Source organism: Diadema antillarum, unplaced genomic scaffold (genome assembly GCF_040938485.1).
Source record: "Diadema antillarum isolate AM-2024a unplaced genomic scaffold, OU_Dant_1.0 scf00000128, whole genome shotgun sequence".
NCBI lineage: Eukaryota > Metazoa > Echinodermata > Echinoidea > Diadematoida > Diadematidae > Diadema > Diadema antillarum.
Window position 1 is genome coordinate 1,273,217 of NW_027271017.1, and position 72,089 is coordinate 1,345,305.

Here is a 72,089-nt window from a genome sequence, read left to right on the forward strand (position 1 = left end):
ACTGCACATACATTTGAATACCATTTAACATAGTTTCCAAAGATCTGATTCAGTTCAAAATCCTAACGAAATATCATAAGGGACATGTGTACTTGATTGCTGAATATTAAGCTTGTACTCTTAACCTGTTCGTAATGGTAGACAACTGATGATTTAACTAAATTCGTCATTTCTGTGGAAATATTGCTCTTCCGCTAAACACTTTCTTAACTTTACGCGCATTTTACAGAAACTCAATATTTTCACCTCTTATTTCACTATTCCATACTTCAATCCTCACTCCCAAGTAATAATATACCTTTTTAAGATGTATCTCATCTGGGCAGTCTCTATAACCCAACAAACATAGCATAGTTTTCATCACGGAGGTTCACATGTAGCTCACGGACGTTCGGAACAAACAAGATATTGAACAATGCAGCTCTCTTGAATTGGAAACGCATTCTACTCTCAACAAACAGCAATTTCATGTCGAGAACAAACTCCTCTGCAAAATCCTGAATAGATATTACCAATTCTCAATTATATAAGCTTGTTTATCTTCTCATACTGGGGAATCAAAGAAAACAATTTTTCCATCTCTCGTAAATGAACGTACAAACGTACGTGTAACCTCAGTGACGTAGTCCATCCTTGAGAACGAATATATTTATCAAAATTTCGTTTTCATGAAGTAAATATTCAGGTCCTAAAGTTGTTCTAATTATAAAGTCTACAATGCAAAATTTGCTTGTTATATAACGAACATGGTCACATCTAAAATTATGACAAAGAATTAATATAGAAAAACAACAGAAATGTGCTCCGTTATAGAAATACGAAGTTTAGCTGGGGAGGGCAAACGAATACGTTAGGAAGAAATCCCTCTGTGTTTGCTCCTTGTGCTACACACTGTTATCGAGGAGAATTTGTGTTATAGTCCAGTCAAAATAGGGTTTCACCCACCACTAATTGCAACAGTATGAATTCCACTGCAGTGCAACTTGTTATGGGCTCCTAAACACCATACTAAAAGTCCCAAGAAATCCAATGGGGTAAAGTGGCTAAATTTGCATAATATGCAAATTAGCTCCATAATGATAAAAATACAGTGTTTCCATGAAAACTATGCTTCTAGGTTTCAGATTGGAAAACCGAAAGTATTTTAACATATGTTTACAATGTCAGCTAGTGCGATGCAAACATTTCCATGGACATGATCTGGGCCTCATTTGCATAATATGCAAATTAGCTCCCATAATGATAAAAATACAGTGTTTCCATGAAAACTATGCTTCTAGGTTTCAGATTGAAACACCGAAAGTGTTGAAACTTATGTTTTCAATGTCAGTTAGTGCGATGCAAACATGTCTATGTACATATTCTGGGCCTCATTTGCATAATATGCAAATTAGCTCCAATAATGATAAAAATACAGTGTTTCCATGAAAACTATGCTTCTAGGTTTCAGATTGGAACACCCAAAGTGTTGAAACATATGTTTGCAATGTAAGTTAGTGCGATGCAAACATTTCCATGTACATATTCTGGGCCTTATTTGCATAATATGCAAATTAGCTCCAATAATGATTAAAATACAGTGTTTCCATGAAAACTATGCCTCTAGGTTTCAGATTGGAACACCGAAAGTGTTGAAACATATGTTTGCAATGTCACTTAGTGCGATGCAAACAATTCCATGTACATAATCTGGGCCTCATTTGCATAATATGCAAAGGGTACCGAGCCAACGGAATATTCAAATGCACCAAAGTGCCCGATATGAGCATATCAAGAGTGTTCAAATGTGACATTTCAGTTTCTCTTCACCAAAACAAACTTTTCAGCATTAGAAACCTAGCATGAATAATTTTAAGCGAATAATAGTTTGTTATCAGAAAGATAATGATAGCTTATCCATTAATTACGTAGAATCAAATAATATAAAAAACTGTCAACATCTATAACTTGTCCAATTTTGTAATTAATGAACTCTATTTGGAGAGGTGCTTATTCGAATCTGGATGATTCAGCTCTTGCACCCTTGAGGGTTTTGAGATATTGAAGATAGCACAGTCAAAGGAAACTCTGTGGGTAGTGACCAAAGTTACCCCTATCGATCATATCCCCACGGCCATTTGCAAAACATGCATCAACCAACGCGATTTCCGTTGTTCTAAGCGTACAAGATTTTTTTTTTTAAGTCGTTTGGCCGTCTAGCAAAGACTATTTCTATGAAAGTATATCTTTAAAAAGTGGTGCACATGAGTCAAAGCGACTCGGAGGGAGGTACCCGAATTTATCCCTATACCCTCACAGCCCGGTACAAAACACAGTATATACACGTGAATACACCCTCTATAACCCTCTATAACGTCCTTTTCGTTTCATTTCCATTAAATTTCAGTGGAAGTTATAGAAGAATTATTGTTCTACAATATCTATAAGATGAAAAGGTGAAATCCTAAAGGCAATGAAAAACATGCAGTATATACAACAGCGAAAAAAATGTTCCATGGGTACATGCCTCTGAAAAGTTCTTCCGCCTGTCTAGCACATACTCTTTTATTTTCGTAAAATGCAATTCAGGTAATACAGGAGACGTTGCTTTACAATATCTATATTGTCAAAAAGTTGGACATTCAAACGCAAGCCCTTGGGAAGTGCCCAAATCACCCATACCTTGACCTTCGTGGTCCCAAAACAGGTTAACAAAACATGCATTATATGCCAAAGCAAATTCAGTTGTACATGCACGTAGAAAGTCGTTTTGCCGGGTTGTAAATTAAAACACTTTACTTTTCATGATTTTTAAATGGTAGAGACACTGCTTTACAATATTCATATAGTCAAAGGGGTGCACACTCAAAGGCCACCGAGTGGGATGTGTTCAAATCATCCAACCCCCAGGGCAATATAGGAAACATGCACTATCATTTAGCACGAATATGTTCCAATTTTCCAACGGTTGTACAGCAAGTGCCCTATTGTTTTCAAGAAATGCAATATAATTAAAAGAAGAAAAAATTGCTCTACCTTAACTTTATTGTCAAAAGGGTGAACATTTCAAAGCAATCCCTTGGGAAGTGTCCAAAATTACACCTCCTCTCATCCCCGTAATTACAACACACGGATACTATGAACGCAAATACTGACGTTCTTTGGTACATGGTTTTAGAAGTAGTTCCGGCAATACAGCTACACACTTTTATATCGATGAATGTCGTGGAAATGATAGAAGAAGCATTGCTTCACAATATCTATTCAGTGAGAGGATGCACATTAAATTCCAATCCTGTGGGATGTGCCCCAAAGTACCCCACCCTCACGGCAATATAGAAAACATTGAATATCATTAACGCGAATATACTATATGTTCCAAACGTACATGTTTCAAACTTCGATCATGCCATGCAGCATGGGCACTTTTGTTTTCAAAAATACATTGTAGTTAATAGAGGAGACATCCCTTAACGATATCCATATTCTCTAAAGGGTGAACATTAAAGGACAATCCCTTGGGAATGGTCCAAAATTACACCTACGCTCACGCACCCTTAAGACAAAACACAGATATTAGCAACGCAAACACCGTTGTTCTAGCGTGGATGGTTTTAAAAGTAGTCCCGGCAATACAGCGAATACACTATTTATCAATGAAAAGTTATGGAAATGATAGAAGAGGCTTAACCTTACCAGATCTATACAGTGAAGAGGATGCACATTAAATGGTAACCCTGTGGGATGTGCCAAAAATATTCAACCCTCACGGCAACTTAGAAAACATATAATATCATACAACGCGAATATGTATATGTTCCAAACGTACATGTTTTCAAAATTCCATCGTGCTGAATAGCAAAGGCACCTTTGTTTCCAAGAAATGCAACTAATTAATAGAGGAGACATTGCTCTACAATAACTATATTGTCAAAAGGGTGAACATTCAAAAGTAATCCCTTGGGAAGTGTCTAAATTCACATCTACGCTCACGCCCCCTTATTACAAAACACAGATATTAGCAACGCAAATACCGTTGTTCTAGCATGAATGGTTGTAAAAGTAGTTCCGGCAATACATCAAATACAATTTTCATCGATGACAAGTTATGAAAATGATAGAAGAAACTTAACTTTACAAGATCTATACACTTAAGAGGGTGCGCATCAAACGGCAACCCTGTGGGATGTGCCAAAAATACTCCACCCTCACGGCAATAATAGAAAACATATAATATCATATAACGCGAATATATATATGTTCCAAACGTACATGTTTTCGAAATTCCATCGTGCCGTATAGCAAAGGCACTTTTGTTTCCCCAAAAAATGCAACTAATTAGTAGAGGAAACATTGCTCTACAATAACTACATTGTCAAAAAGGTGGACATCCAAAGGTAATCCCTGGGGAGGTGTCTGAATTTACACCTACGCTCACGCCCTTTATGACAAGATACGGATATTAGCAACGCAAATGCAGTTGTTCTAGTGTGAATGGTTTTAAATGTAGGTCCAGCAATACAGCAAATACACTCTTATATCAATGAAAAGTCATGAATATGATAGAAGAAGATTTGCTTTACAAGATCTACACAATAAAAAGGGTGCTTATTGAAGGGCGACCCTGTGGCGTGTGCCCCCGAAATGCCCTTTATCCTCTTGGCAATATAGAAAACATATAATATCATATAACGCGAATATATATGTTCCAAAAGTACATACTGTCAAAATTCGATCGTGCCTTACAGCAAGGGTATTTTTGTTTTCAAGAAATGCAATGTAATCAATACAGGAGACATTGCTTTACAATACTTACATAGTTAAAAGTGATGCACATTTAAAGCGGCCCCTTGGGAGGCGCCCAAAGTTACCCCCTCAACCCCGCGTCCCCATATGCAAAACGTGCATTGTGCCAACGTGAGTACTGTTGTTATGAATGTACTCTTACAGTTACCGCTAATTTGCATTTTATGTAAATTATTTTTGTACGACCAATTCGAAAAGGCATCTATCGTGTTCATTGACCTACAAAATATAAGTTTATACATTTAAATCTTTAAAATTGGATAACGGGAAGCTGAGATCTGTCAATTTCCTCTCATTTCAGGTGCTAATTTGCATATTATGCAAATTTTACTAAATTGCCCCGCTGCATTTTTTGGGACTTTTAGTATGGTGTTCAGGAGGCCTCAACGACTTGCTCTGCAGTAAAATTCCTACTGTTGCAATTAGTGGTGGGTTACCCCCTAAAAATCGCTAGATTGACTGGACTATTATTATATTAGTCAGAACTGATAATTGGTTCGATACTGCGAAGTTTCGTCATAACAAGTCCATAATAAGTCCATATAACTTGGATGGATGTTTGTGACTTCGATATTATACAATATGGTTTGTTATAACAAACCTTTTGTAGCGCGTCATTTCGGAGGCTCGTTATTTATACAGTTTGTCAATACAAAAATTGATAGAGTTCGTATAATTATGAAGCTTTTTTATTCGGTAAATGATAGGAATCTCAGAAGGTTAACCGAAAGGCTTATTAATTGGAACATGGAAAATTATGTTCGCTTATCCAAATGTGGAGAAACAAGTTAACAACTAAAATCCTCCAATTTCAAAACCTCATAATAACCGTTTTCACCTAAACGAATATTAGGCCCATTCCACTTTTAGAAGAACGGACCTAAAAACAATGATCCTTAATATCTATTTTTCGAAGAACATTTCTGATGACAAACCTCCTGAATTAACTACAATTTTTGTTTTTCATTTTGGAATAACAAACCTTTGGACATCGGAGTAACGAATCTTTGGAAGAGCGAACGTATCAAAGTGCAACCATAAACCTATTCGTAATCATTACTTTTTTTAACATGTGTTTTCAAAGTAAGCACAAATGCACAAACAAATTGACGATCTCTCTGTCTCTTAAATGTAAAATGAAAAAAAAAAACAAATCTTGGAAAAAATTACAAATGAATATTGCTTTTCATTGATGAGTATAAAACAACATCATGTGATGATAAGCGGAGGATTTGTGTGTTTTCATCAATCAATAATTGTATACTGCATGATTTTTGTTCGCTTGTGACGGCATTTCGATGAATAAAAAACATAAACAAACAAACAAAAACTTCTCCAGAAGAATTTGGTATAACGGGAGTGCACTGGCAATTCTTTTCTCTGTGTGTTGGAGCTCGATTCCCTTCTCTGTTTCTCAGTCATTTTCATTCAACTGGTTCCACGTCCTTTTGAAACTTTTCCGTTTCTTATTCAACACATGCTCATTACAGACTTCTTTCGTCATTATCCTGAATGTGATTGCGTAGCACTTTTCGGATTTGTTTTGGTTTGTTTTGTTTTGTTTTTTGTTTTCTATTTGGTCGCAGCATGTTCAAGCTATTGAGGGAATGAGAGAAAAATCGTCATGAAGAGAAAAATAAGAATGAATTAAGGCATTTAATATCATGACAATTACAGCGAACGTCCGTTATGGAGACCCAAACTGGATGTGTTCTGTTTGAGACGGCAGCTACCATACTCAAAAGATAAACACTTAGAGCACCTGTCACTAAAAAGTGGCACTGATCCTCTTTCTCCTACTATGTAATCCACTGACTTATTCAACCAACGAACATCCGTGAAAACAACGTTTTCCGTTTGTTATTACAGGTAAATTGAGTGCTGAACGCTTTTCACTTTCGGGTATGAGCGGCTCGGTGATTTGGTAATATTTTCAACTAACATTAATCTTATGTGCAGTGATATATTTGTAATTGTCAGAAATTTCCTTTCTCGGACAGAACGTCCGTGAGCGAAACTTTCAGAACCTGTAACAGTACAAATTGTCGCCAGAACCTCATTGGAAAGAAATTTAAACGCACAGAAATTATAGATTACGCAAAATTCCATTTTCCTATCACTTTGTTTTAAGTGTTTAGCTGTTTTTTGTATAATTAGAGGGAAAACAAGCGTAAAATTGTGAGTAAATTTTCAATTGTTCGTTCGTCATGATCACATAACGCCTTAAAAATTCTGAAACTACTGCTCTAAACTCATTTTCTACTTTGTAAAACTTTATTTGTCGCTATTCGAGCCAAAAGTTTTAGAGAATACAGGACACTTTCGGGACAAGTTATCCCTATCGGAGGGATTGCATACGTCACGGACGTTCTCTGGAATTATCACGGACGTTCGTTCTACTACTAGGGTCATGTTCCAGGACGGATAACTAATCGGCAGAGAGTACCTAGCCTTCCTAACTCTTTCAAAAATTTGAAAAGGTATTGTCAATGCAAATTATAAGAAATTTGACATCCTTACAACATATGTTTTGCTCAGAGGGGGTTCAGGAGGTGAATTTTCAGAGAAAATATTAATTATATGCTTGGTTTTTGGTGAATTGCATGGTCCAAAAACTGCGGACGAACCTCAGTCCGCTCCAAAAATGGCATGCAGCTCCTCGGCTAGAGAGCCAAAGGTAAAATGCACCTTCGCCATCGAAGCAAGATGGTGTCCCACTCGAAAACGTTTTAATCATCACGGACGTTCTTTTTTTCTTGGAGGTTCGTCTAAAAATATAATTTCGTTTCCTATTTGACAAAGGATAGACAGAAACTCAAAACAAACATATTATCGTGTTGCTAGATCTTAGTTGATTACGACTCAGAACAATATCGTCAATAACGTTTCATGGGCTACGATCTTTATTAGAAAATAGCGGAAGCACGTCCGTGACGAAAACTGAGTATAATTTTGCATAAAAGAATATTACGTCCCATGTACAGCCAGCAGACGTACAATTTTTGCAGGATATGTTCATTAGGTGGAACACCAAATTTTCGTATACGTTACAAATGGGACAACAAAGTAGAATTTGCAGCAGCGATAGAAATAAAAGCACCACGGACGTTCGTCTGTTTAGGACTTTGATATTTTAATTGTTCTCTGTAATTTTATACGTGCTCATAAAGTTCTTATAATTTTGTGGTACATACCCATGATATGTCAGATCCAGAACATGGTCAGATATTAGATGCCACGTACCATTAAAAATGCACATCATTAGTTTGAAAAACAAAAATTATTGTGAAAATAGCGTTTTTACCATATTTTTACGCTTTAAGTCCTTGTGAAATGAAAAATATCAGGCAAAAGTCAACCAAACCATATATTTCCTGAAAGGAAATTTACCAATCTTTGAGATGACATGAAAAAATCTGGTTTCTTAGATCATCCTGGCGTGTTCTTAGGGAAAGAATGTCATAAGGTACGAAAATTGGCAATTGTACATCGTTCAAAATTCTCACCCATTTGTGGAATGTATAGTGTAGGTTGTTGACGCGTCTTTCCAACCACACTGCAAACTCCTGTACTCCCTTTTGTATCTGTAGAAGAGCTTACATTTTTTTCTTCTTCTTCTTTCGACAATGAGTTGAGTAGCCCTGAGTGTTTCTTCCTTTTCTTTTTTTTTCTGTGAAAAAAAAATTAGGAGTGTACCGCTACTGTTTATAAAATGTCCATTCATTTTTTTTCTTTTTGTATTTATATAACAATCTGTAGCGTTAAAAATGTATTAGTTGTGTATACAGAATGTTTGAATGTAATGTATTTTTTTATGTATTATGATTATGTTATTATTTCATCTGTTTTGCTGTATAATCTCTGTATATCTGTGTAATTCGACTTTTAGTCGCCGACTCAGATTTTATTTGAATAAAGATCTTTTAATCAACCAATCAATCAATCAATCAATATGCCGCCATCCGGTTTGCATCATATGTGTGAATCAGGGTACGCTGGCAGCGGGTAATATCACCTGCATGATCCGGTTAAGACTCTCTGCCAGCAAGTGGTGATTCAGTGTAACCTGCTGAAATTGGTCTAGATCTATACCCTCGATCTCTTTTAAGACAGGGCAGCATCTGCGTCTTCAGTGAAGCACGCGATCGGCACACAGATCTCCTCCACGACTAAACTGGATAGACATCCTGTAGTCAGACCAGCGTTCTTATAGGTCCACAGCCACTGTATGCGATCATCAGAGTCTTCCAATGGCAATATCTAAACAGTTTGGGTGAAGGCAAGCTTTTGTCTCTATGATGAGTGCATTGCACATAGAGTACAGGATGCACGAGCTGATAAGAAAGGTTCTTTTTGAATCGCGGGATATTCTACACTCCTTTCTCAGGCAGAGGTTCTGAATTATCAGGTCGTGCTCAGTCTGCACACAGTGAGCTGAACACCATATCAAGTATACGTGTGTAATGATTGTGTGTAATGATATGGGAAAAATGCATGGAAAAATCAAAATACATGTTTATGTATTTTACGTGGAATCAGTTCCTGTTCCGAAAATGCGAGGCTGTATTGCAGGTGGCCTATTGAAGGTGGCCTTCAATTTGTTTTTCAGAGTATATTGGCATGTTTAACAGACTGTAACTCACAAATATGCCTCTTGAAATGTTTTGAAAAACTTCTGCTTGCTTTTACATGAGCGGATGATTATCAGTTGTTTTTTCTGCTTTTTCATTTTGTGTGAAACAAAGTATTGTTTCTCTTCAAAAGATAGCGTGCCAATTAATCTGCACTTACTGTTAGTGCTCTATCGGCCCTATAAGACATTCAAACCCACCTTCAGCCTAGACATCCGTAGACGTTGTGGTGTCGAGCGGGATCTGAACATCTCCCATGAAGCGAGACTTCTCTTTTCTTTTCTTTTCCCCACTAACAATGTGAAACAAAGATATCCGTAGGCATTGTAGTACAGTCAGACCATTAAGTTATGTTACTCCCGCACGCACTGCGCACGGGGCTGCTTCGTGCGGCTGCGTGCGGTTTATCAATCGATAACTTGAACAGTGTAGAAATAATTATGGTAATTATGACAATTAACAACAACAACAGAGAAAAGCTATTGTATAATAATTGACATTAAGGAAACCATTTGTTGATGATGATGATGATGTTGATGATGACTCAAAAGGTAGTAATAAATGTACATTGTAGATGTTCCATATTGTTACATTATCAGTATGGTGTATTAGTATTTTTACTATTTTTGCCTCCGGTTCCTTCCGCAATTCTCTGAGTGCCTTTAATGCCCCCAAACGAGATTCTTTTCGCCCGTCGACAGAGAGGCACACAGGTTGGTAATCCAGCTGTGTGAAGGCAGTCAAGCGGTTCATTGTGTCCCCCTTTCTACGGTCAACTACATGTGCCCGTGAACAATGGAAATATCGATCGGGAGCAAGGTATGAATAGAGCGTGCGCTGATGAGCTCTCAGAATCTTTTGTTCTATACAAAACCAGGTACCTGAATGAGGTGCCTGGGGTCAGCGAACCCGCATTTCTAACTGATCTCAGCCTTGATCATTTTATGTACATGTTCGTACGAGTTTACAGCAGAACAAGCAAAAAAATAAATCAGGAAAAGGTACATAATACTGTAAAACCCCCTTTTTTTAAACAGCAGGAGAACAAATCCTGATAGAATAAACTTAGATCTTTTTATCAAACCCACTCTTCTGAGCATTTTAACACAAAGAAAAATGAATTTAGGCCACTGAAGCAGGCACCCTTGTCTTCATTTTGGGAACCTGGTAAACCAGGTTCCCGTAAGGAACGGATTTTAAAAAAAAAAAAAAAAACACACACACACATTCTTTGTCCTTTCTGATATTCCCCCAAAGCCTTGAAATATATGTAGAGCTTACACATTGTCGTAAGCAGGAGATTAAAAAAAAACATCGTCGCTGCAGGATATGTCGGTATATTAACAGTTTCCATCTCGATTGGTTTGTAATCTTGGCAAAATACTGACAACTACTAGATTGCTAGAAGAGAGCGAAGTCATATGTGGATTTAAAACGTTTCTTGTGATGGCTTATGCACCAACATGCCCCTTTGATAATGATCGATTAACCCGCGAGTATCGTAAAAACAAACAAACGAACAAATACCTCGGGAAAATCCGATTTATGACTGGTTCACCATAACATTCGCGCCTATCGCGTACATGTGTATTTGCGTAATTGTTGGATGTTAACTGGATATTGGTAAGCTGGCTTAGTGCATTGTGGGAATGTGGGTAAATAAACATCCATCATGGCGGTTGGAACGATTTGCCGATCGATACATTGAATAGTGTTATGTATGGTGTGGTTTTGTTTTCAGCCTAGTTTGGCACTTTCTGATGATGAAGCACAATCATGTCATATTTATACTTCTTTGTCATACAACTTGTACCTCGCATCCGGTGTATCGGATTATTATTAACCATGCATTGTTCCATTGCGCTGACGGGGGAACTAATCCATGAAGAACAACCCCGGGAGATTGTTACGATAATCAAAACTGTTTTGGGCTATCGGCATCTGAAAAACAATATTCTAGCTCTTGACTTGACTCCGCCACTAATTAATATAACGTAACCCTCACTAAAAGAACGCATTGTGCCACACATAAAAGGCGGATTACACCTCTGAAAGCCATCATCCGCGACCAGGCTTCTAGAAATGTCTTTTGTATCGATACAGTACTGAGGTCATACTCCAGCCAAATGTTTTGATAAAATCATTAGTCTACCTGAAATGAGAATCAAGGAACGAACTGACCCCCCCCCTTTTTTTTTTTTTGTTGAGTGAACGCTCCCTACATCCCCTTACCCACAAGAAGGCTACGACCACATAGGAGCAAGTGCGCTGTTAGCTGTCGTGCTTGAAACAAAACACGGGCATTATACATGTATGTATATATATATATATATACACTCAGCAAAAAAAAAGTAAGTTCCCCCTAACATTTTTGGATATATCTCAAACAGTATTTTACGGATGTTCATAATTCGAACGGGAATGGATAGGGAATTTCATTACTCATAACATGAATGGCATATCATTGCCACCAGATATCATTATTGGTGTAAAAAATCGCATTTTATGTCAAAATGCATGGGAAAAAAAGTTGCACTTTAGGCCATAGAGAGCATATTGTATACATTTCCTATGCAAGTTATCAACTGATCTTTTTAAATTGTGTAATTATCAGGAATTTCTTCAGGTACAATGTGCTTCCCTATCAAACAGATGTTATGCATACTTTTTGAACAATAGGTCTTCTCAATATGAAAATATTGGTAGAAGCCATGTGATTTGTAATTCCAATTCAGGTTGATCACATTAATGTGCCTGTGGGCATTTTGCATCATGCCCTCAAGTTGTAGATCAGTTTGCTGAGGGAAATGGCATCGAATGTATGGAGTGGCCTGCAAGATCCCCTGACTGTAATCCAGTAGAGAATCTTTAGGATATCATTAAGTGGAAAGCAAGCAAGAAGTTGAAAGATGACACTTCACTGCAAAAATTTCAGCGCATCTTGCAGAGAGCATAGACCAACATTGAGCGGCGCCAAGTACAAACTTTAGTTAACAGTTTGAGGAGGAGATGGCGGCTGGTCATTGCGGGTGGTGGACATATCAATTATCAAATACTTCACTATATGCTCATGAAAAGAAAGAGATAGAGAAATATGCAATAACCCATGCTTAAATGTTCAGAATCATGAGTGATTGTTTGGTTATTTGTGTAAAAGTCATTGCAAATCACTAATAAAGTGCAACTTTTGTTTCCATGCATTTTGACATAAAATGCATTTTTTCACACCAATAATGATATCTGGTGGCAATGATTTTCCACTCATGTTATGAGTAATAAAATTCTGTATCCATTTCCGTTTGAATTATGAAAATCGGTTGAATACTTTTTGAGATATATCCACAAATGCTAGGGGGCAACTTACTTTTTTTGCTGAGTGTATATGTATATATATATACATTGATTAATAAATATGAATATACATTTATATATATATATATATATATATATATATATGTATATATATATATATATATACATACATATACATAAATATATATAGATATTGATTGAATCGTTTCTTTACTAAAGAAAATGTTTTACATTACACCACCGGTCTAGTTATCCCAAGGTTTCTTTGAAAATGCTGCAAGCATCAAAATATCAAACATCGTAATTTCTATATACAATTTCCCGTGAATGCTAAGCATATGAGAGAAAGAGATAGAAAAGAACAAAAAACTTCTGCCATATGTCTTGTTTCTCGCTTTATTGCAACGTATGTCATTGTCGAAGTATAAATGCTATGATAAATGTTGGTAACAACCACATGAGAACTTGCACATTCGATTCCCAACAACCATTAAATCATTGGGGTCCGTAAAAAAGGTTACATAATACATGCGAAGCACCTCATTATAATGTATTCGATGGACCGGTGCGACGAATTTGCTATCAGCCAATCAGACCAATGATTTCATTAGCTTTTAACAGTTGTCAGTGTAAATCCTTGCGTCTGATTGGCTGATAGCAAATTTGTCGGTGAAAACTCCGACGAACTCGTTGATGAAACGCCAAGTGAGATTAAATCTTACACAGTGATATGATATATATGATAAAAGTCATCAGCAAACGGGATAGATTATTGTTTTGTCTATGTGTGTGTGTGTGTGTGTGTGTGTGTGTGTGCGTGTGTGTGTGTGTGAGAGAGAGAGAGAGAGAGAGACATGAGAAAGGGAGGAGAATATATATATATATATATATATACACTTACAACTATATAATTTTATAAAACACATGTTCAAGTCAGTTGAATTTATAAGCTCTTCCGGTCTGCGTATGAAACATCGGAGTCTATGAGATAAGAAGAAAGATTGAGAGATAGAGAGAGAAAAATAAAATAGGCTGGTCTTCTAAATTTTGTTCGATGAATGGTAATCTGAACACACTTTTGCAAACGAAATGAAATATCATACACGGCTAGGTTTGCCTATAATCTGTGTTATGGTGATATCTTATTAGATTATACATAATAATACGGGCAAAGTATCTTGGATAAGTGATCGCCACCATCGATGAGGATATTAAATCTAGACGACTAATTGAAGATGATGAGAATGAAGAAGACATAGTGGATAGCTGGAAAGGAAAGTAATGTGATGCAATAAGATAAAAATGAAGGAGCACGAATCGAGGCAAATGTATTACAAAGGAAGAGAAAATGGCATATTCGAGTGTTCAAAATGGTTTAACATTATGCGAAGATTTCATAGTCATTTTTTTTTTCTGTGTGTGTGTGTGTACGTTTGTTTTCTAATTTTACAGTTATGTAATTCAAACTCGTCGACAAAATAAAAGAAAAAAAAGATAGCACCATGAATATGTTCATAATTCAATCTCAGTTTCCTCTCACTATATCCTATCACTTCAAAAAACGTATTCAAATTAGAATGTCCATAGACAATTCAAATTCGTCTCCATGTGAGAGAGCGTCTTTTCAAACAGGGTCGCAGGTGACCATTCCCGAATTTGACGCAAAAGTTAATTCAATTTAGCAACAACAACAACAACAACAAAAAAGGCTGGCCATCGCGTATACTCCAGCAGCTGTAGAAGAAGCCGACATGATCATAGAAGTATGACAAGCACAAGCCACACAGGCTTGAAGGCCTAAAATTATTACATCACTTGAGAAAATAAGGAAAAGACAATATTTTTGTTGAAATAAACAACATTTCTCCTGGCATTCTTCAATCTCTCATAACAGACGGCTAATTTTGCTGAATTGTTCTTCTCTTATGTCATGAGTGTAAATCAATATTTGTTTTATTGTTTATACAGTACCAGTCATCCCCCGATAAAAGACAAGAAAGAATTGAAGAACTAATCTCATTCAATAAGCATAATGCATAAAGGAAATGAGCATTTGCTGCAATCGTTTATGAATATGAAAATGCTGCAATGTGCATGAGTTCGCGAAGTCTAATGGAATGAAAAAATGTAGTCCTACCTAAATGCAGATATATGCTTATATATATATATATATATATATATATATGTTACATATATATATATGTTACACTGGCACGATAAGTGAATAAACCACTTCAATAGCAGCATGAAAACATTTGATTACATCGATACACATGAGATAAGACAAGAACACTTCATGCTTTTATTGCCCGAAATACCTTGCTCCTAAACAAAGTGTTCAATTGAAGCGATGGGTTATCACAGGTCCATCTCCCGCAAAATTGAATCACCCTTCGCAAATTTGGAGCGCTTTCTACGAAGGCAAATGCATTCTATGGACCGGTGCAGAAAAAGAGACCGTCTGTAATCGGCCTTTGAACTTCTCTATTATGCTCATAATCCCCGACTTTTCTACGAGCGCGTCCAGGAATGTCTTTGTATCAACATCCTGTCTATTCAATGAGGTACAATGTAACCTGATACTCTGGCCACCTGGTCTATTCAAAGTATTCTTGCGTAAAACATTCGCATATGTTAGGCTGTGTTTCACCATGATGAATATATAGGACCCCATAGTAGCAATATCGGCTCTTGCGTTGTATGAATGCTCTACAGGGATCCTCCATTTGGTTTGTTGGCCAAGTAGATTATTTGAACGATCTTTAAATGACATAATCAGACTGTCATTCATAAGTATGAGAGAAAGGAAAAAAAAACTTCAAGCAGCATCGAAGTTGAGTTTCGCAGACCAATCTTTCATTTGAGTTTATTTCTCGGTTTTGTTTCAGCAATTATCCCTTTCATAATGTTGACAAGAGCCTGATGGGATTTTCAATATTCAAATAAATCATTGCATCTTTCTTGCTTTCTTTGACAACTTATGATAACTAAATCTGAAAAATCCATGCTATTGCGGTACCTGCCATCCACACAGAAGTTTCTTTTTTTTTATAAGAAGTTTGCTTTCTGGAATTATCCATTATGTCTGCCTACAGATATGACTTAAGGTTTCCATGGGATAAATAAAAGAGATCAACGAGCACATTTGTGATTCAACAGTAGGGGGTTAAATGCTGCCAATTTTATGTACAATGTTATAATTGACTTAAACTCTACTGCCAAGAAGTATTGCTCATTACGAATCACATGAAATAAGATTTCACATAGTGATAAGACAGAAGTTATTTGTTATAATATAATTATGATGAAAACTCATCACTAACCGGAAAGACTATTGTTTTGTGGAATTTGTATATTTGATAGAACATTTATGAGGTCTTGTTCCGGTCTTCAGGCGAAATTCTGGAATCTATGCGATGAGAAGAAAGATTGAAAGGGAGAGAAAGAGAGAGGGAGAAAAATAGGCTGGTCTTCTAAATGTTGTTTGATGAATGTATATACATTATATATATATATATATATATATATATATATATATATATATATAATACAGGCAAAGCATCATCGAGAAGTGATCTTCACTAATGATACTATTCAATCAAAGAATTGGATAATTGGAAAGAGAGGGAGAGAGATCAAAGAGGGTGGGGGGGGGATATGATGGTCTTCTAAATTCTTTTTGATGGATGGTAATCCGATCACACTTTAACAATCGAAATGTAATGTTACATCCGATCAGGTTTGCCTATCTATGTTATGGCAATATCTTTTTAGATTGTATATACGGGCAAAAATGAAATATCTGTATACGTTTGTAGGCGGGAATGAAGTGGATAGCTGGAAAGGAAAGTGATGAAATGTAATGGGAAAGAATAAAGGAGCACTAATCGAAGGAAATGTATCATAAAAGAAAAGTAATGGAAACTTGATTATAAATAATGGCACATTATGCAAAGATTTTTCAGTCGTTTTTCTGGATGTTTTTCTTTCAATTTCATAGTTAAGTAATTCATAATCGCCAACAAAAAATAGTTTCCTGAAGATGGCCATTCAGGTTTGTTTTCCCTTCGCTATATGCTATCTCTTCAAATGTAGCATGAACACACTTCAATTTATAGTCCATGGGCCAAGACCCGAAAAATGGGTTGTTGGTACCACCTGAGGTGGCAAAACCTTTTTGGTGTCATTTTGTTTGTCGGGCAGAGATATGCTTATCAAGCTATGATAGCATTTCCAAAAATGAGTAGCTAAGTCATAAAAATGATTTTTTAAAACCAATTTGGTCTCGTTTTTATATTCCTATACTTCTGAATCGAAACTAACCGCTATACAAAGAAGAGCACTGTCTTCCGTATGTCCACAGGTGTCCTGTTGTAAACGCGATGCGCTTAGTCTTTATTCAAGGCAGCGAAGGGAATATCCAAAGGGTTATGATGTCACGCGGTGCGCTTAGTCTTTATCTGGACCAATGTACCGTTATCATATCTAAAGTTTCTCATAAAAGGGATCATCTATACTATTTTTATACTACCCTCTAAACAAATAAATCAATTTTAAACAAAAATCACTCTGTTTATTTACAACATTATTCATTACAATGTATTGTAGTGTACCGGTACATTGTTTTTGCATTATCCTTTTTTGTTGGATGAAAATAAAGCGACATCGGCGTGGTGTTAGCGTTTTCACACTAGCGTTTTTGCCGGAAAATGATAAATAATTGCAAAATACGGTAAAATTCAAGAGGAATCTTTTTTTTTTGGTTGTTGTTGTTGTTTTCAGATAAAAGGATATAAACTGTATCATAAGCTTTGGATATTCCCTTCGCCGTCTAGAATAAAGACTAATCGCACCGCGTTTACAACAGAATACCTGTGAACATACCATAGAAAATGCAGCTCTACGGAACATACAGAAAACAGCGCTCCTCTTTGTATAGCGGTTAGTTTCGATTCAGAAGTATAGGGATATAACAACGAGACCAAATTGGTTAAAAATTCATTTATTATGACTAAGCTACTCATTTGGAAATGCTATCATAGCTTGACAAGCATATCTATGCCCGACAAACAAAATGACACCAAAAAGGTTTTGCCACTTCAGGTGGTACCAATATCTGGCCTGGCCCATGGACTATTAGAATGCCAATCGAGAACTTACTTTCGTCTCTATATGAGAGAGTGGTTTTTGTGTGTTTTTTTTTTTGTTTCAAACAGAGTCGCAGGTGAGCATTTCCGAGTTCGTCAGAGGAGTTCACTCAATTTAGCAACAAAAGGATTGCCACCTGGAAGATGAAGAAGTTGGCATGACCATGGAAGAATGGTGAACACGTGCCACACAGGCTTAAAGGCTTAACATCGATTCAACACTTCAGAAAATAACGAAAAGACAACATGTTTGTTGAAATTAAAACATTTCTCCCGACATTCTGCGATCTCTCATAGCAAACGGCTACTTCCCATGAAATTATCTTCTCTTCTGTCAAGAGTGTAAATCAATATTTATTTCATTGTGTGTATCAATCATCCCCCGATAAAAGACAGAAAATAAAGTACTTTTCTCATTCACTATGCATAATGTATAAAGCAAACAAGCATTTGCTGCAATCGTTTATGAACATGAAAATGCGGCAACGCGATTTCATGAACTCGATATAATTCCAATGAAAACATGTACCTAAATTCAGAGATAGAGAGAAGACACATGCACAATAAGTGCTTAAACCACTTTAGTAATAGCAATAAAACATTATTTACATCAGTTAAAAAGAAGTTAATTTCGTACTTTTACCGCTCGAAATACCTTACTCCCAAGAAGTCGAGTGTTACACAAGGGCTCCATAATCACATCTCGGTCTTTCGCAGAATTGAATAAGCGCTTTGCAAATTTTGACCGCTTTCTACAAATTTGAATAAAAAATAGATACTTTCTTCTTCTTTTTTGGCATAAGTTGTCATATCCGATTGTCTGAAAATGGATTGAACTACAACCACTCGCGTATGGCTAATATCCTTGCAACTCAATGATTGCGCAATCATTTAGACTTATGAACTTACGAAACAAATGAACTAAAAGACCAAGATTTCTAAACATTTTGAATAATTTATCGAGCGACTGCGGCTGAAAAGAAGCATATCTTTATAAAAAATTCATACAAAAATACAGAAACAGACTACACAGACGAAATCACTATTGTCACTTTCAACGTAATATGGGATATAATTTTATCTAATATACTTTTTTTTAACTGTTGCAGATATCAAATACCGATCGTTATTTGCATAGACAATTTCTCCAAATGCTATAAGCGTATGAGAGAAAATTTTGTGCGATGTGTCTTGTTTATTCGCTTTATTGCAGCGTATTTCGTTGTATTTTAATTTCTATAATAGATAAATGTTTGGAACATGCACATGAGAACTTGCACATTCGATTCCCAACAACCATAAAGTTATGGTTACGTAATACATCCGAAGCACATCGCTAACATCCATTCTATATGGACCGGTATAGAAAAAAAAAGAGACTGCCAGTAATCGACCTATGACCTTCTCTATTATGCTCTTAATCCCCTGCCCTTTTAGATTGCGTCAAAGAGAGGGTCTATCTAGGAATGTTTTTGTATCTGCATCCAGTCTATTCATATAGATACAATGTAACCTGATACTCAAATTGCCAGCAGGTCTATTCAAAATATTTTCGCCCAAAACAAGTGCACATGTGACGCTGTGTTACGCCATGATGAATATACGACTTCGATGAAGTAGCACAATCGACTGCGTTGTTTGTATGCCATACATCCTGTACTAGGTTTGTTCCAGGCCAAGTTGTCTTTTTCTAACGATTTTATAACATAATCAGAATATTATTCATGACGGTAAAACCCTTCAAACAACTATAAGTAACATTGCTGTCATGATAACACACAAAAACAAAAACATCAACACAACATGCAGGGACACGCTAAAGATTTTACTTTTGACTTTATTCAATTTGCCGAGTTTTGGTAAATCCCAGGACTCGGCAGCAGAAGAAGGCCAACATTTCATGCCAGTATGGTAAGCAGGTCGCCGTGCTGAGATGGCTTTCATAGAAAATCCGTAACATTACTGATATATACGACGTAGTATGCCACAATTCTTTATCATGTAAATGTGTGCTAGTAAGGTAGGTGCGTGCACACAATGCTCTTGACCGCCGCACGCACGCTTTTCACTCGAGTGTGGCAATTTGCATAACGATGCAAATGAGATCGCGATAGCGTGCGGATGGTTGCTCGTCATTGGTCAGTTTCCTAACCGTTGCAAAGGTCTGAATGTCGTGAAAATTTCACTCATGTTTGCCGATATTTTGCTTGTTTATAGACATGATGTATGACCAATCATCACAAAATGTACACAGATAGCAACTTTGATGTTTGTGTTCAACCCAATCGCGGATCGAGAGGGGGCGCATACCTCTATGGTGCCTCCTTTAATTTTTTTAAACAATAGAATTAAAAAGAAAAAATAGGGGGTGCGGCAGATTTTAATTTTGTAAAGGCGCTTCCCCTTTACGGAATTCCTGGATCCGCCCCTGTAAGGCAAGCAATCAGTTTTTATATTGTGGTTAACGCAATCGCGGATCGAGAAGGAGGCGCATCCCCCTCTGGTACCACCTCTCTGTTTTTTAAAACAATAACAATAAAATATGGGGAGGGTGCGGCAGCCCTTATAATCATTTCGTAAAGGCGCCTCCCGTTTACTGAATTCCTGGATCCGCCCTTAATGCAAGCAATGTGGTTGACGCAATCATGGAATAGGAGGGGACTGATACATCTGTGGTGCCCCCCCCCCCTTTTTGTTGTTAAAACAACAAAAATAAATAAAAATGGGGTGGGGGTGTGGAAGCCTTTAATTTTGTAAAGACACCTCCCTTTTACGGAATTCCTGGATCCACCCCTGTAATGCAAACGATGGGTTTTGACATTAATTTGTGGTTGACGCAATCTCAGATCGGGGGGGGGGGGGGGGGCGCACCCCCTCTAGTGCCCCCTATCTATTTTTTGTTAGAATAACAGAAATAAAAAAAGGGGGTAGGGTTGCGGCAGCTTTGATTTTGTATGGGCGCCTCCCCTTTACGGAATTCCTGTATCCGCTCCTATAATGCAAGCAATGAGTTTTGACATTTTGTGGTTGACGCAATCGCGGATCGAGAAGGGGGCGCATCCCCCTCTGGTGCTCCCTCTCTTTCTTTTTCTTTAGTTAAAACAATAGAAAAATGAAAATAGGGGTGGGGGTGCGGCAGTTCTAGTTTTGTAAAGACGCCTCCCCTTTACGAAACTCCTGGATCCGTCCCTGTAACCCGTTATGCCGCACCCTTATTTTTTTTTTCATTTCATTTCTGTTGTTTTAACAACAACAATAACAAAAATTAGAGAGGGGGTACCAGAGGGGGATGCGCCCCCTCTCGATTCACGATCGCGTCAACCACAAAAGTCAAAACTCATTGCTTGCACTATGGGGGCGGGTCCAAGAATTCCGTAAAGCGCAAAGGGGAAACGTCTGTTACGGTCTTAAAGTGTAACTCCATGCCTAGGCTTCTGAAAATGTGTATCGCGTACAGAACCCCACCTGTGGTTTTGGATACGTTTATGGACCATTTTTTTCTGTCGTCTGCTTACTCACCACTCACTTATATTTGCCATGGTTTTAGAATAGAACAAGTAACATTCATTCTGCATGCTTATAATGTTATTTCAACGTGTCATACGTGAATATCGTTATTTTCTTCCCTAAACTCTTGTCGTTATGTATGAAGTGTGCTTATGTTTTTTTTTAAGAGGCATTATACAGAGGCAGAGGTGAATGACATATGGGGAGATGAGGGAGTAAATGGCACTGACGTGGGGATGGAATGACAGGTATTTGTGAAAACATTACATCTCCATCATACTGGAAACTTCATTTAAGAAGTGAAAATTGCCAACTTTTCATAATTTGGTTTTGTACCTAATTTATATGTATACCTTGCTGTATGTGAGTGTTAGTGTGTTGTTGATGTGTGGTGGGCGAGTGTCTTGTATGTCTTTAAGCAGCAATATGATACTAGTACATGTACAAACATCTACAATATTTTTTGATACACCAAATTTTCCTTCTCACAGTGAGTTGTAGAATGTTTTTACTCTTAATAATCACAATATAGGCATGATCATTTCTGTATGCAGGATATTTTATGGTGTGCATGTTTTTGAGAACAATCATGCCAAACAAACCACAGATTACATGGAGCAGACAATACCTTCAATAACTATACACGTCACGAACGCGAAGCTGCAGATGCCTTCAGGGTCCTATATATGAGCAATTCTTTTTATTTCATTTATTGCTGTTTCTGTATTAGACAATTAATCAAATCACTTTTGAAAACATACTTATTGATTCATCATCAATTATGGCTAACTTTGCACATGAAAGATAAGAAAATCATCATGAAAAAAAGCAGAGATAACATAGAAGGAAAAGTGGAAGCATGAGGAATGAAGTTTGCATTTACTGATAAACTTGCGAATTTTATCATACAAGCAGTTGACACCTCACCAATCAGAAAAAAAAGAACACAAATAAAAATGAAATGAAAATCACTTTCCTACGTTGCATCAATAGCCATCATGTAGGATTTCAAAGTGAAAACCATAAAGGACCTTTCTCATCTTGGGATGTAAAACAACCAGAAATGTGTTATAGCAGGCAAAAATTGTGAAAACTAAAGCCCATAAGGCCGTTATTAGTTACTTACACACCAGCAAAACCGTTAGAGCGTTTATGTAACAATATGTGAGATGTTGAATTTCTATGGGGATGCTACCTGCCTTGTAAAGTAGAAAATTCAGAGATTTTTCAAGAAGATGTTGAAAATATGAACATTACGCTTCCTCCTCCCCCAACCTCTCCTTAGGCATTCCCTCACACGCTATATCAAATTAAAGAAAAAAAATACATTCATACATTAACTTTCTAATTTAAAGCATTGCATCAGCTCTTTTACTTATGGTTCTAAAGAAGATTTGCATGTATTTTGTTCGAACAGTCCCTTATGTTGAGGCCTTTTTAACTTGGTGCCCCTTCAAACAAATAGTACAGTCTGCTATGTCGAAATATTGGGTCCCGTGAGATTTTCGTGCCAAAATTGATTTTTTAAGCTAACTTGGTCAATTTGGGGGTGCTGAATCCAAAAAACTTTGGTTCCATTTTTTCCGACCACGTCTTCAGCCGCCATTTTGAATTTCAAAATGGCCGCCATAGCAAACTGTAATTTGACCCAATTCTCATAATGTGAGCATCATAGAAGGTTCAAATTTGATGCAAAAAGCATGTTCATGATGTCAGACATTCTGATGCACCATTTTCTGATACCGTAGATAGTTTTGATACAGTTTTTTTGGTAGCCATCTTGTATAAATTCAAAATGGCCTCGATTGCTAAATATATTTTACCTATATCTAAGGTTGTAAGCATTATGGAAATTATAAATTTGGGGCAAAAAAGCATGCCTGTGATGTCAGACAAGCATACATTTTGTTTTAAATGATGGATCATTTTCATTGGCGGCCATCTTGAAATTCAAAATGGCCACAATAACAAATGTAATTGGGCCTGTACCTCACATTGTATACATTGTGTGAGGTTCTAATTAGGGTCAAAGAGCATGTGTATGCTATCAGACATTCTGAAACATCTTTTTCTGAAACGATGGTTCATTTTGATATTGAAGGTGGCCATCTTGAAATTCAAAATGGCCGCCAAACCAGAACGTATATTTTGACCCATATCTCATGTTGTAAGCAATAAAGAAAGTTCACATTTCGGGCATAAACCGGGTTCATGATGTTGACCATTCAGATGCACTTTTTCCCTCCCTTAAATGACAGATCACTATCGAGGCGGCCATCTTAACATTCAAAATGGCTGCTTTTCAGCTAATATCTCTGGCTACAAGCAACTTTTAGACATATGAATGTTTATGGTGGCGTACAGTATACATTCTTTTAAAAAACACACATATAGGGCCTATACATTCTGTAATAATGGATTATTCTTATTGGCCGCCACTCTTGAAATTCAAGATGGATTTCGACCATATTTGGTGCTGTAAGATCTTTAACTGCAAACCCAAGCATGCTGGAACACTAAATGTGTAAGTCAATCACTTCAGTGAATTGCGTAGGCGGGACTGCTTCCTGTCCTGTAGGTACACTGCCATGTTGAAATGCAAAATGGCTGCCATGGGAAACATTCCTTTAAAAGCATTGCGTTTGGGTGAAAATTGTGAATGGGAAATCATGTGATTCTGACGTCAAAACAAATAAATCTTAAAAGAACCTCTTAATAACTGTGTCTGAGTGACTAAATGCCCTATTTACACGATTTCGTTGTAGAGTTTACAACATTAGCCCTACATTCTAAAAATTCATGGGATATTCACTTTAATAGATAATGTCTTTTAGGCTCATTCCCTGCATGTGTTTTTGAAGTCACCGCACTATAAAGGGGATGGCTAGTAACCTATTGGCGGGAATCAGTGGGAATGCTGGAGGATGATTGTTCCAATCCTTGTGGGATTCATTTAAGATTATATCCATTGTTGTGTGAACATGATTTGCTTCAGAATGGTCTCGTATTCAAGTAATGTACAGTTTAATGTTTCCAGGTTAGCGTGCCTGGTCAGTAACGGGGCATTAATCTGCACATTAATTGAATATGAGACCGTTCTAAAGCAAATAATTTTCACATAACAACAGTAGATATATAATGTACTCTTAAATGAATCCCACAAGGATTGGAACAATCATCCCTCAGCATTCCCACTGATTCCCACTGATCAGTTACTAGCCATCCCCTTTAAGGCTGTACACAAGGGAGAATTGGTTCTATAAAATTCTTCCAGAAACAGTGACTTTTGCATTTCTTGCTATGAGCATGATAACGAATTCTGTGGCCACCGTTGGTGTAGGAAGCTCAAAGCATTTAATTGAACATTTTATGCATACCCTCTGGAAATAACTACGATGTAAATATCATATTTCCCTGTAGTAGAGGCACAAATTAGGTTGTGAGAGTTTGCGAGCTTTGCTCTCTGGATTTGTTGTATCAAGACTCTGCGAGGGTAAAGCGGGAGATTGTAATGGTTGAAGCCATCCACGCCAAACTTCTGGAAGGTATGGACTGTGTCATTGCACATTCTGCATGATTCTAGGTTTAGATACTTCTTGGTCCATCTGCTCTTTGAGACATCCTCAAATTTTCAACTTCAGCCAGCACCAGTAAAAGGCATGAAAAAGCAGACCTTTGTTTTTTTCGCAACGAACTGCAGAACATATTCTCTCAATAATGTCAGTTGTACTTGTATCATTTCCTTTTCCAGTGATGGAGCAGATATCATGCAATCCAGCAAGTAAAGCAAACTTACAAGATCCATGAGGAGAATTGAAATGTCGGTGTCTACGTAATAATCATCAATACCTCTGATTTTCCCTTTGCTCTTGAAGTAGCATCTACATACAACGGAATGAGGCTATCTGTTTCCTCGTTGTGAGTGACGGGTGACAGCTCCCATGGCATCTTTGATGAACCCTTTGTTTCTTTTCTTTCCGTGATGTGGTCTCTGTGTCAGATGGAAATGACTGCTTAGTATTTCAACTTTCAGGCTGAGTATATGGCTCAGTTTTGTGGGTTTCTAAGGCATGGGTATGGAAAATGAACCTTTGTTAGTGAGAATGAAGAGAAGGCCATGAAATTATGAGATGAAGAGCGATTGTGGAATTACTTAGAACTTATACCTTCCGATAATTGTATCGTTCAGCACTGACTGGATAATGACAGGTCTATCAGACTGTAGAGCCAGTAGAAATGTTATGAGAAGTTGGTGATCCTCTTAAGCTTAATGACTTTGGATCCAATCTTACATGGTGTATTTTAATTGCACGAGTTGAATGTCTGTCCTTTTTCATACTATCCCAGAGATTAATAATATATTTTAATTCTCCTAGATACAAATTCTTAGTACAGAACATGAAAACCTCCCTTTTCATCTCTTTCGAGAAAAATCCCCCTTGAATGTTTCCGATAGCTGATTGCCAAACACCACATTCATCAGCTTCAAGGCAGTGACAATTTTTTAGATTACCCTCATGTATACTTGTGATGGTCTTCTAAATTGTGGAGGAATTCTGATGCATGTAAAGCGCCACAGAACCGAGCATTTATTGCTCCTTTGTTGTTTTAGAATCATTGGCTGTACAGCTGTAAGCATTTTGGAAGTCTTAATAATTGAAGATGACCCACTCAAAGGCAATCAGGAAAAAGCCTACTCATTCCTTATTCATTCTGCATTATTCCAGAAATATATCTAGTGTCTAGCAAATCTTGTTTCAGTTTGTGGCCAACAAACAAGCTTGTGAATGGGATGCCTGTTAGGGTGACCATGGCATTTCTTGCCATTGGCCATTGCGAGACTTTTCCTTGTTTGTCTTCATTCTCTCGAGGCAGCATCAAGTTTTGGAAGATCACCTTCAGTTGTATCAATGCTTACTTTTGTACAAATATTTTATTGACTGGACTTAAATATAATCATTAACGAGGTTCCACGATGCAAAATAATGTGTTCCCTGAGAGGTAAAAACAAACCGCTTTAGCGTTCAGTTCGCGAACCGCATATACCCGCCTGGCTTTATGGGATGTAACGCTTACACGCTTGCCCACATGTATGGGACAGTGGTATGCCCCCCCCCCCCCCCGTACGCAGTTTTTGCCCTTCAGCATGGCTTGATGACGTCATTGGAACCTCGTCCTTGCATTTTGAATTTACGGCGACCATTTTGAATTGAGAGATGGCTGTCATTCTGCTTGACCTGGAAATGAATTCGGTCTATCTAGAACAATTTTGGCAAATCAATCTAAGGCGCTTACAACAGTACCCGGTATAATATGTTTTCTATGGCAGCCATCTTGAATTTCAACATGGTGGCCTGTCTAATGACCCACAATTAGGAAACAGCTGTACTGGTATGTTGGACACCACAAGCATGTGCATTCTTGAAAATTTGATGCTTCCACAATAATTGCAACCTGAGATATGGGTAAAAACGTTATGGCGGCCATTTTGCCATTTTTGCCATTTCAAGATGGCAGCCTACAAACTGTACAAAACAATCCACAATATCAGAAAAAGATATATCAGAGTGTCTGATATCACGACGATGCATTTTGCACCAAATTTGAAGCTTCTACAATGCTCACTTTATGAAATATGGGTCAAATTACAGTTTGCTATGGCGGCCATTTTGAAATTCAAGATGGCAGCCTACAAATTGTATCAAAACAATCCACAATATCAGAAAAAGATATATCAGAGTGTCTGACATCACACTCATGCATTTTGCACCAAATTTGAAGCTTTTACAATGCTCACTTTATGAGATATGGGTCAAATTACAGTTTCCTATGGCGGCCATTTTGAAATTCAAAATGGCGGCTGAAGACGAGGTTGGAAAAAATGGAACCAAAGTTTTTTGGATTCAGCACCCCCAAATTGACAAAGTTAGCGAATAAAATCAATTTTGGCACAAAAATTTCACGGGATTACATAGTAGCCTCTACTAAAAGTGGGATTCTATCACCCGAGGAATTCTACGCATTTGGTGGACCAATGTACATGTCACTGTCATAATTGTATTTTTTAGGAAGATGCTGAAAATGTGAAAATTCCGCCTCCCCCTACCAGGAGACGCCTGGATACCGCCATAATCTAACATGAAACTTCCAATTTAATCATGTCTTCAGCAATTGCCTTGCTCTAATATTTTTGGTACTATATAATGAAGAATGTATAGAAAAAAAAATATCCACAATTTCTTAGATAATTATCTGCACATAATGTAATATATTTTGCTAATAGAAAAAAGTACATAAATTTTTTTCTCCTTTAAATCATGTACACTGTAATCTGATATTTATTCATAGATTTCGCTGAAAATGATTTTGATTCATATATGAAAAAGTTGAAAGAAAAAATTCTTACAAAGTAAGAAATACAATATGAAACTCGCAATTTTTCTCTTTATTGCTGATTTTCTCTTGTTCTTGATCTTGTTATTTTATGTATTGAATCTATAACTCATGTATGTCTGCATCCCCCTCCTATCTGAAATAGGCATCTTGTTGTAGTATTGTCCATGCCCGTGTGTTTGTGGTGTGCTGCGTTGTGTAGTAACTGTTTTCATTCCTTAGTTCTTTGTGAAAAGTAGCAATTTTGATTTTCTTTTCTCTTCCTCTCTCCAGTTGCCCTTCAATCTATTTTCTTTTGAAATGTTACACTCTGAGGAGTACACATCAAGCTATTGCATTCTAGTAGACCCTACATTCTTCAATACATGCAATTGATAAGTACACTGTATGTTCTTTTTCCTTTATGCATGCAGTTTTGTACTCGTTAAAGATTTCATTTATATCACGTTGAAGAACAAATTAATTAAATTGAATTGAACTGCAATGAACGCGCCTGATGATGGCAAATGTATTATTTGTTTGCTGGCACAAACCCTTGTTGGTCGTAAAGGAGTTTGCGCCAAGACTATAATACTACAAGCACCACTGGCACTGAGCCTCTCTCCCGTGGGAGATGGGCACAACCTTGAGTGCGCAACCGCATCCGCACCGCTCTGACCAGGGAGCCTCTCGATCTCACCTCCCTGCTCTGACACATTTTCAGAAGCCTAGGCATCGAATTACACTTTAAGACCGGGTTACACTTATCCACTTTTTGTGTTTTTCAGGCATTTTATCAATTTGAATGTTTCTACAAGCGTTTTATGGTCCATAACCTTTAACATGGCCACCTGTCCGATTACTCGGTCGCACCTACAAAGGCAAACCTGCACATGCAGTTCATTTTCTATGTTTATATTTGACGCAATATACGTATATAGCTCACAGCGACAAACCATCCATGTATTGAATGTGAAGGTAGAAAAAAAGGACTAGAGATTGTAACTTGTCATTACTGACAAATTAAGGTGATCCGATTTTTTTTTAAATCAATGATTCGAGTCCTGATCGCAATAGGCATGACCATACAGGTTTCATCTGTGTTTAGGGACATTCGCCGTGTGATGTTTGGAATCTCATTTAGAAAAGCGAGTCAGACCTGCCATCTTTGGTACCAAATTCCGTATACACTATAACGGAGATACAGAATGAAGTATATTTGACCAATGACCCCACTTTGCACAGCCAGGATGGCATCTGAGCAAAAAGTGGTTATTTTGTAAAATGATTCTTGTAACATGGTCTTTGCGTGTGCAAAATATGGAAGAGATAGGACATATATTCACTAAGATACAGGATGAAACATTTATGACCTTTGACCCTAATTTACATACCCAAGATGGTGTCTGATCAAGTAGTTGTTATTTTATGAAATAATGTACGTGACATGAACTAAACATGTGCAAAATTTGAGGGTGATAGAGGCTGTCTTTTTTTTTTTGAGTTATTGCAAAGAAAGTTGCAGAAAGAAAAGAAACATCTCAATACATTGAAGATAAGCTTTAAATTCAGCCACTTTTTTTTTTAACGTGATCCCGACATCGTATGAAAAAACGAAGGGTACTTTACGATAGCCCAAAGTCTCAGCTGCAACATATTAAAATCTGGGAGAAATTCACGGAAGCATAAGTGGGCTAGTGCTCGAAAAAGATAGTCATGTCAATTTTCATTTGCAGAAAAACTGCACTCCCATAGAGATAACACGTCATAACGAAGATACAGAAAGAAGTACATATGACCTTTGACCCCACTTTGCACAGACATGATGGCATCTGAGCAAACGTGATCCCGACATCATATGAAAAAATAGAGGACACATTCACGATAGCCCAAAGTCTTAGCTACAACATATTAAAATCTGGGAGAAATTCACCGTAGTGTTAGTGAGCTAGTGCTCGATAAAGATAGTCATGTCAATTTTCATTTCCAGAAAAACTGCACTCCCATAGAGATAACACGTAAACTGGAAAAATTTGACAAGATGACTTTTAATCCATTTTTACGAGGTGATGACGTCATTCAATCAAAATAATGTTATCGTATTTTTGAAAGAATATTAAATAAGCTACAACATACTGAAATCTCCGTGAAAATTGGCAAAGGATTAGTGAGATACGCTTGAATAAACTTGAAATTTGATGACGTCATTTTGAAAATTTACTTTTTTTACTTTATTAAGAAATTTGATATCTTTTAATCATTTTTTCAGCATCGCCAACTTGTACAACTTGTACAACATGTACAACTTAGCTTTCAGAATATGTAAAGAAAATTGGGGGTCACCGTACATCCTGACGAGTAAAATCGGATTTAAAATTGGCGGTTTTTTGGCATAGTTGCACTGTCTATCGCCATTGACGCGCGCGCGGAATTTCAACTTTGACGGGCCCGTATGACGTCATATTGAGTCGGATTGACTTGAAACTTGGTAGAAATATTCCTTGACATTTCAGACATCCGATCCGTGTGAAAAAACGGGAAATTTCTATTGCAAATGAGCTGTGCGTGCGTATATGCGCGCGCGCGTACGCGTCCGTCCGATTTTTTCCATTTTTCAAAAAATGCTCTAAATGGTCTGAAACGTGTGCAAAAAAATTTTGAGCTCCATTGGAGCATACAAATATTTCAACGCGTGCGTACGCGCACGTTTTAAGGTATAGATGAATTTTGAGAACATGAGTAAAATGCACTTGACTTGAAATATATGTGACGTAAATTTCATTGAAAAATTCTATTCCATTAATGAGATATGATTGAGAATGTGTTTTCATGTAATGACGTCATAGTGACGTCACGGTCGATTGATCACTATGATTTTGCTAGATCTGTCGTCTTTGGGACACGATACATACATGGTATAAGTTTGAACTTGATAGGCATATCACTTTCTGAGCTAACCTCTGCACAATTTTGGGGGAGAAATAAAGAAAGAAAGAAGAAGAAAGAATCCTAACAGATACAGAAGGTGATCCGAGAGGATACTCGGATCACCTAATAATGGGTTTGCCTTCGTGGGAGTGACCAGTTATCGAAATCATGGCCATGAAGGATATGGACTAAAGGTTATAGAAGAAACCCTAACTGAAACACAAACTTGCGGTCCTGCAGTCTGGCCGGTTGGCTTAACTAGTTTGATTGATAAATCTCATCCATTCAGTGAGACATTTATTGTTCCTTACGATAACATTAAAACTTGGAAAATGTGTCATTTGTCACTGATGTCTTCAAATTGATTTCCACGTGCTCAGTCAACATAATTAGGTATCAATAGAAAGAGGAAGAGTTTGTTCCCCTCAATTTCCTCACAACCATTATTGCGCTCTCTATTACCGACAGTTATGAAATAGTAGCCCTCCAAACTTGGATTACCTTTTTAATGTTTGATACGCTCTGTATATTCTATAACAAACATGTCGGAAAAAGGGAACCAAAGGATTCGAACCTCTCATCAACTGCTTTCCACTCAGGGACACTACCACCAGGCTATTCCTGGCTGCTGGCAGTGACATGATGAACTGGGAACAAAAACGAAGCTCCGAAATTATGATTATATAAAGAGTAATCGTAATGTGACATGTCACGACAGAAGAATGCATAAAAATGCCAATAACCTTGGTTTCTATTCAAAATCAAAAATTTTTTTTTGGGGGGGGGGGGGCACTCCCTTTGTTAGGGATGAAAGTGCTTATGAACTTTCACGGTGAGAATAATGTCTCGTCGTGTTTTCGCATGGCAATATTTGCATGTTTGTTTGTTTTGAGTGAGATCTGGCACTGAAAATACATGAAAATATTAAAAAAGAATGCAAGTCAGTTGGCATCCTGATAACAGAGACTACGGATAATTGATGACTGGATGATAGAGGTCCTCGTGTTTTTGTTCTTGGTTGTTTTTTGTTTTGTTTTGTTTTTTATTTACAAATTCTGGAAAAACATTAAAGGGCAAATTAAAGGGCTGAAAGGCAAATGTCGAAAAAACTTTTCCATGATATGTTGGTCTTTGCCAATTTTGGACTTTGCCATTTTTCGACATTCGAATCCTTCGCAAATCGGTCGCATGCTCCGTGAAATCAGCCCGTCCAAGTCTACTGTAAGTGCCAACAACAACGAAGATTTGCAGAAAACGTTATGAGAGCCCACAAATATCGCTTCAAAAACATTTTGTGAAGACCGTAGAGATCAGTGTTTGTTATCAAAGAGGTAAACCCTATTCAGTTAGAGGTGTCCTTTCGCGTGAAAACATGGAGGATTTTGTGATTCGCAAGGGAATGGTAACCGATATCTCGTCGATATACAGTTAAGTCTTTTACAAGAACTCCAGAAGACAGAGAACAGTGGCCAAGCTGTCTGAACAAGGTAAGTATAAAGCAGACCTTCCAAGTTTATATTCTTGGTTTTGGTGCTGTGTGTATGCAAGCAGGAACCCGTCAATGCCTAAAAAACAACAACTAATGGTAATGTCGTAATTCAAATTGATGTATATAATACATGACCAATGCATTATCATAAATCCTGAGTCATCATTCCATTCAAGGGATGGTATAGTAATGGTGGAGACGAGGATTGGGCATTTAACATTTTGTGAGGTATCTAGAAACCACTATGTGTAGAACATACCATTCTCAGAAGTTTTCAAAGTTTGTTTGATGGAAATTGGTTTTGCAATGGCTGAAACATCCAAAAACAAAGTAAAACAAAACGACCGTAATGAAAGGCGGGTCCCATCTTTTATTGGGAACGCTCTTTTTGGATATCTCCGGCATTTCAAAACCGATTCTCATAAAAAAACAAACAAACGTTGAATTCCTCTTGAAATTACAAGCTCTGTCATATTTTGTAAGATGTTTCTCCTCATCTCACCGAAAAAAAAAAGAGACAGAAACTTCAAGTTAGGTCTTAACCAAAACTATAATAACAATCTTCATGTAAAGCGTACATCAATTACTGCTGACGAAAGCGTAATACATATTGGCAGCTCCGGCAAGACAGAAAATACAATGTACAACGTGTGGCGCGTACTGCTGTTTAAACGGAACCTTGCAAAAAGAGACATCGATGAACGAAGTTCAGGGTCAATGAGTTGGTAGGCAAACAATAAAAGCAATGTACACAAATTGTTACACATCTTTGTGTGTTAATACGACCACAAAATTATCCCACACCGTGGCCAGGAGAAGGTTGAATTTCATATAGTCAAGTATGTCGGCACCACTTCTAATGTCCAGCGGCCTGTGTTGATGGCGTGCATGTTCAACAACGACTGGACAGCCGTGGAGACAGTCAGTCAAACCGAAATTTCCTATGTGCGTGTTCTTTTAAGGGGGTGTATCAACGGGATTGAAACTAGTTCGCAACTAGTTCGCGACTCCAGATTTTGCTAGTAGCATAGTCGTCTCCGCGACGTCTCTGAGACGTCTCCTGAAAATTACAGAGTCTCCGATTAGTCGCAAGAAATTTTAACGTGTTCGATTTTTCGCAAAGTCTCTGCGACGTCTCCGAGACGTCTCCGAGACGTCTTCATCAGTCGCGGAGACGTTGCGGAGACTAATCATATTCGCGACTGCTGAGACGTCTCCGCGACGTCTCCGCGATGTCTCAGAGACGTCTCAGAGACGTCGCCGAAACCTTATGGAGACCAGAAAAACTGGTGAGAGGTCACGGAGACGTCTTCGCGACTCTATTTCACGCTGTTTGACCTACTTTAGAAACCATGCATGACCCATCTGCGAGCTGACATCCTGTCTAGATCAAGTCAGGTGATGCTGCAACGGCTCCCTCATATTTGAAATTTTTTGACACCTGCCATAACTCCTTGGTGAGACCGCACGACATTCTTATGTTGGAGACGTCTCCGCGACTGCTGCGACTGGTAAGTTGGAGACGTCGCGAAGACGTCTCCGTTGGTGAGATACTCTATAGCTTTAGTCTGTGGTTCAGAGACTTTCCCGTATACAGCAATTAAGGCCTATTCGTCCGTTAGAAATCACTGCAAGGAATCTTACGCAGACGACTCTGGTTTTGTCTCATTAATACTACCCTAATGTGACAGTACATCATAAACGAACAAAAAATCGCACACTTTGACTTTACGTGAGGACTAAAAAAAAGTAAAACGGGTCAACTGAGTCAATCTGAAGGTTTTCATATAATCTGAAGGAGTTATTCTTCTTGTACATTATCCCAAAGTTTGGGATCATAGAATGAATTGGAAAATGTGCATTTAGCAGTTACTCTACAACTCTTTTTTGAGAGTATTGCGATCGGGTATGTCTTATAGAGGTCCCTTTTTATGTCCTTAGCTCACTCTTCACTTTCAACTCTAATAACTTTTGAAAGGATAATGCTACTGCATTAGAAGTTGGCGATAATCATGGGCAGAATGCGTTGATACAAAATGCTCAATTTTAGATTAATTTCATAATCCCTTCATTCTTGTTGCTCCAGTAGTTTACATCGCATTTTTTGTCCCGTGAATACCACAGCTAGCGCAGCTAGGTAAAGAATAACACTCTTTCCAGAGTGAATGCATTCTTTCTGTTATTTAGATAGGTTTAGGATAGTCCCTTTGAGTTGAGTTATATATCATTTTAAAGCCTACAGCCTGTTCTTTCAGAATCTACCCTGAACTAAAAACTATATGTCTGGCGACCCTTTGCTGGTTTTGTGATGCCGGGTCACATATACAATATAAAAACGAAAACCTGCTGAACCATGAACGTAAATTTACAGAAAACCCTATGAGAGCAAACAATATATCGCTTCCAAAGTGAAGTGTTTTGTGAAGAATGCCAGGTCCAGTGCTTGTTATAAAAGAGGTAGACCCTATTCATTTAGAGGTATTCTTTCGCGTGAAAACATGGAGGACTTTGTGATTCGCAAGGGAATGGTAACTGATATCTCGTCGATATACAGCCTTTTACAAGAACTCCAGAAGACAGAGAAATGGGACACTGTGGCTGAGCTGTCTGAACAAGGTAAGTATGTAGCAGACCTACGAACTACACTCAGCAAAAACATAGACTATTTGGCCAACAATGGTGTTTTATAATTATACCATGTTAAAGGTAATTTAATTGGCTATCAACCAAGTATATAGGTCAATAAAAAGGGAAACTTTACCCATGAGTGAACACATTCGTAAAAAGTACAAAAAGTAAAATCGCAAAAATGGACAAGTTGTTATCCAAACACATATGCCGTTCCATAGAACAATGATAACAAAAGACAAATTCAACTCAATAAGATTGCAAATTAATTTGCAAAGATCAACCTATGATTTCTATAATGTCTCTGTAACTCTCCAACGATAAAGAAAGGCAACACATTGAAGAATATTGAATTTTGTCGAATTCATAGTCAAAGAGACATAACAGAAGAAGTAATGGTAACATAGAAGGTTGAATTTGAAACGTTATTCAAAATTAAAAAATTTGAAATGATATTTGGCTCTTGAATCTGTCTCATGCATCCTTAAATTTCTCAATTAAATGTTTATGTTCAACTTTCTGTTTACCCACTGTGTTATTGTTTTAGAATATAAAGAGAAACAAGGGAACGGAAACTTATTTCGGCCATTTCATTCGTGTCTCTCATTGCGTTAAATTGGTCTTTTGTTACTTGGAGGGCATTTGCAAATGAATTTCAATATGCCATTTTTTTGCAATTTTTACTTTTCTGCCTTGGAAGACAAAAATGAGTGTGTTCACACATGCGTAAAGTTTTCTTTTTATAAACCTACCAGTTTCATTGACAATTGAATAATCTTTTATATTATTGACTCTATAATTTTTATCAAAATTCTCTATGAAAAATAATAACTGGAGAAAGTGTTTACTTAATTATTTTATTCATGTTTTCTGTCTTTTTTGCTGAGTGTACATATTCTTGGTTTGGATGCTGTGTGACTGAAAGCAGAAACATGTCAATGGCCGAAAAAAAAGGTCATGCATAATGCCGTAATTTAAATTGCATGCAAATTTCATGTTGTGTCATCATCAAATTCATGACTACTTTATTACTTATCAATTTAACTACTAAGATCTAGTAGGCCTACCACAAGAACATAATAAGAAAAACAAAGTGTAGTCTTGGCAGTTAAGCAGAGTAAGGCTACGGTCACAACTCAGAGGGGTGACCGACCGATTTGTAGCCTGCTCGGTCGCCGCTGAGATTTTGGCACCGCCCAGCAGTTTTTGGAGATGTCGAGCAAGCTGTAAAACACAAGAGGTGACTGAGCGATGCCCTGTCAATTTCCCGTCGGTCACCGGTCGATTTTAGGTAAAGAATTTGCGAAATATGGGGATCTTCTCAGCGCAGAGACTGAGCAGTCACCGAGCAATGCCCCATTGACAACTGGACGATCTCCAAGCGGCCACCGGCCGAATTTTACGAAATCGCTCGGCGACCGACGGGTGATCGATAGGTCATCTAACGGTGTTCCGTAGGCGTACCGGCGGACGCCCGCCGGTCTCTGCGGGGAAATTTCTCACAAGCTAACTTGGTTTATTCATATACCTACTGTATATATGTGAGTTGTGATGTGATAAACAATTAATTAATTAATCCGTTTAGGACGGTTTGATTTTGCTAGAACACGCATTTCCCATAGACACCTGCCCGAGTATACTCGGGACTCGTCCTCAACGGGTTAAAATAAAACTCGAGGCTAAAGATTTTAAGACTTAAATTACCAACTACCAAACCTCAGTTATGTGAAACCCCAGATAACTAGAAATTAGGAATCAAACAAAAGGGAGGAAAACACAACATGGAACAAAGATTAGGATTAAATTAGAAATTTCCAAAATATCCTTGTTTGCTTCTATATTTAACAATGTTTTTCTATTCCCATTTTATCTCATATTTTCATTTCCCCATCTCTTGTCATTCATGACTTCTTCATTCAATAGGCCTTTCATGAATGAAAAGGTAACCAAACCATATTTTACTAAGTTTACATATCGACACTAACTTTCAGCTTTCATCTCTTTTGCTTCAAAGTGATTGTCCCTGTCTTCCATGTACCTCATATTGGTTGCCAAGACGTTGAGATGCTGAAATGTTGGTGGGGTTTCCTTGCCTCTATCCCTCCCCTGTTTCTTCCACATTGCCAATGCCCTGGCTTCTCCTCCCCATCTAGTCCTTGGTTTCCGTCAGTGCTTCTGTCATTTTTATCATTTTATCATTTCAAGTCCCTAAATTGCTGGACGGCAACCTTTCGATCTATTCCCTTGGTTTTCTTCTGTGCTTTTGTCATTTTTGTCTCTATCATTTTTGTTCCATGAATCGCTCGGCGGCGACCGCTCGATTAGGTCAGTGCCTGGGCGGTTGCCGCTCGGACACCAAGCGTATCAGTGGTGCCTGTTCGGTCACTGGTCGATCACCGGTCGGACAACGACCGGTGACCGACCAGTGACCGACCACTCACCACTAGTTTTTAGGGCATCGGTCGGTCGCCGCTGAAGTTTTAACGCAGAGTTAAAATTTCAGCGGCGACAGACAAGTTTTCACTCACTGCCCAAAATACGCTCTGTGTCCGAGCGGCAACCGTACAGGCACTCACCTAATTGAGCGGTCACATAGGGAACAAGAATAATAGAGACAAAAATGACAACAGCACACAAGAAAACCAAGGAAATATTTCGAGCGGTCATCTTTTTAGGGACTAAAAATGAGAAAGATAAAAATGACAGAAGCACTGAGGGAAACCAGGAACTAGATGGAGAAGAGAAGCCACGGAAATCTGAAAGAAGCAGGCGGAGGATAGAGGCAAGGAAATTCCACCAACATCTCAGCATCTCAACATCTCGGCAACCCACATGAGGGACATGGAAGACTGGGACAGCCACTTTGGGGCAAAAGAGATGATAGCTAAAAGTTAGTGTCGATATGGAAACTTAGTAATATATGGTTTGGTTACCTTATCATTCATTAAAGGTCTACTGAAAGAAGAAGTAGTGAATGACAAAAGATGGGGAAATTAAAATATGAAATTAAAGAAGATTAGAAAAATACTGTAAAATTTAGAGAAGAAAACAAGATATTTTGGAAAAGTCTAATGTATTCTTATCTTTGTTCCATCTTGGGTTTTCCTACCTTTTGTTTGATTTCCGAATTTACAGTTATCCGTAGTTTCACAAGCTGAGGTTTATAGTTGGTAATTCAACTCTTAGACCTTTTACCTCAGTTTTATCTTGATTAAATGTCACATCACAAATCACATCGGCACATGAATAAGCCCAGGTAGCTCATCAGAAATTTTCGGTAGAGACCGGCCGGCGCGCCGGTATGCCTACGGGTCACCGGTAGATGACCTATCGATCACCCGTCGGTAGCTGAGCGATTTCGTTAAAATCTGCCGGTGGCCGATGGGAGATCGTCCAGTTGAAAAAAAAAGACATAATTTCTATTCACTCATACATTATCATACTTATATAAAAGACTTTTTTTTTGAAGTGCCTTCAAAGAATATAATTTAGTGGTTCCCTTTATTAGCTCATTGAGATTATTTCCAAAAATCTGCATGGTCCATGGTGATGTCTTATTGACTTGTGAATCATCATTAGGTTGGGACTGTGGCGGTGATAATCTTTGGAATGTCGAGTTAGGCAAGCGTGGACGCTGGAGTTCATAGTGAACAGGTTATGGAACAAGGAAGGCAGGGTGTTGGATGTGTACTATTTTTTTACATGAATATTGCGCATTGAAATGTATGAATATCGTTTATTTTCAGGGATTCCAATTTAGAAAATAATGGTTCAGAGTTTACAAGCTAGTGAGTTGGTGCACATACGGAGTGCTATTTTTGGAGAAAGTGAACTGATTGAATTTTTGTCTTGTTTGAATATGCCCATACCATATTGCAGTATGTGAAGTATGGTAAAATCAGTTCAGTATATAAAATATTCATTCCACTTTTTTCGAATAAGAACGTTGTAATCAATGGTATCAAATGCCTTACTCAGGTCATTGATTTTTTTTTTGTCACAAAGTTGCATAATGGCGTTTCATTAGAGGTTTCTCATTTTCTCAGCCAAATTATGTTAGAAACATGGAGTTACGTCTCCACCGATTCTATACGATTCGTTTAATATGTACTGTATTTAAAAGGCACGATATCAATGCTAAAATGCTGATTTTTTTTGCTGCTAAACTCTTTTTTTTTGCCAGACAAGATGGGGAATTAAAGGAAAGGATAAGTCTGGCGTCATGGGAATACCATAGGCAGTCTGGTATTCATACACTGTACTTCGTTAGACATACATTTTAATTGCCACAAATTTTTGACATTGATATCATGACATGCAGACGGGCATAGAAGCGCCCGACTATAATTATAACAGCAGCAGATTTCCGTGTTGTTGTTTGGACCTTGCTCACTATGCTTATATATAAGAAGACGTCAGAATGTCATTGTACAAAGCTCTGATAAAGTCCTCTTATACTTCATTTTCATATTGTTTTTGGGGGTGGTTTCTTTCTATTGCATGAATGTTAGCAGAACGAAATAATTTTTCATCCCATATTATACACAAACAGACATGACAAAAATAACACGACACGCATGCACATGTTCAAGCATAATTCTTTTTTTTTCTCCATCTTGCTTTGAGTTCTTAAAATGTACTCTTGAATGGTGATTATGAACAAGACGATATCTGAGATTTTTCAATCGTGTGGGCTGGCACAGTCCGCCCCAGCAAACACATAACGTTTTCAGAACGTTTCCTAAAAAAATTTTTTCGGAGGTTCCGTACGTCTTCGTATAAAATGGACGTTTTGAAAACGTACATACAACGTCGAAGTTGGGAGTTAGCATTTACAGCAAAGCACAGGGTTTTTGGAAAACGTTTTAAAAACGTCAATGGACGTTACAAAACCTTTTATTATGTCTTTTACAGTGTACGTCTTCGTCTTGGGCTAGGAACCCGGAAGTACCACTACCGGGCTCAGGCATTCTTCTGTAAATAATGGAGGATTTTTAAGTTCTAATGTTGCTAACAGTTGCTCAGCGGATTCAAATATTTGTTTCAATAGTGTTTCAAAGTTTGAAACAATTTCTTCTTTGCAGTGTATGTACACTAATGCAGATTCATTACGTATACACAAAATTTCAGAACTTAAATTTGTATATAGTTCTGCAGGAAAAAAAAAACACATATTACAGCAATAACTGAAGCTAAACCTAAGTATTTCCGAGAAACATATGAAGAAGATTTTGTTATAGAAGGTAACAATTTATATCATACAAATATTGATACCGATGTGGGACGAGGTATCATCATTCGTACATGAGCTGCTGACTGTTCATCAGATTTTATTTGATTTAGATGTTGACTTTAAGGAAATGATATGGCTTGAATTACCGCTAAAACACTCAGACAAGTTTGCTGATTGGCTGTATTTATCGTAGCGACAGTGGTAATAAAGAAAACAATGAAAAAAATTTTCCAGGTTATGTCTCATATTACTGAGTTAGACTATAGTCATGTTCTCATTATGGGAGACTTCAATTACCCTGATATTTGTTGGAAATCGTAGACTACGCCTAAAAGTGAGGCTAGTGTTGAGAATAGGTTCATAGAATGTGTTCGTGATGCAATTCCTTACCAGCATGTTATGGAACCTACTCGATTTAGATTTGACTCTATACCTCATTTTTGGATTTATTTTTTTGTATAAATGAAGAAGATGTGATTACTAATGTGCACTGTAGTCCGTGAGGCCTTAGTGACCACTCTGTTCTGGTCTTTAAATTTCTTTGTTAGGCTGACTGTGATAAACAGACAGGAGAAAGGTTTCTGTACAGTAAGGGTAGCGTTGGTGCTATGAGAGCGTCGTTATAAGTAGTCTGAACTTGGATGATGAATTTGTAACTATGAATGATGATGTGGAACAACAATGGGCTCATCTGAAAAACAAAATTGAGGATGCTCAGAGAAAATTCATTCCCTCATAAGTTACCCGGGGTAAATATACCTGGGGTAAAGGTCATGATTTTCCTGTTGATTCTGAAACTCTCTCATTAAAGGCACTCAATCGTGGTGAGTGGTTTGTGCGGCAAGGAGACGAACGCAACACGCTGCCTCCCCAATTCTGTATCAAATGTAGTGACCCCCGAATGAGAATAGCGCTGGCTCAATGGGTCAGCGAACAACACGCTAGACTACAAGAGCTCTGTGCTACAAATCTCCTAACCCAAAATGGCTGTCCGAGCGAGCCACGAGAGCTTCCGAATGGACGCTCAATCTCAGTGCGAATGCGCATGAAAAGAGGCCAAAAGAGCCACGCGTCTTCTGGCCTCTCTCCTCCAATCACCGCAGATCGCGGTGACAATGTTTGTGTATGATGCGTACACACACACGCACACACACACACGTGTCTCAGTGGCAGCATTGTCCCAAACGTTTATGGACATAGCACCGAGTCTGGCATTGCGCAATTGCATGCACAAACTTCGGTCGTTCGGAGTTTACGTACCATAAGGGATGACGATCGGCTGCCTTTAATACGCAAGAAACATAGATAGTGGGGCAGATATGTGAAAAAGATGCTCACATCCGGCGGAAAGTATGAAATTTTGCATATAGGAGTATTTTGAGGCGCTGATTTCAAAAATTGCCGGATCCAAGAGGTCTGACAACGGAGTCGGCCGCCATTTTGAATTCCAATATGGCCGCCGTCAAAGATCCCTATCTTCACTTCTGAATGACATTAGCCATTGGAACATGATATATCAAAGCATGGTGATATGATGACTTCAATAACAGACTTATTTGATTTGTCTGACAAGCTGCACGGCAGCCAATTTGAATTTTTATACATATTTGCCATGTTGGAGTGTTGAAAATCTCTATCTCGGGTTTGTAAATTAGGCTACCTGATTAAGCGCGCGTTTGTAACTGATAGAGTGCGCGCTGCTGTATTTACATTGTGACGTCAGTGAAAGGTGCATTATGCTTCCTTTTTGCTGCACTTTTTGACATGCCCGTGAATGTTAGTCATGATGTTTGTCTTCGTAGTCACATTGGAATTCAAAATAGCAGGCATTGCGTTTGTCAGACTTATCACATCAGTTAATATTTTAACTCAGTATGTTAAAATACTTGTTTACCCCTAATTCAGAGTCACTCACCAGAGTCACCACTGAGAAATCAAGATAGGGATTTTGAATATTTCGTCGAGGCGGCCATATTGGAATTCAAAATGGCGGCCATTCGATGTTTGTCAGACACTCCAAATCAAATCAAACTGTCATCAAATTCAATGTGTCAAAACGCTCATGTGTACCAAATTTTGGTGTCACAAGTCATTCAGAACTGAAGATAGGGATCTTTGAATTTGTTTTGTGATGGCGGCCATATTGGAATTCAAAATGGCGGCCGATCCCGTGATCAGATCTCTTGGATCCGGCAATATTTGAAATCAGCGCCCCAAAATACCCCTATATGCAAAATTTCATACTTTCCGCCGGATGTGAGCATTTCGACCAATTTTTGTTACATATCTGCCCTACTAAGATGTTGGGAAAGGTATCTGAGAGACAGAAGTCATGAAAAGAAGATGTTGTATAATAGAGCTAGAAACATGGTACAGGATGCTACAAGACGTTGTCAGAGGAATATGAATGCAATATCGCAAAAGAAGTTAAAAGTAACCCTAAAAGATTTGGGCAATTTGCCAAATTTAAGACTAAAGTTACAAGTGGTATTCCACCTTTATTACAGATGGGAACAGAAAATGGTGATACTTTAGTTGAATCAAATGAAGGCAAATGTAATGTACAACTGCAGCATTTCTCAGTGCCTTTAGTTCAACAGTATGATACTAATTTACATCTGAACAGTGTTGACTTCAGTGAAGAATCTGTGCTACATAAACTAGAAAAATTGAATGTTTCCAAATCACCTGGTCCAGATCGGCTGCACCCTCGAATGTTACGTGAATTAGCTAAAGTCATTTCCAAGCCTTTGTGAGTAAGTTATTTTTTTCAACTTCATTGGCCACAGAGATTATCCCAAATGATTGGAAGAAGGCCAGTATTAGTGCAATATTAAAGAAAGGAGGCAAGAAACTCCCAGTAAACTACAGGCATATAAGTTTGACATGTATTGTGTGTAAGGCTATGGAATCCATCTTAAGGGAAGAGATTTATGAACATATGTGTTCAAATAGTGTTCTCAGTGTGAGACAAGTTGGTTTTGTCTCAGGTCGTTCAACAACATTACAATTGCTAAACGTATTAGATGAGTGGACAAATTTATTAGAAAAAGGTGGCTCTGTTGATGTGATTTATTTAGACTTTATAAAAGCCTTTGACAAGGGTACCGCATCGACGATTGTTAGCGAAAATTGATTTTTTTCCGCATTGCTAATCCTTTGCTTGATTGGCTGAAATCCTTTCTTCTTGGGAGGAAGCAGCGTGTTTGTGTTAATGGTGCTGTTTCATATTGGGATGATGTCATTAGTGGTATTCCACAGGGAAGTGTCCTTGGTCCTATATTGTTTCTTATGTACATTAATGACCTTCCAGAGCAGGTAACTTCCAGTGGTGTTTATTTGTTTGCTGATGACACGAAAAAATTCAAACATGTTACTTCGAATAGAGATGCTGCGCTTTTGCAGAAAGATCTCGATTGTCTTATTTCTTGGTCAAATAAGTGGCTTCTTAGGTTTCACCCAGAAAAATGTTGTGTTTTTACGGTTGGCAACCAAGACATCCTGTATGATTACACTATGAATATTGATAATACTATACATTATCTTTCACACGTAGATTCATGCAAGGACCTAGGAGTCACGGTTGATTCTAAACTTAAGTTTGATCAGCATTTTCAGGCACAAATAAACAAAGCCAATAAAGTGATGAATTTAATAAGACGAACATTTGTTTATTTAAATAAGGACAGTTTTCTACTGTTATATAAAGCTATAGTAAGACCCGTTTAGAATACGCCCATGCGGTATGGAGTCGTTATTTGAAAAAAACAACATATATTAGCTTTAGAAAATGTCCAACGGAGAGCTACAAAATTAGTACGTGAAATAAGATCTTTATCTAACGAACAGAGATTGAGGTACCTTGGACTTTCAACTCTATCATATTGCAGGGCGAGAGGTGATATCTTATGATTGAAGCTTTTAAATTATTTCATAAATATGATCAAGAAATAGTGCCTGATTTGGGTTTAATAAAAAAATGCACAAGAGGACATACTAAAAAGTTATACATTTTTCGATCACATACCACTACAAGAAGAAACTCATTTTACATGCGTATCAGGAAACCATGGAATAGTTTACCAAGATATTTAATAGATGCACCCAGTGTCTTCAGTTTTGAAGTTGGTTTGGATCAACCTTGGGACAATGCACCCATAAGATATAAGTTTGACGCCACTCTACCTGGCCACAACCCAGCTCATCTCAAGGACCAAACCTTGATCTGAATATAGAGGCTCAGCTTGCGTTCAGAATCTTCCATAGGTATCCGATACGTATAAACGTCCACAAAACGTGTTTATTAGGTCTGTTACGTCGACTCTGTCTTCAATGAACATTTGAAAAACGTGTTTATATGGTCCGCTACCTGTTCGTCATTGGTTTCTTTATCATGAATATTCACGCCTATTTATGAATATTCAAATAAGAAATATAAGATTTGAAAACTAGTGGAAATAGATAAAATACATTGAAATCTAACGATTTATGCTGGGTTCAAACTTTCTGTGTTAAAAATAAACTTACCTACGTTATTTTTCAGTTATTCAAAATTTCAAATTGTGTTATGAAGAGGTATTTTCATATGTTAATAGGCCTAATTAAGGTGTGTGTGATCTAATTTCAGTAACTATGTCTTCATGCCTTCATACCAGCAAAATGTTGTACATTTTGCTGGTATACAAAAGAATGTGATACAGATTCATCAATTGGGAATAGGATGAAGTATAGGTATAGGTGGTAGGACATTAGGAACAGGTTAGAATAGGATAGGATTATGCAGGATTAGGATTAGGGTATATTAATCCCAGGTTGTGCCTGTATAGTCTAACAACTAAACTCTTTTTAAACACCCAATAATAAATGAACATTAGACGTTCTTAAAAGGTTTTCTGGACGTTCAAGACGAATATGAAAGGTTCTCTAAACGTTATAGAACGGGTCATAAGACTTTAAGCCGTTCATCAAACGTTTTTTGAACGTTCTAGACGATTTCAAAGGTTTTCTGGACGTCCGCAGAACGTCCACAGAACGTTTTGAATATTCTTAAACGGTTTTACTGACGTCTATAACGTCCAAAAGGTTTTTTATTGGTTTTTTAAACGTTTAAAAGGACGTTTTTATAACGTCCATTTGAAAAGTTTTAAATACGTCGAATATCTTCCACAAAAAGACGTTCTGAAAACGTTTTGACAAAACTTCCAAATAACGAACTTGGAACGTTTCAAGAACGTTCAGACAACGTCTAAATGTTAGCCGGGGCATTATGTCAACATGTCCTTTGTTACCCATCAAAAAGATGGTGCAACTATACGAAATTACAATAAATGAGTCATCTCCGCACGTATGCAATTTAAATGCGACATGTGGAACGTTCAGAGAAAGTCATCTGTAGGCCAGAAGTATTCGTCCGTACTGACATCTTTTAGCCCCGTCTTATAACAGACCTTCTCCGCGGGCGCTCCCGAGTGTTCGCCGGCGCAGATTACATTCCACAGATTCCATAGAATACGGGTTAAACACCGAGTGCCCCATTTGATAAGCATTGCTCGAAAGCCTGCTCTCCTTGGCCAATTACAATTATTACAGACACTCTGAAAATGAAGCATTTTGCGTCATTGTCATTGCACTAGCATGTGACTGCGTACTCATATGCAAGTGTGTACAGGCATGTGGGCCGAGGTCTTTCAAAAATAAGCTGTAGTTCCTTAGAATAATGTTTACTGTGAAAACTCCTTTTATTTCTCTTTTCTTTAGGATTTTTCAAAATGGAATAAGGAAAGTATAAGTTATGAAATCAGTCAAATATTTAATCAGAGCACGTGTGACCCGTTTTAAGAGGCATTGCTCAAAAACTTTCTCCGGGGAGGATGTATGCTCTACTTGGCAAATCACATTACAGATGCGCTAAAAATGGAAGCATTTATCTCGATTGTCATTGCCCGAGCATGCGATTGCATTGCAATGTGCAAAAGTGTACTGATATATATAGGCATTTGGGCCCTATCATCTACGGGTATAATATGATTATATAACTATAATCTATAATAATGATATGTAATAACAGGGGCGGATCTAGCTTTTTTTTTTTCAAGGAGGGGGAATGTACTTTATTCACTACTGTGCACATGTTGCTTTTTTCTTTTTCTTTTTTTTCTTTATCCCACTGGCGTCCCCTTGCGGACGCCACAAAATTAGCACATATCATTTCAATGGGAAATTGCCCACATTGTGTATATATTTGTATGTTTCTTATTTCCTTTTTTGAGAGTCTCAGACTGCCACCACTATCAAGCATGTGCCTAAAGACGGCAGGTTCCTGCATGTTTTTTTTTCTTCCTCTTTATGCTGAAACAAGTGTATCCTCCATTCCTTTGATCTCATTGTTACGTTTATACCTTAAAGATTGTGATTATGACACTATGAATGTAATATTTGTTTTTCCTATTCTGTTCTCAGGTACACGTGTTGTCATTTGTTTCCCAATATTTGATTTCCTTGAAAAATGCAGAAATAAAATTGAAGTGAACTGAACTGAACAGGGAGTGAGCTGGGTATTGCGAGCGAAGCGAGGGGGGGGGGGGGAGGGTGTATCCCCCCTCCCACAGTAGGGAAATGTCTCTTTTTTAGGGTTGCCAGCTTGTGATTTCAAGCATATACTTGCATGCTCTTTTTTTTTCTCTTTCTTTTTTGCCCAAATAATCGGGGGGGGGGGGGGGGTTCGAACACCGAAGCACTTTTTTTTTTGCCGGGGGGGGGGGGGGGGGGCAAAATCTCGACCGGGGGGCACATTCATGTGACGGTGTGAGATCCTCGGCGAGGGGGAGGGTGTCGGAGGGGGGATGCCCCATCCCACTGTAGGGACTTCTTGTAAAACCGGAGTACAAAAGTCGCGTTTATAGAGCATTTAAAACGAAATGTGGAATCAAACAGTGCAAAGAATCATTGCGAATTACTATGATTATAACATACAGGGGGTACATTATCTTATGTGACGGTGTGAGATCCTCGGCGAGGGAGAGAAGGGACCGAGCGGGGGTTCATGGAGGGTGTGGGAGGGGAATATATACCCCTTCCCCCGGAAGGGACTTTTTGTAAAAACGGAGTATAAAAGTCGCGTTTATAGAGCATTTAAATCGAATTTCTATTGATTTAAACATCACTACGAAGGACTATGATCATAACGCATGCAAATTTTACTATAGGTACGGACAGAGCGAGCGAGCCATTCTCACTTTGCCATTCGTTTGAAATATATTCATTAAAGGCTATAAAGCGTAATGGCATTGTACGCGCAATAAAAATATCCTTATATTACTACAAAGCATAGAAGAAAAGGAAAATGTAGGGTTTATGTTCTACGGGGCACACACGAGGACGCGAGGCTACCATCTTGATATAGCACCAAATTTACTCATAAGTAGTGTATAGATATAATAATGGAGGCTCTATATTGTTAGTGTATAATTTTCGCCCCGTTATAAGGGCGGACGTCCACTTGGGCGCGGACAACCCTCGGAAGGGTTGCGGAAGCAAATTTTGTTATTTCGGCATCCTGTCTGCGACAGACGCGGAATAACTTTGTGAATCGGCTTGTCCTAGGACATTCCTAGGACTGTCCGCGGACTGTCCGCGGACTGACTGCGGACATTCCTAGGAATCACTCCGGAAGAGCGCGAAATACCTCGGAATATACTAATCGTATCCGGGCAGCGCGGAAATATCTAGGATTACACCAGAAATGAACGCGGACAATCAGGATGCCTTCCGGACAACACAAGGTAGGCATGCGGACAAACTGCGGACAATACCAGGAAAATGGAAAGGTATAAATTTGGCGCTGACTTTGACCTTTCCTCATTTGACTGCTAGCCGTCGTTGATGCTCCCTGTTGTGCTTCCGCAGTAGCGGCTGATATCATATTAATATGATTGGTCAATATTATTTGATAAATGTGACCACCAAAAGTCCAAGAATAGGATTGTCTGCATGTCGGCTGACGACTCATTTTTTTTTGTTGATTTGTCTCATCTGGGAGAACAATTTTTTCTCTGCCTACAGTCACATGGATGATATTCGCAAACTTTTTGAACCATATATATATATATATATATATATATATATATATACATAAAAATGTAAATGTATATACATATATATATATGTATATATAATCATGCTGATAAGGTAGTCCTCGTGTGGGCAAGATAAAAAGATAAGTAACAAAACTGCAACAAAGTTCATGCTGTATTCACCAACGATTTATTTCTTCACAAGAAATAAACCGTTGGTGAATACAGCATGAACTTTGTTGCAGTTTTGTTACTTATATATATATATATATATATATATATATATATTCTTTATTACCTTTTTTTTTAGACCTGTGCTTTATCCATCGTGAAGTATATCCATGTTTTGTCTGATACTTCTGTAGAGCATGCCAAAATGATCCTAATCATTAATTTTTTTCTCTGATATTTACCCTTGTGCATCTCTAACCCTCTCTTATTTTGATCACTTTTGAACATTTCAAGTCCGAGAATTTTTTTTTCATGCTTAGAGCTTACTAGCCTATTGTCAATGAAGTGTAAAAATAGGGAAATATTTTTAACCTACTTTAATTTACTTTTTTTTTGGGGGGGGGGGGGGGGAGTTCAGCTGGGCTGTCAAATTGGACAATCGAGTTTATTTGCAACTAAAACAAAAAGAGAAGAAAAAAATATTAGGTAATAACAACTACGAAAATCATTCAGGTAAAGAATATTTCTGAAATGATTTGTGATGCTTAATGTGTACTTAAATATATACACTCAGCAAAAAACAAAGCAAAAATAAGACAGAAATTTAACACTTTTTCGAGTTCATGATTTATTGCTTGTTTTCCTCATTTAACTTGAATTTTGAAGTGACAGAAAATTCTTCATTTTCCTCCATCATCTTTAGCTTTCATTGTTATTTTGGGCTTCAAAGATATTACATTGTAATGAGACCACAGGTATATCTTTGCAACTGAATTCATGCTTGTTAGTGTGATGACTTTGTCTTTTGTTCTAGTATGTTGTGTCATTAGAAAGCATTTACGTATGAATAACAACTTGTTTATGTTTATATAATACATTAACATTTAGCCAAAAATTCTATGCTTTTTTTTTTCTGAGTGTACTTCCACCTACTTTTGTGATTTTTCAGCTGGGCTGTCACATGGGACAACCTAGTTTGTTTGCAAATAAGATACGAAAGAACATAAAGGAAAATGTATTATAGTAAGTAATAGGAACCAGGAAAGTCACTCAGATGAAAAATAATTTCTGAAAAGATCAAATCAAAACAAACTTACTAGGAAGTTAGGGGGCTGATTTCACTTCTTTCTGGTTGCTTTTGGCACAGTCTCTACTACCTTATTCTTTGCCTTCTGGGACTGGAAATTCCTTAGATTTACCTGTTCTTCATCACTAGACGAAAGGTATGCCTGTGATGGGGATATTTGCAAGGGGGCCTCGCCTCCCTTCTTGCTCATTTTACGTTTCATTAGCATGACGCTCGCGGAAAGTGTCGACATTTTCGAGTCTGGATCACAAAATTTCCGCATCGGTTCCGGACACTTGCATATATAGATCCGCATCGGCTCCGCGCTGTCCTAAAACATTCCTGGGGGGCATTTCATCAACGAGTTCGTCGGAGTTTTCACCGACAAATTTGCTATCAGCCAATCAGACGCAAGGATTTCATTAGCTTTTACAGTTGTCAGTGTAAATCCTTGCATCTGATTGGCTGATAGCAAATTTGTCGGTGAAAACTCCGACGAACTCGTTGATGAAACGCCCCCCTGGTGTCTTCCGCTTTCATTCGGGAAGCTTCCCCACACCGCGGGATTCTTTCCGGAGCGTGTGCGGAAGGAGCGGAAGGGTTCCGGACAAGCGGGACATCCTCAGGACATCGTCAGGACAAGTCGCCGAAGGTGTCAGGAAGTTCATTTCCGCGTCCAAATTTTGGTCTCGATCAAAATTTGGACGCGGAAATTTTTCTCTCTCCCGAAGGTGCGGAAACGCCTGGACATGTTTAGGACAGTAAGCGGACACGTTCAGGAACGTGCGGACAGGTTCCCGAAGGAGTGCGGAATACCAAATTTGCATTCCGGAGCTTGTCCGCGTCTTGTCCGCGCCCTAGTGGACGCCTGGTCTTAGGGGCGAACATTTTTCATTTCAGTTATGAAATTGACAACTTTTAGACAAGAAAAGGCCTTTATGTTCAATTTGGTCTAAAATAATTGATTAATTATTTGTGTTTGTTTGTGTGTTCTTCCTTTCTTCCTTTTTTACTTGGCAGTCCAAGGAGGGGGTTCAAACCCAGTAAAACCCTCCTGTAGATCCGCCACTGAACAATAATGATAATGATAATAGTAATGATGATATATTTATTAGGCCTACTGTTTTCCCTTCACTATATTATGTTTACTGTAAAAGCGCCCTTTATTTCTCTTTTCTTAATTATCTTTCAAAAAGAAATAAAGAAAGTATAAGAGATGAGATCATCCTCATATTGAATCAAAGCACGCCAAGTGAATACGATACCATTCAACCCCGCAGAACTCGAATGTGACGACTGTATACATGTAGGTAACTACAAACAGCCATATACACGATGTGCAGAAGACGTCGTGCTAAATACGGAGAGTTCGTAGGATTTGTGTGGCGCAACGCTGGTCAACTGACTTAAAGGGAAGCAGTCCTTAGATTTTCAATGTAATGATAATTAAGAAGAGTAAAAAACATAACCTTTCGCCAGTTTATACGCGTGGAAATGAAAAACTGTCTCCGTACGCGATTTTTGAAAAATAATTCCTGCAAGCGATCGTGTAAGAGCCGGCAAAAAGATAGTACGTCATGCATGCCCTACTCACCAAGTTGACAGCCGTGCCTCTAAAAACCAATTTAAGTGTTGAAGTGATTAGTTGCAATTTTATCATATAATTTGAAAGTTTGTGGTTTTATTATTTCAAACAAAATATTTCAAGCTTAGATATATATAATTCATGAAAAATTAATATTGTTAACATAAATTTATATGTATTTTTAAACCAAATATACCATGAACTTGACATCAAATAGGCACGGTCCTTTTCTAGCTTCCGTCCGTGTTGCATACTTCTTAGCGTAGAAACCACTCTCGCGCGCGAATTCTTACCATATATGTACACAGTACTCCGTCTAGCTGATTTTGCCGAAGATAACCGGTGCATGAGAGAGTCGAATTCTTCAAAGAAAATATTGTTTGTATCTCAATATTTCTGCAAGTAGTCAGATATTGCCTTTCCTCGAAAAAAGACTATGTCGTGAGCCGGGAAGGGTAAACACAGGGGGTCGTAGGGATATGATTTCGCTCCACTTTGCCGTGCATGTTCAGTCGGCACTGGCAGCAGCTAGCTCATGGCACTGTACTACAGTTCAACCCCGGCTGCAACCCCACGGTAAATGAAACATAACTAGCCACTTTTCTTACCTCTCTAGGCTTTTTTCCCTCGGTTCTCTTCGAAGTCGATGCTCGCGGTGTTTCTGTTTTATAACTCATGTGAGCAAATGGTCGGGATTGCATCTGGCTTCAGGAGTTTTCTCGGTTTATAACCGAGGGCCACACAGCCTGCCGGTCCACGTAAAAACATCGCTTCTCAAATGGTCCACGCACAGGTAGGTCACAACACGATATCGAGATTTTGTAGGCCCTAAGTTTCTTATGTTCGGCATCGTTGTACCGAGATTTCCCAGCTGTACAGCTCACCTTTCACGATGCTTTTGTGGGTTTGGGACGGAAAAAAGGATTTTCCTGGGAAATTTTCTGCACGATTCGAGCAAAACTACTGATGTAAGATAGCCTGACCAGACGACGCTGAATGCGGTCGCCCCTATACTAGTAGTCAGTGGCGTATCTAGGGGGGGGGGGGGGCAAGGGGGGCACGTGCCCCGGGCGCCACTCCTTGGGGGCGCAAAAAACGAAAAAAAAACGAAAAAAAAAGAAGAAGAAAAAGAAAAAAAAACGAAGAAGAAAAAAGAAAAAAAAAAAGAAGAAGAAGGAGGAAAAAAAAAAACTCGCCCGGAAAGGGGGGGGGGGGGGCAGAAAACCAAATCAAACAAGATAAAAACAAAACATGATGATGACGCGGACAAAATGACAATGTTTATTGTGTTCACACAAGAATTCCATTTTCTGTCAGCTGAAATACAACGATTTTCGGCTCACTCGCTGCGTTCGCTCGCCAAAATTTATATAACTTAGGAGGGTAAGAACAAAACGTGATGATGACGCGGACAAAATGACAATGTCTATTGTGTTCACACATGTCATTTTATATTTAGCAAGCAAAATGTTTCACGGAGCAGCGGCTGCAATTTTTTGCGTTCTGAAGCGATCGCCAATTGGATCACTAACAGAATGCGCCAACGGTTTCGAACATACGGGGGGGGGGGGAGGGGGCGCAAACAAATCAAGCAAGATAAGAACAAAACGTAATGATGACGAGGAAATATGCAAATTTCGGCTCACTCGCTCGTACAATTTAGAGTATTTTTTTCAAGCCCACAGTTTGTTGGTATAAATCGTTATCTATAAGGCCGTCACTTTTATCTTGATTAGGATTGTAAGATTAAATAAGCAAAAAAATGACAATAATTCAATGTTTTGTGAGCTGAAATACAAAAATTTTCGGCTCGCTCGCTGCGCTCGCTCGCCAAAATTTATCAAAAAAAGAAAGAAAAGAAGATAAGAACAAAACGTGACGATGACGCGCACAAAATGACAATGTCTATTGTGTTCACACATGTCATTTTATATTAAGCAGGAAAAATGTTACACGGAGCAGCGGCTGCAATTTCATTCGTTCGGAAGCGATCGCCGATTGGATCAAGAGAGGACGCCAACGGTTTCGAACATATGGGGGGCGCAAAAAAAACACAAATCAAAAAAGATAAGAACAAAACGTAATGATGACGCGGAAATATGCAAATTTCTGCTCACTCGCTCGTACTAATTTAGAGTACTAGTATTATAAGTCCTCAGTTTGTTGGTATAAATCGTTATCTATAAGGTCGTCACTATATCTTGATTAGAATTGTAAGATTTGATAAGCAAAAAATGACAAGAATTCCATGTTTTGTAAGCTGAAATACAAAAATTTTCGGCTCGCTCGCTGCGCTCGCTCGCCAAAATTTATACAAAAAAGAAAGAAAAAAAGAGATAAGAACAAAACGTGATGATGACGTGGAAATATACAAATTTCGGCTAACTCGCGCGTACTAATTTAGAGTCCTTTTGAAATTCCTCATGCAGTTTGTTGGTGTAAATCGTTATCTATAAGGCCGTCACTATTATTTTGATTGGAATTGTAAGATTTGATTAGCAAAAACTGACAAGAATTCCATGTTTTGTAAGCTGAAATACCAAAATTTTCGGCTCGCTCGCTGCGCTCGCTCGCCAAAATTTATCAAAATTCATTACATTTAAAACACCCTCAAAAAGACCCCTTTAAAGTGCTTGAAAAAGCATATCATGCGGACTTGGCCTACCGGGATGGGGTTGGGGTTGAACACTTTTTCAGAAATTAGGGGCGCAATCTTCACGCTTGCCCCGGGCGCCGTTTTCCCTAGATACGCCACTGCTAGTAGTGTACTAGCAGGCCTGTAGCTGTGTAGAACCGTTTCTACCTACAATCTGTACGTATCTGTACGTACTAGAACATGCATGAGCGGCGACAGGGCTGCAGAGCTGCGCTTGTGATAGACTGGAAAAGTCTGAAGGGCAAACCGCGTACGGGGTATCTACCGTAGATAGTTGTACCGTCCACACGTGTACTGTGCGAATATAATACACAATACATACACACACACATACACACACACACAACGTAGAAACAATGTCAAATACTACTAGTAGTAGCCACCGACGTCTTCATGCATCCGGGTAACTAGGGAGCGTGCGGATAACGAGCAGACCACGGCTGGGAAGAGTTGTGCCTCGGTGACGTCTGACTCTCCGCAAGGACTTGCTCATTAGCATATTCACCATGCAGATTCACACTTTTTCAACCAATATTTACGAGCTTATATGGTGATTTGAAAGTTTGTTTTCGGTGAAAGTAGTTCATTGGAGGTACCAACAACAACAACAACTGAGATCACGTGACGCCTCCGGGGAAGATTCACCGCTCGAGCATCTGAACAGACACCTTCGCGAAGCAGTACGCGGGAGGCTATCCCGCGTCTACCATGGTCGATCGCAGGGTAAGATTTCACCGGAGGCTATCCTGAAGCTACCCCGAGGCTGTCGATTGTGTTGAGTCTAATACTAGTACCCCTTTCATACCAAACTCCTCCGGACGTCACCCGAGCGCACTGTCGACGGACGTCAGGGGAGCGATTCGTTAAGTAAACACGAGGTGCTGGCAGAGCACCGTTTCATACCAGAGGCTCGTCTGGAGTCTCGTCTCGAGAGAGCTAGGGGGAGCTCAAAGCAGTTATTTCTTGTAAAATTGTTTCTTTCTTTCCTTCTGCAGTTTATTATACCCTTAAAAATCACGTCAAAATATTAAGTACAGCGTTTAAGATTAAAAGGTCAAAATCACACTTCTTGATCATTTATCATTACAGATTATTGATGTTCTCATCACTGATTTTATCATCATTACTTGCATTTACACATTGCATGCATGCATACCGTACAGTGAAGTGTAGGCCTATACACATGTTGTTTTTTTAACGTACGTAAGCCTAAATGATACAAAGTGCGCACTTACGACCACATTCTAGGATTTCCGGTTCCACTCGACGTCCAGTGTTCGACAAACACAATCTTCCTCGGGGAACAGTATTCGCCGGAGGCTACCCCGAGGCTCAGTCTACCCAGCTGCGTTTTGTGGCCTGTTACGACGGGGCTATACGTCGCGGCAGCAGTTCATCTATTTCCGCAAAAAAGGACGACCCTGCATGCCGTGAAAAAAAATGAATCCGGGCTCTCGGCCACTATGATGATTATAATCAGGGTATTAAAGTACCATTCAGTGACCGGTCGACAACAGGTGACGGAAAATCGAATATTGCGTGGAAATCCCATCGCCCGTCGGCTATTTCAACGGGAAAACGAATAAATTCTCAATATCCTATTTTTAACTGAAAATGGAACACGGGATAATGGATTTGCTCTGAAATTCTATTTTCAGTGTTTCATTATACTGAAATGTCGAAAAATGACTCAAAATCCCATTTTCTTTACAGTTCAAAAAATAGGAAATGGAAAACAGGATATCGGTTCGATATTCGTTTTTCCATTTTCCATTTGCAACGAGCGACGGGATATTGAAGACCGGCCCCAACGGCCGCTTTTTTTTTCGGCACATAAAAGAGGTAGCTTTTCGGTATTATTCAGCGTCTAGAAGACGAAGACTATACCTTGGCTGTAATCACGTCCATGTTTGCGCACCTCATCAAACTATTCAGCAGGCACTGGTGGAGCTCTCTGTATAGCGACGTGCTCTGCTGCGAAATGACAAGTTTGTAGAGACTTCCAACCGTATTGTGTGATATTTCCATGTACTGAAGACCTTTTTCTTCTTCGAATGAAACTGAGATGAACTAAGAAAATAATTTCAGATGAAATCCTCGAGTTTCAACAACTTCACCAATCATAGTGACGGTGAAAACCGTAAGAAAGGAGTTGCGTTTCCCTTTTCAATGTGCTTTGACAAGGATTGTGATTTTGTTTTTGCTCTTACTCTTCACATGACAGCTCTTGGTTGCTAGTGACACACAAAATATTGGGGGGGGGGGGGGACACCATTCACCACTGTCAAATTTTCAGTTTGTAAATGGGATTTATGATTGTTTAATTGTTATTTCATGTCAGATAACCACATGTAGAATTCTATTCATTTAATACTATTTCATAGTGCATTTAATATTCGGTCAATACTACGGCAAAGGCAACTGACTCGTGTTGACTTTGATAGCAGACTCATTTATAATAATAATAACAATAATAATAAAGGACATTTATATTGCGCAGCTACTATAATAAAATACTCTACTGCGCATTACAAAATGACATGCATACAAGAAATTCAAACAGAAAATACATTACTTCAAGAGATGACTTTTTAACCTGGCCTTAAACTCATTAATTGTAACTGCTTGTCTTACAAACAAAGGGATATTATTCCATAATTTTGGCGCAGCGTACAAAAATGCCCTGTCACCGAGAGTGATTATCATTACTATTATTGTAAAGTAGTTGGAGTAGTCCAAATAAAACACTCTGTAATGTTCCCTCCCCCCCCCTTCCCTTCGCTCTCTTTCTCTCTCTATCCCTTATTCTTTCCATAGCAGCTTCGAGGGTGTCTATACCGTACAGCCTCGGGTTATTTTGAAAACCCTTCTGTTGTACTAAAAACTATTTGTCATAAACTGTTTGTCATAAATGACATGTACACAATCATATCTGATGTAACGGAATTAAGTAGAAATAAATCAAATCAAATCTAATTCTCCTAATACATTTTGATTTAGGATTGATTTTCAGTTTCGTTTCTGATCCAATCTTTTTGTCTCTGGGTTTCAGATTTTATGTGTAGGACATATATATATTATAATATTTTACTGATCCATTATATCACTGTTTTTGTTTTTTCAGTCAGTCTCACACAAACCAAATAGTATTCATGAATTTCGGTGCATACAAATCGTAAATTGCACAATGGTACAATGTATAACCAAATAAGGATCTTCATAGAGAAAGCGTTTGGTCATGGAGTCTCGGGTTAACGATTAAGCTAGAGTTTTGAAATCAATTTTATTTTTAGTGTGTATGTAAGATGGTTTCGGGTATATTTATGATACCTGGCATCGTGCATTTGCTGTCTTACAGTGATATATTTTTTTTATTGGGGAGGGGACAGAGGTTTCGGGTGATTGGATAGGATTCGGCGCTAAGAATATTTTATTAATTAGCAGTGCAGTTATATTTATTTTTGTTTTTTGCAGAGATGTACTCTGATAACACTTTTTTATGGTATACTGAACTGACTTTTCTATGGGGTGAGGGACGAATACCATTCCCCACAATGATATTTCTAGAATATTTCACCTGGTGTACAATGCTCACTAAATTTGAAATCATTTATACTATTGTTTATTATTATATTTTTTTATGTGGGAGTCTTCAAGTACTTTCTGACATGCTTCCTTCCTGGTTGGAGAGGCCCAAGGGTCATAGTGATTTTGATCGCTTTTTTCCAACTTAGGAAAACTCAACATTAGGGAAAACCTGACATCTGGTATCTTTAAAGTATTTTATTTGCCTTGTTTGCTTTGTTTGTTTAACTGTTATCACTTGTATTGCCTTGTAAATGTTGAATAAATGAAAATAATAATAACTTCGTTTCATATTCAGCTGGTTTTTTTTTCTTATCATTTTCAAACATATAAGATTAGATTCACAAATCAATACACAAAATACACACCAAATGAAAACATGTTTGGTTATTCACCTCTTTTCTCACCATTAAGTTTCTTTAGGTGCCCCCTCTTTTCTTTCTTTTTCATGTGATGGTGCATGTCCAGAAGTGACCACCAAGTGGGCCATAAGACTACATTCTATTTTGTTTTATGGACTGTCCACTATAATGGGCCTACCACCTGACTGGGATGACAGAAAAATCAGTGTAACATATTATAAATATATAGGCACTTTTTATAGAACAATTCAAGTTCAAGTTCAAGTTCAAATTTATTCTTTTTTCCACAATGTACAAACATTAATCTTACTTTCGTGAATTTACTGATTCAATCTAGAATTGTAAGATACATGTCCAACACTGAATTCAAAATAACTCACAAGCGCTCATACATAATCAAACAAAGAAATGTTTTCTTCTTTATTATTTATTTATCTATTTGTTTTCCACTCAGGGGAAGAAATTGCCCTTTCAGTCAAAGTGATGGCTGATTTTCAAAGAGATCCTATAGCCTTAAAAAACCAAACAAACAAACAAACATGTACATTCAACTTTGTTTCACTGAAAACAGAATAACTTGCTTATACATACATACGAAAACAATACATTTGTAATATTGATAAATGCTGAAAAAAAACTATACCATATTGGGAGAACGGGGCCTAGGCCTATCAAGTACAAAAAAAAAAGAAAAGAAAAGATAATCCCAATCATACACTTAACATTAAAGATAGAAGCATGAAAAGAAGGGGCAGCTAAAGAATCATGCGGTGAGAAAAAAAGGTGAATCATAACCAACAGAGGATTTCACTTGGTGTACGGTATACTTTGTGCAGAATATGATCATGATATTTGTTAATATAATCTTAGATATGTTTGCATAAGAAAAAAAAAACTTAGAACGAAGTATGTATAGCGCAATGGTATGGTCGTAGATAATGATACACAAACTCGAAACAGAGTCTGCATGATTGCTGAATAGGTTTTCAAGTGAGAAGGGCCTACATTGAACAATTTACCAGTTCTAACACCCCCCCCCCCCATCCCACTCCCACGTGATGATTGGTACTATGGGCGGTATATTACAGTGGCAAGGGAAACGCAACTCCTTTCTTACGGTTTTCACCGACATTATGATTGATGAAGTTGTTGAAACTCGAGGATTTCATCTGAAATTATTTTCTTAGTTCATCTCAGTTTCAGTCGAAGAAGAAACATGTCTTCAGTTTATGGAAATATCACACAATACGGTCGGAAGTCTCCGTATAGAAACTTGTCGTTTCGCAGCAGAGCACGTCGCTACAGAGAGCTCCACCAGTGCCTGCTGGCAGTGCATAGCATGAGCGTAGCCAAGGTATAGTCTTCTTCTTCTAGACGCTGAATAATACCGAAAAGCTGCCACTTTTATGTGTCGAAAAAAGCGGCCGTTGGGGGCGGTCTTCAATATCCCGTCGCTCGTTGCAAATGGAAAATGGAAAAACGAATATCGAACCGATATCCTGTTTTCCATTTCCTATTTTTGAACTGTAAAGAAAATGGGATTTTGAGTCATTTTTCGACATTTCATCATAATGAAACACTGAAAATAGAATTTCAGAGCAAATCCATTATCCCGTGTTCCACTTTCAGTTGAAAATAGGATATTGAGAATTTATTCGTTTTCCCGTTGAAATAGCCGACGGGCGACGGGATTCCACGCAATATTCGATTTTCCATCACCAGTTGTCGACCGGTCACTGAATGGTACTTTGATACCCTGATTGATTATCCAGTGTGTGTGTGTGTGTGTGTGTGTGAATATGTGTGTGGGTGTGTGTGTACGTATGTATGTATGCATGTATATTTGTTTGTGTCATCTTCGTGAAGAATCATCAAGAAAACGATTAAAATGAAATTTGATACTATTGGACAAGCAGCGTCCAGACACATCAGCTGACAGGGCTGACGGCCACATGTTCGTATAGCATCGGCAATATCAGTTGTTGCTTCGTCGGGCAAGCCTTGGTAGTCTAGGTGCCAGAGGGTGAACCTTGTTTTCATCGTCGACCTGATGTTTTTGCATTTATTTAGGACAAAAATTCGACGAAGCATTGCAATCTTTGGGCGCACACAATATTAGCAAAGTAAAGATTGTTCATCAAAGAAGTAAGATGATACGTGGGTTATTTATCAAAGTGAAAAACAAACAAACAAACAAACAAACAAACAAGAGTCTAAATCAATTCATGAGTGTTCTTTTCATTTAATGGTCAAAATGTATGTAAAATCTTATATCCCAGTCTAAACACCTCCCCCACCTCTTTAAAGACCTGATTTATAACTTCTTAATCAGTTTTGAAAATGTATATTAAAGTTTATACAGTTGAAATTAATGTCCCCCCGAAAAACACACAAAAAACAAAACAAAACAAAACAATAAAAAAAAATGACTGCCATTCTTTTTTTTTTCTTTTGACACTAGATCTAAAGGAAGATTTCCTTAAGGGCCACTTCGGTGCCGTCATCGCTGAAATTCGCAAAGCAGGTCAAAGTCAGGGATGTGCTGTAGCATGTGCTCTTCATTCCTCGTTCTATTACTACGGTGTCGGTCCTCTGGTGTTCCTGCACGGTTTCTACGTCAAGCCTGATTTCAGAGGTAAACGAACGTATTATCAGCGATCATCTATGTGGGCGTATTATTTGGGATATCTCTCTAATTCATGGAAGGGGCACAACTCATCAAAGTCCATTAGAGAGATATTGTACTTGCATTATATGTATGTGACAACGCTATGCTTTTTCGTATTCAATATCTTGAATAATTCGTTTAGTCGTTATGCTTCTTGCGCATAATGCAAAGTCTATTGTTTCGTATGAGATACCACATACAACGTCCTCATAAGCACCAATATTGCGAAAGCAATCTGATCGAGGTCTCGACTGATATTCAACCATGACCGAGAAACAATGAAGGACGGAAATGAATAGAGTGTCCACCTTAAATACGTATAAAGATAGGCAGCAAAACTGAAAAGTACATCATGTTTGTGCTTTTAAATTCATAAATACTGTTGAACTGCATTTCTATCATAATGTCAGTAAGGAAAAGTAATGCATTTTTTAAACTTCTCTCTTGGAAACTACAGTAATCATTTTGAAGCAAGTTTTCTGTAATGTAAAATTTGATATCTAATGTCCGTCTCTTTACTCGCAATTCTCAAAACATTATCCTATTTGTTTTCTTTTAAATCTTTTAATAGGGAAAGATCTGGAGACGGTGTTGCTTCAACAACTGAAAAGAGTAAGTTTTGCGGCATTATACAACGAAACCTGCAGGGACTCCAAGCTATATATATATATTTTGATCCAGAGTGACATCTCGGTGCATATCAAAGAGTAAGGTGATTTATGTGCCGATAACTTTTCAGTCGCAGTCATGTCTGATTGGCAACGGAGTGCAAAGTGCCGCATGGAATATTTCGTTACGAAATTGGTCATTTCGTCGACAAAGTGACCGTTTCGTGAACGAAATTATTATTTCGTGGACGAAATGTTCATTTTACTTACAAAATGTTATCATTTGGTTACAAAATAATCATTTCAAGGACGGAATGACTGATTTCGCAACGAAATATTCCGTGCGACACTTGTCCATGGTTTAAACCATGGCTTCATTTGTACCACCTTCGTGAACTCGGGCCTTAGTGGCTGCTATTGATGTTGTTTGTCTTCATCAACATCAACATATAGTAGACGGCGAGTTGTCACAATATTAGGGTGTTCTTAAAATTTTCTGTAGATTTTGATTTTTTATGCTATTTCCCCTATTTTGGGGGTGCTGAATACGAATCCACTTATTGCCATTTTTCTAACCGACGTCTTCACCCGTTGCCATGGCAACGCATTATTTTCCTTAAAAGAACATGTATTCTTCATTAAAAATCATAAAAACATGATGTAAACACCAAAATATGTCATTATAAATCCTTTTTGATTAGACTTAAGAAAGAATACAATTTTCATAATGTCATGGTTACCTTATAGCAATGACGGTTACTATGGCAACAACTATTTATAGAGAGAAAATCATATTTTTTATGAAAAAGCAAGAAAACATGACAAGATTGAGCGGAATATTTATCCTAAATTACTATCTAGATTATCAGCTTATTTTTCCACTATGTTAATTTCACATCATTTTCGTTGCTATAGCAACAACATGACAATAGCTGCCTTTTAAAGAAAATAAGCATTGCGATTGAAAGAAAAGCAAGAATACGTCCACAGATGATAAATTTCTATATATTGAGATTTTTTGAGCTATTTCCTTTATTTTGTCGGTGCCAAACAAGAATCGACTTATTGCCATATTTTTAAATGACATCTTTAGCCGTTGCCATGGCAACAAATTATTTTCTTTGAAATAACATGTATTCTTCATTAAACATCACAAACACATGCTAAAAACACCAAAATAAGTCAATATAAACATATCACGCTTCAATCAAATTAAAACTCACAATTTCCGACTGTCACAGCAACCTCATAGCGATAACGGTTGCCATGGTAACAGCTATTTCTTTTAAAGAAAATGATTTTGTTTATCAAAAAGCATGACAAGATGAAAAGTTTGAGTAGCATACTCATTACAAATTGCTATGATAATTATCAGCTTTTTTCACTACGTTCATGCCACATTATTATCGTTGCTATGGCAACAACTTTTTTTCCCTAGAAAGGAGAAGTACCCCAGTAAAAGAAAAACTAGATGAATAAATAATTAATTTTTGTAGAGTTTAATTCTTTGGCCCTTTTTTTCACTCTTTTGGGAATGCTAAAAAGGAATCCACCTATGGCCACTTTTCTAAATGATGTCTTCAGCCGTTACCATGGCAACAATTTTTTTTTTTAAAGAACATGGGTTTTTCATTAACATACAAACATAATGTTAAGGCCAAAATATGTCATATATATTTTCCTCAAGTAATAAAAACAATCTTTTTAAATAGTTGTTGCCATGGTAACCGTCATTGCTATAAGGTAACCATGACATTATGAAAATTGTATTCTTTCTCAAGGATTTATAATGACATATTTTGGTGTTTACATCATGTTTTTATGATGTTTAATGAAGAATACATGTTCTTTTAAGGAAAATAATGTGTTGCCATGGCAACGGGTGAAGACGTCGGTTAGAAAAATGGCAACAAGTGGATTCGTGTTCAGCACCCCCAAAATAGGGGAAATAGCATAAAAAATCTAAATCTACAGACAATTTTAAGAACATTACAACTCGCCGTCTACTAATAACTTGACTTTATTTTTAAAAGAAAAGAACAAGACCCCATGGTATTTCATGACTAAATAGCCCACAAAACTCAACCTCAGATTAATAAAGTGGGCCTCTATGTCATCGCAAAGTGCCTCAGTGAGGCTCTTTGAAAATTTCCACAAATAAGCTCATGAACGTTCTAATATGTTGACTAATGTGCTTGTATGTACCCGATTTGAAATGCCAAATGAGTACCAGTAATTGTTCTACCAAGGACGTAATCAGGGCCGATGCGCTACATTTCTGAAAGTGAGGGGCCTCATTTTACGGGAACGAGGATGTCGATTCATTTTGAGGATCGAGGGAAAGACAATTTGGATGACATATTTCTTGTGCCCCTTTCGGGTTCAATCAGCTGATAAGTCCGGTTGCGCAGGTCCTGAAAATCACTGGAAACTAATCCCTAGATCATGAGAAACATTAAATAGACTAGTGCTATCTCATTTATTTCACTTCCTGTGTACTTATTTACATTAACTTCAAACAACACAAGACTACAACTGATGCTGGGCAGGGTATTATTGGAGTTTTCCCTAAAAGTGACAGCCTATGGCCGATGAGAGCATTGGAAACTGAGGGCGCTGCTCCTGTAAGCAACGGAGATCTCCGTGTATGGACCATGAAGTACGGCATTACATCGCCTATTGTAAGTTAGAAACTAGTTAATCACCCTGAAATTTATGTTTTAAGAACGTCTAAAATGTCTTATGACCAGTTCCAGAACGTTTATAGAACCTCTAGAACGTCCAGAAAACCTTTAAAAGGGGATGGCTAGTAACTGATCAGTGGGAATCAGTGGGAATGCTGGTTCAATTAAGAGTACAATATATATCTATTGTTGTGTGAAAATTATTTGCTTCAGAATGGTCTCATATTCAAGTAATGTGCAAAGTATAGACCTCATCAAAGCATACTGGGAGATGATACCGCAGCATAATAATATTATTGGAACGAATCCGTGAATAGGCAACCAAGTTAGAAATAACTTCATTCAATTTAAAAGGAATGGCTAGTAAGTGATCAGTGAGAATCAGTGGGAATGCTGGGGGATGATTGTTCCAATCCTTGTTGGATTCATTTAAGAGTACATTATGTATCTATTCTTGTGTGAAAATTATTTGCTTCAGAATGGTCTCATATTCAAGTAATGTGCAGTTTAATGTTTCCAGGTTAGCATGCCTGTACAGTGACGGGGCGATCGTTAACGGGCCGTTAACCATCGCCCCGGGAAGGGAAGGTTGATTGACTAGCTTGAAACTGATAACATGCAAATTCTATACGTCTTGTTTGTTGTTTATTGCTATCTTGTTGATTTACCTTAGTGAACTAAGAAGTAACCATTTTGGATAACTCAAAAAACGTCTGGGATGCAAGAGTTCTTTTCTCTAGATTTGTATTCAGGTATAATTGTAAAATAGAGTAAGAAATCGATTTTTCACATTTTTCACTGTCGCAAAGGAAATGTATGGGAAAATCCATGGGAGGGGGGGGGGGAACAATCCTGATTATTTTAAAATCCCCCCAAAATGAAATAATTGATTATTCCGTCGCCAGCTTGAGATGTTCAGCCGTTTTCACATCAGCTCGATGTTTCGAAATAGCGGGATAATTTGCGAATTAGCGCGCTATTTGATAATGTGAAATCGCCTCAAGAAATTAGCGCGATGCATCCCATTATGCCTAGCGTGTGTGATAGCCGTCACGCATGTATTTTTTTTTTTTTAAAGTGCGAGCTCTACTGGTATACCCGACACTGTTTGCGCATGCTCAGCTGTCGAATTAGCTCGAAAAAAAAAATCGGGCTAATTCTCTTCGGGCTGATGTGAATAGGAAATGAAATAGCGCGCTAATTTGCGATCGCGAAAAATATCTCAAGCTTGGATTTTTATCGGGTTGATGTGAAAACGCCTAATTTGAATGCTCATTGCTGAAATGCGTACTTCTCTGTTATATTTGTATATTCCGACAGTGAATTCGGATGAAAGGATTTTGAATTTGACTGCTGATTCAGTGCTGCGAGCATGAAATGCGTGGAAAACTTGAATGCTCAGAATAGGAACTTGAATGACAAAATTATGAAATCGACTCTGAAAACCTGTATCTTTTGGAACTGTAAAAATGAATTGATCACAACGTATTGTGTGACATAATATTTGAAATAATCAATATCTCAAGATTTTCAATTTGTCTGATGCATTGTGAGCTTTATACCCTGCCGACAATATTACTGTAAAATATTGATAAACTGGCAGTGCATTGAATCATATCCATTGTAAACCATACATACATTGCACCTCAACAAAATCGCGTGCGCTCTCACACGCGCACTCACCGCACACAAATTAATAATAATATTTGTATCCTGATTGCAGAAGACTAATATGGGACATTACAACATTAGACAAGGAGAATTAAGCGACACGAAGTCGATCTTCAAACTCTTGGGAGAACTAGCTGCCTTTGAAGAACTAGATTACTTCATCAACACGGAAGAAGGTAGGCTCCAGTCTGACATGTAAAAAAGAAAAAAATCAACATTTGTTGAAGTGTTGAAATGTTGTCATGATATGGATATGAAGTTTTTCTCGCTGAATGTTTTATCGTTAGCGATACATTATTCAAATATTCCCCATTTAGGTGGGTAATGTTCATGAATCTATTACGACAATAACGGCTTTGACTGGTAAAACTATTTAGTCTCGAAGTAATACAATCCCCTTGGCATGTTTACTGTCTTAGGAAAGTATACAATATTGGCGACTCTTTTTTCTGTCCTTTTTCAAGCATTCACCATCGCCAAATCGAATGGTTGTGGTCGATATCGAATGATGGTTCTCGAGTACCAGGCATCCGAGGAAGACAAGAGTTACGGAAGGTCTCCAGATATCGTCGGTTGCGTCCTGTTTGTTCCGGGATATTTTTATCCCATGGGACGGATTTCCTTTATTCAGGGATTATACGTAAAGCCCAGTCACACTGGTAAGTGCTTTGGGGTCGTTTCACGAGCTCAACACCCACAAGTCAAACGCAGGTCACGAGCTCGGCATCGGAAAAACAAAAGTCCAAGAGTCAGACAGCCCTCTAGTCATACAACTCTCGAGACAAAACCTACAAGCTCAACACTACGCAAAAGATAACCTGTTTGACATTCGGCCCCCCCCCCCCCAAAAAAAGGAAAGGAAAACACCCACAAGAACAAGACAGGTGAGAAAGGCCCAAGACCTACACACGGGGCACATTACTATAGTATCTAAAGCCCAGTGATGATATGTTGAGCATAAGGGCAGTTTTTCCTATCGTCGGTCTCGTGGGCCTTGTTTCCCTGGCGACGCGCCCATAGGCGTCATTTACCTCTTGTGTGTTCAGTGTTGGGCTGCAGGTGCATTGTATAGCTGGTGGGTTTATTTCACTTGATGTCGATTTCACGTGTCTTGTTAACTTTCGGAGTGTTTAGCTCGAGGTGGGCTATCAGACTCGTTTTAGTGTCGAGCTGTAACGGGCAACCAGTATTTCATCATTACTTTTGTGGCAGATACATGTATATCAAATGAGCTATTCTTCATAAATAAGGTCTAGTCCGAAGTAGCCTTTGATTACTCTAGGCGCAGGACATGTCTGACTGAATTCTTTGCAGTCTGATCTGCGATGACTGACTTTCTGCTTCGATTATGATTTTTCTTCATTATTTTGCATGAAATCCTCCCCCTCACCCAGGACGAGGATTTGGAAAGGAACTTATCCGCGCTGGTCTTGAGGTAAGGAAGATAAAGGATATGAACTATGACTGTATCATTAACATTAGAAATAACGTAATCATTACGTTGTGTAGGTACACATTGTAATGTGTTAAAAATAGCCTCATATATCCACGTACACACAACACGATTTTAAATGGCATATCTTTTCAATATTATTAACATTTTTTTATGTTGTTATACAATATGTATGTATGTATATTGTGTGTAAGTGTGCATAATAGTTTATGTATGTGTGTGTGGGTGTGTGATATAATTTAACCTCGCCTCATCATTTATGTTGTTTGTAGTTTCTATCCAATTCTAGTGTCGTTTACGAAACAAATACTTTGCTTGACCCGTTCACTCTGGTCATTACAGGCATTGCACAAGGACAAGATATACGAGCACATCTTTATGATCTTGGAAGGTAACACAAAGTCCGAGTCATTGTTCGCTGCTTTGGGAGCTGTTAGATTAGCTGATACAGACAACAAGCGTGAATTCTTGGTTTTCCAGCCTCTTTCTGAAAACAAATTCTGGTAGTCGCTTATTGTCTACATCCGACGGATACTACGACGTAGGTTCTACACCTGTGGCACTCATCCCATAAACCATATACCTTCGAGCAGACAAAGATTGTTTTACGAGTATCATCCTTTTGGACCTAAGAATTGGACAATGCAGTTCAGAAAGTGGCGACATCGCACACTCAAATCATGAAGAATGGGACAAAATAAACAGGAGACCACCCCGCCCCCCAAACACAGCTTAACTCTAATGGGGCCCAATACATGAACACTGAATCTCACCATTTAAAGGGATGGTACAGTATTGGTGGAGATGAGAATTGGGCTTTCAACTTTTTGCGAGATACTAAGAAAACACTTCAGAGCATGGCATTTTAACAGGAATTTAAAGTTTAATTGATGAAAATCGGGTTTGGAATGAATGAAACATCAAAAAAAAAAAACAAAGTAAAACAAATCGATCGTAATAAAAGTAGGTCCCATACTTTATTAGAATCGTTCTGTTTTGGATATCTCAGCCATTTCAAAACCAATTTTCATCAATTAATAAAAGTTGAATTCCTCATGGAATTACATGCTTTTTCATATATATTTCATAAGAGGTTTCTCATTATCTCACCCCAAAATGTGAGAAACCTGAAATTAGGTCTCAGCCAAAACTATACAATCATCTTAACCTCCGTAAAAGTGTTTGTGTTTGTATGTGCGACAGTAACAAATCTGTTACAAATGCTGTCTTGGTCTCTTTTTATAAAGAATATTGTAAATGTGCGTGCATTTGGACATCTAACGCATGTGTGGCAGTGGTAGTAGATATTTCTTAGCATATGCTCGGTTTTCGGTTCACCATGTGTGAGTCCTTAAATTGACTGTTTGAATGAGAGGAGGAATGCGAAGGTAAGAGAGGTAGTAGGAAAAATGTTGAATTAGGCGTATACGTGAGACAGATTTGCAGAAATATTAATGTAATGTGTATTGACCAGATGGAAAGCATTCCAGTATCATGCATGCATTGCATAGATGAACACAGCATAATATTGACAGTATAGCAATGCCGATAGCACAGTTTTGAAGAAGTTTCAACGAATGTAGTTTATTTGTATTAAACTTGAACCATTTCAGTATCGCAGAAAAATATTGGGGATTGCAGTCATGATATAAAGAACTGATAAGTGTGTCTCCGACGGTAAATATCATGCAACTGAGAAGTGCCGAATCTTTGTTATTTCGCTTACATTGAATAATAAAGGGTCCAAGATAGAACGTTGAGACGACCTCCGTATATTTGCGGAGCAATAAAGAGTCATGAGAGTGAAAATCGAATATTGTTTGCGGTTAGGCAAATAATCAGTAACCAGGAAACAAGTGACCTTGTACATTATGCGAATAAAGGTGATGGAGTAATGTATTTAGTGATCAATTAGTGTCTAATGCTTTCGATAAGTCCTGAAGTCTGTGTTATCTCTTAAAGAGTTCCTTGTATAAGCTTCTTTCTTGTATTTTGCTTGTTTTATTTGTTTTCTGTGATCACTTGTATTGTTTTGCAAATGGCTAATGAATAGATGATAATAAAAAAAATGTAATAATTATCTTGTAACACATGATTTCAACTGACTATCAATCGGTTTGAAAAGAAAGTGATGCAATTGTGTATAAACAATATAGAAATATATTGATTACTGCTTAGTTGTATTACGACTGCTTAAATTACCCGGTATTAGTTTTCTGATTTAATGAAGGGCGCTTCTATGGACGGGATTTTGTTTCAATTAATGGACGCTTAGAGAGATAATATTATGCTCGCTTGGTATAGTCACTGATGGTGGTTATTTTTTGATAGATAGAGATAATTTTGTGACCATTCGTAAAGAAAGTTTGTGTAAGGGTTATGTAGACAATTGGCTTGATTGGTTTAATGGTTGGTATCTGTACTGCTGTAGTGTTGGATGCTGAACTTGAAACAGTTGGTCATTTGTTGGTTGTCATGAATAAAGATGTTTGCATTCTCTTCTGTAGAGATCATTAACAGTTTCGCGCAATAAATACTCAAAATATCGGTTTATTTTACTCTTGGAAAAAAAAACACCAAATAAAAGAGATACTCGTGTTTTGTTATTGAGTATGTTGTTTGTGTATTCTCTCCTCACAGACAAAGCCTACAAAATGATTGTCCTTTGCACAACACGCCTTACCCATCAGTGTCCATGGTCTTTCAAATGACTCGCCTTTCATATATGGATGTTTTACATGCACCCACAGGCAACTTCACAATAAGACAACGCAAACAACCAAGAATATATCAACATTTCTGCAAGGAATATTAGTTAGGACTCATTGGAGAAAGCTCGTATGACAATGACAGAAGACGTATTTACATAATGTTTATGATTCTTTCCACAAAATAAATTTGGTATTGTGGACGTTCATCCACGTCCAATCTAATGTATGATGGGAGGCATACTGCAGTTATAACTCATCGTGCTTACATAGATGATTACATAGTAGGCCTATAGTATATATAAAGGCATATGCATTAGTATAAAAGCGTCCATGGGAGAATATACGTCTGAAAATGAGGTATCTTAAGGGGAATTCATTCCAAAGGGGAAATTTTTTATTCCCCTTAAGGTTTTGACAATGACTTTTCCAAAGCCTTATCTTTGATCTGGGGCCTCAGGACTAAACACCACAATTAGGCACAGATGGACTGCACCATTAATACAATATTAGGGGAGACTGGCAGAGATGGAAAAAAAAAAGTGAGTATATTGGATGTGCATAAAAACGGATCATTGGGGGAATTCAGGTATTTCTGCTATTTCTTACAAAAGAAGTTATTTTTTTTCATTATCAAGATACAGAGTTTAGTGGTATCACATGCATTTTGTGCTTTCGTCACTTCAGTGCGTCATTGAGCCCATATTGATGTTTATTTTTTAATGGCAATATTTGCATTTTCTGAATATTTTCATGATTTTTACAAAATTCCCCCAAACTACCATTGTTCCGCATTTTCCCTTTATACTGGAAGTAACATTATATATATAAATATATATATATATATATATATATAATATATATATATATATATATATATATATATATATATAATCATATATGTATTGGTCGTGTCATGACCCATACGTTCAGTCGAAACAAAGTGCATTAGCGTCATCTACAAAGAGAAATGATTTGCACACGAAAAGAATAACCGTTGGAGCGGACCATCAGTTTATAGAACATTGCATTTATGCAAATTTTATGTCATTCATTAACATTAGAATGATACGATAAAATATAATAATCATGGAAATTAGCAGGCATGTTATAGACATTCAATTACCACGTAATGTGACTATGAAAGGAGTAAGAATAAACATAAAAGATAAACTATAATAAAACAACAAAATGTTATACACTTTGACAATGACTTGAATTTTGGCACTAATGATGAGGTGTTTTAAATATTACATTATTGTGCGTACTGTAAAATTCACCGAGATTAAAAAATCCAACACATGATTGCGGCATAAAGATGACTTTCAAGGGCCCAACATTTTCATGAAAATAAATGATCCCCTGCAGTGATAACATCATATGCAATTTTTACTTTCAGATACTCATCATGAAACTTTTACGCGTTAAGAATGACACAACAGTGTTCTCACTACTTATGCTATTGAAGCGCTTGAAAGGCCTTGGACCAATAGAAATTCCTTTTGAAATATTATGTCAGCGCACCCTCTCCCTCTCGATGGTCCTGTTCAAGATTTTTTTTTCTTCCACATCGAGCGAAATAGATACCACGCAAGAATTTTGTAGATTTCGTATGGTCTCGGGACAATTCTAGATGCCTCAAATTCTTGAGAAGATCGTAAAAACGTCCTAGGTTGTTGGCAGAGGACTCTTACGACGTTCGCATAAAAGCCTTATGAACAGAGATTCGTACGGCGTTCATACGAACGACTCGTAGAGTTTATACGTTTAGACGTTCGTGATCTGCTCGTAAGAAGTACGTACACAATTTGTTGCTTTCATTGCTTTCACATGTGAATTTATAAAATGATTATGAAATGTTATGATATTTGGTATGTAACTGATTTATACTGGCTACAGAGAAAAATGTGACAAAATTATCTTTGTAAACTACTTTATAGCTGATAAGCGTACATTCAAGCATGATTCCCCTTTCTTAACGCTCCTAAAGAGACCAATAAACGAGTGCAATTATACCGTTACCTTGCTATGTTACGTTCCCCAATACACCTTCATAAACGTTGATTATCAATAGATGATAACATTCACAATTTCAAATTGCTCCATTCCATCGTCTAAGATATCGTGTATTCTAGTGTCTCCTTGCAAAGGAGGAAATGGTACAATCTGACCGGTAGGTAGTATGTGTAACTGCTTAATGCGATTGTTGGTAATCATGACGAAGAATGGCCCGCGAAAGTGGCGAATAACGCACCATGAAACTCCACGAGCATGCAAAAGGAAACGCATCATTTTTCCAGTGGTATATAGGAACTGTATGAAACATCACAAAATTGCGATGAGCGTTGCACCAGTATAGAATTTCACACCTGTGTATATAGAATGTCCAGAGAAGGTTCTTTCGAGTTAGTAGAGCAAAACATTATATCCTTTTTAAGATGGTTTTACTTTCAACTGCAACGAATAAAGTTACGTGTTTCTGTAAATTCCCACTATCTCTCAGCGAAACCTTTAACAAAACTCCAAAATAAATGAATATAACAGCTATACAAGACTTATGAGGAAAATATTTCTTAGCGCCTAGAGGCATAATTTACCATTTGCAGAAGAGACAAAAAAAAACAGCATTAGTGCTTTAAAATAGTTCTGATATGTGAAATAGGGATAGAAACAACCCTATAAAAATTTGAATCCGTATTATTGATGTTATGCATCGTTCAATACACAAATGTGAACAATACTTATAATAAAAAATGTTTCCAGATTAA